The following is a 69,560-nucleotide window of genomic DNA, read 5'->3' on the forward strand; positions in this document are numbered from 1 at the left end:
AATTTTGCGTATTATACTTTAATATGCTTCATGGTTTAATGGTATTAAGGAAACATACTTTATGATTCATGGTCTAACATCATAAAAGAAATTATTTGTAATCGGTTAGTTTTGTAGTCGATTAGTCTTTGGTCTAATATCATAAAAGAATTTGGATTATATGTTGATATTTACTAATGTAATGGCCATGTTTATATGAGCAAAATTTAAAGTTTTCAGGATTGTGTATTCTCTCGGAAAGATATGTACAAGTTATCAGCCAATTCAGAAACGTGAACAGCTGAAACTTTCATCGCCGATATACTTCTGTTTATAAGATAAGTATTTTATGCTTTATATACAAGTTTAACAAACTTGATTAGATAAATCAATTTGCATGAAGTTGGCAGTGATATAAATTTGTTCATTAAATTGATTGATAGGTTAAACTTTGTTAAAAAGCATGAGAGTAATAATATAGTCTATATAATAATTACTATGAAAGTTTTATTTATTTTCTGATATAATAAGACACCTTTGTTAATACATATTTATATATATTTGAAATATTTTGATTTTATTACCATTTATATTGAGGATTTTAAGTTTAAAGTTTCACTCTAAAAGATCCATAAGTTTTGGAAAATAATATATATAAAAAAGGTATTATCACCTGAAGTGATTACCTAAAGCTCATTTTGTATTTTGCATTTAAAGATTACAAGACCTGAAGTGTGTAAATAAAGCCAACTATGTTGGATGTTAAGTTTAAAAGTAAAATTTCTTCAATAAATTTTTTATGATGCATATATATGAAAAATATCTATTGATAAATCACGTCTAGTTGATTATGATTCATTCTCCTTAAGAGAATATGACATTTATACCCTTTTAGACGTGAGCATTGGTCAAGAAAATGAACATAAAAGTGGTTTTAGACGTAAGCATAAATGAGGTCAAGGTCCAAAGAGTTTCTTTATAGAACTCATACTCTCACTTAAAGTTGAGAAAATAAACATGGTAATAAAGAAAAGAAATTATGAATTCATCTGAAGATGAAAGAAAATTTATTGTGTGTACAATACAAGGTAGTAAAAACTTATAGAATGCTTAAAAAGAGGATCTATATGATGCTCCAGAAGTGTACATAGTATTACTGCACATAAAAATTCAATTTAAAGTTTTTAAGAATGCAATTTAAAGTTCTTAAGGTATTGTATTTTTATAAGTATCAAAAGTTAAAAGGATCTACGAAAAATACATAACCCATGTAGGATATAGTGTTGATTAAGAAAATGAGATACATTCGAGATTGATAAACCTGTAGTATTATCATCTCGAGGGGAAGAGTTAAAGAATCTCACTTTTTATGATAAGTCAAACATCCAGAAGATTATGTTTACACTAAAACTAAGATTGATGAATTTTTCTCAAAGTAAATGCATGAGATTTTGAGACACTTATGTTGAGACAATAAGCAAACGAAATGATATATACATTTCAATCAGAAATAATTCTCAAAGCAGTATAAGTATTTTAGAGAAAATATTTACAGCCTCTTATATATTGTACTACACAAAAATTAGTATAATGAAGATAAATGTATAGTAAACTAGAAGTTTACATTTGGCATGAATCAGTTAGACCATTTTGGTTCATTAATAATGTGAATATATAGGTCATATGCATAGTCATATAAGAACCCAAAGATTCTTCCGAATGATTTGACATATGTTGCTTACCCATAAGATAAAAGGGTAATATGGTTTTCACCAGCCAAAATAAGATATTGGCATAAATAACGAAGATGTTAGTGGACTGATCACCCACTATGCATTTTTATAATATTGGTGAATTCACTTCTTAAAGTCTTTAACGACTATAGCACATTCACTGAGATGAGTGCTAAACATTTTGAGCAACAATGGTTCGTACCAAGCCAATAAATATTCACTAGTTCTCCCCATCATTGGTATAGAATCAGAAACCAATCATTTTCATCTAAGAATGTTGGATGTTGCTCCACCACAGAGCTTCAAATGAAGATGTGTTTTCAAATGAGGTTGGAAATATATGTTGGATATAAATCTCTATTGACACTTAAGAATCCAGAGCCATCCCCGAAAAATATAAGTAAGGCTATACATGAATTCTAAAAGTGAGTTAGTACTTCCAACATAAGGGGGAGAAAATAAACAGCTAGAAAAGAAAATAAGTTGAAATGAATTATCATTGATCCTCGGGCTAAACACAATGTGAAATAGAAGTCCAAAAGATAATTCATTTCAAAACTTACTAAAGTAGTTGCCAGACACGACCCATATAAATATAGTGATCAAGTCACATATACCAGCTGTAAATGCTCCAATAAGAATAAATGTTCTACAAGAACAATATCAAACTGCTAGTCACGCCTGCAGCGTGGTAGACAGATTGGTTCCCAAGATAAATCCTCGTAAATGAAAAGAAGCATATATTGATAATGGTCAAAACGAGGCAAAATATAGTTCTGTATGATCTCCAGAAGAGAAATTAAACATGACTGACGAAAATTCAGGTACCTAAGACAAATGAAGAGATCTCAATAAGTTATGTCATGTATGAAACAAAATGGAACCGATAAGAAAATTGACGTCGATGATATTATACATGCAAAGTAGCAGTTGATATAATAAATGAGAAAGAAGATCATGAAAGAAAGTCTATTGAAAAGTGTACACAAAGAAATGATTGGCCAAATCAGAAAGATGCAATAGACAAAGATATAAACTTCTTGTGAAATAGAGAAGTATTTGGACCAGTAGTCCATACACTAAAAGGTGTAAAACAAGTGAGATGTAAATGAACCGTTGCACACAAAGAAGGATCAATATGAAATTAATTGTGAAGAGACATAATTTCATGTGGTAGATGCAACTAGTTTCAAGTTCCTTATAGTCTGGTAATAAAGGAAGAACTTGAATGAAACAATCCACTTGAAAAATGTTAATCCCTGAAAGTATAATCCATGAAGGATTGATGATATCAAAATCATGTTCCCGGGAACTCTGCATATTCGATCGAATTGAAACAAACTATTTTATGGGATATATGAAATATTATAAGGTTAACTAATGTATCCATTTGTATTTATGAAGAGATTATAAATCAATAGAATCATGATTTGAATATAATCAAAACTCCTGAAGAGTTATAGAAAAATTATGTTTTGAAAAAAAAAAACTTTTGACAATACCATATTGTTTTTATGTATTCTAAACTGGAGATCTAAAACTGAGATGTTATCATAAAGATCCTTAAAGTATTTTATTTAAGACGCTCGTATATGTTTGGTCCTGAAATACCATACGTAAGAGTGTTATTTGAGAAAATTATTAATCTTTTTCATTACTGAAAGATGTAATTTCATATGAAAAGAAAGAAAATCATAATAGTAACTTCTATAGTTACAAATGAATAATTCGTATGTACGAGGCGAATCTCTAGACAATTGTATGTAAGAAATTTGGTTTGAAATCCAAATAGACCAATAAACTATTGTCTAAGTCAAAAAAGAATTATGGATAAGAAGTCTAAAGGCCCTAGATATCATAATAGAAATGAATAGAGTTTATTCTCTTAAGCTCAATTCTCTAAAGAGAGTTGATTGGAATGCATATCCTGAAGATATTGTTTCCAGGGAAAGAAATATGATAGTAAGTATGGTTGTACTCTTTTTCCTTATCATGGTTTTTTTTTTATCCCATTGGGTTTTTCCATGACAAGGTTTTAACGAGGCAACAAAGAACATACAAAAGATAGACACCCAAAGAGAATGTTACAATTTGAGAGATGAAAATCTATCATTGTTCTAAAGGTTCTATGACTACTCATTCGAGGGGGAGCTTACGTAGTTGTACTCTTTTTACTTTTACTACGGTTTTTCCCATTGAGTTTTCCATGACTAGGTTTTTAACGAGGCATTACGTAATACAAGATGGATGATCAAGGGGGAGTGTTATAAGATAAACTTTGAAATGATCCTCCACTTCTTTACCAACTCAAGCACTATGATCATCTACTCATCAAGCACTATGATCACCCGCTCATTTACCAAATCAAGCACCATCTTTGTTATTTTATGTATTGTTGCTCACTATAAATATCATCACTCATCTCACTCTTTTGTACACCATAACAAAGAAGAGTTTATAATCAAAGAACCATTACATCTTCTTCATCTTCCTTATAATAAACTATCTCCCTTATATTAGTGTTATTTGCTTCCTACGGGTATTAAATTCTACTCTTATTTAAATTTCTCGATATTATAAATTATAAATTATTTCATAACAGTTTGACTTTTCATTTTTTTCTTGTTTTTCATTTTCCCTCCTAATTACTCCACTTGATTTGCATTTAGTTACTATTCACGAGTCACACCCTCGTAGTAGTGTTTTAGAGCAGGATTATCGGGAGAGGAGAAGGGATTTTTAGTGGAATTTTTATGTGGGAGACCCACAAAAAAAAGAAAAAATCGGTTACAGAAAAACCAAAATAAATATTGTTGTTCGGTGGGTTTTTGAACTGTTTACAGATCCCACTGACACATGGCAGTCCAGGATTAATTAGTTTTTAATTTTTTATTTTTTATTCAGACAAAAAAAAAATACCATGTGGAGTTTCAGCGTTAATCAAGGCCTCAGGGGCACAAATTAATAGCTACTACAGTTTTCGTAAACGTCAACTTCTAATTTGGGCCCATGCAAAGAATCGGACTACGTATCACATTTCTCGTGAGCTGGGGCCCACACCCAGCGAGGTAAACGCTTCAAGTTCCTTCTCTCGGAAGCTGGCGGGAAAAACCTAAAACTTTCGCGCGCTAGGTGAAGTCAAAATCCGGCAATGAATTAGAAGGAGGAGCCCTAGAAATTTCGAAACTCAAAATCCAAAAAGCCCATTTCTGCTTTCCTTTCACTTTCAATCTATTTCATCAGACTCACACGCCTACCAACTGTTCGACACAATTCTTCAGAGAAAAATCCGAAGATGTACGTAGTGAAGCGTGACGGAAGGCAGGAAACCGTTCGCTTCGACAAGATCACCGCGCGGCTAAAGAAGCTTAGCTATGGCCTCAGCATCGATCACTGCGACCCCGTCCTCGTCTCCCAGAAAGTCTGCGCCGGCGTCTACAAAGGCGTCACCACCACTCAGCTCGACGAGTTAGCCGCCGAGACTGCCGCCGCTATGACCGCCAACCACCCCGATTACGCCTCCGTGAGCTCTTAATTTGATTTTAATTAGTCTCTAATCAGAAGTCTCTCTTTTAAGCTTTTGATTGTTTATGTGTTCAGTTGGCTGCAAGGATTGCTGTCTCTAATCTCCACAAGAACACTAAGAAATCGTTTTCCGAGACGTGAGTCTTGTTTTCTTTATCTATCAGTGATTATTATGTATTCATTCATATGAACTGACTTTGGGGTATCTTCAGGGTTAATGACATGTACAATCATGTCAATGAGAGATCTGGACTCGCCTCTCCTCTTATTGCTGATGATGTTTTTGAGATCATTATGAAGGTATAAATAAAGCTTTGTCTTTTGATGGAACGTTTGCTTTTGAATTTTACTCATCTCTTTTGGTTATTTTTCAGAATGCTACTCGTCTGGACAGTGAAATCATTTACGACCGCGATTTCGAATATGACTACTTCGGTTTCAAGACTCTTGAAAGATCATACCTTTTAAAAGTCCATGGGAAAGTGGTTGAAAGGCCTCAGCACATGCTCATGAGAGTTTCTGTTGGCATTCATAAACAGGATATTGATTCAGCTGTCCAGACTTACCATTTAATGTCTCAGCGATGGTTCACTCATGCATCTCCCACCCTCTTTAACTCTGGAACTCCACGGGCGCAAGTAATGTACCCTATTCTTTCTGTTTTTTTTTTTTTGATGCATTCGTTTTACTGATGTGTGGTTTTGGATTTGCAGCTAAGCAGCTGCTTTCTTATCTGCATGAAGGATGATAGCATTGAGGGGATTTACGATACGTTGAAAGAGTGTGCAGTTATAAGTAAATCAGCTGGGGGTATTGGTGTTTCTGTTCACAACATTCGTGCTACTGGAAGTTACATTCGTGGCACTAATGGAGAATCTAATGGTATTGTTCCTATGCTGCGGGTGTTCAATGATACTGCTCGTTATGTTGACCAAGGAGGTGGCAAGAGAAAGGGTATTCATTTCATTGCTCATGATTGTTTCTGAATTGCTAGTTCTGTTTGTCTTATGTATATTTTATTTGCCATTGGTGAAGGAGCATTTGCTGTGTACCTGGAGCCATGGCATGCTGACATTTTCGAGTTTCTGGAGCTCCGTAAGAATCATGGGAAGGTACCCTCGCTAGATCACTCACTTTCCCTACATATTAATCTGGAGTTTGTTTCATACACTCTTACATTACACTTTTTTTATTTCTATTTCAGGAAGAACACAGGGCTAGAGACTTGTTTTATGGTCTTTGGATACCAGATCTTTTCATGGAAAGGGTCCAGAGCGATGGGCAGTGGTCACTCTTTTGTCCTAATGAAGCTCCAGGTTTGGCAGATTGTTGGGGTGCAGATTTTGAGAGACTTTACACTAAGTATGAGAACGAGGTGAGTGATTTTTCACTTTCAGAATTCAAACTCTTGCTATCATAATACTGGCTATGCTCCCCTTTCTATGGATTTGAACCAGTTCTGTTGTATTTATCTTTAGGGTAAGGCTAAGAAGGTTGTCCAGGCACAGCAGCTCTGGTACGAAATCTTGACATCCCAAGTTGAAACAGGGACACCATACATGCTTTTCAAGGTAAGGAACCTTCGTAGCTATGTAGCCACTCAGTACAATTATATAACCTCAGGTTCTCACTATTCATTTTTGAAATTATACTGTAGGATTCATGTAACAGGAAAAGCAATCAGCAAAATCTTGGTACCATAAAGTCTTCCAATTTATGCACTGAAATAATAGAATACACAAGTCCAACAGAAACTGCTGTGTGTAATCTTGCATCTATTGCTTTACCTCGATTCGTTAGGGAGAAGGTGAGTTTAAAAAGGTGTTTCAGTGATTGATTTTTCTTTGTCACTTGTTTAACTCTTGACATGTCTTACACCTCGCAACAGGATGTCCCCTTGGACTCACATCCATCTAAGATTGTAGGCAGTTTGGGCTCAAAGAATCGTTACTTTGATTTCGACAAGCTAGCAGAGGTCAGCGCTTAATTACTAGCTCATTTCTATATGTTTCCATGTCTGCAATTTGATGTTGATTTTAAAAAACATATATTCTGTTTCTTCAGGTGACTGCAACCGTTACTGTTAATCTCAATAAGATAATTGATGTGAATCACTATCCTATGGAGACGGCTAAAACTTCAAACATGCGTCATAGGCCTATTGGTATTGGTGTGCAAGGTCTTGCAGATGCATTTATTCTTCTGGGAATGCCATTTGATTCCACTGAGGTAAACTTTTTTCGCATGATTGAATCAACCTTCCAAAGTAGTTTTGTTCTCTGGTCTGAGCAGCTTTTTTTTGGAATAATCTCAGGCTCAGCAACTGAACAAAGACATATTTGAAACCATATACTACCATGCACTCAAGTCATCTTCGGAGATTGCTACTAAGGAAGGTACATATGATACATACCAAGGAAGTCCTGTGAGTAAGGTATGTATCTCAACCTGCAATTCTTTTGTAATATCTGTTCAACATTTTCATAAACTCTTGGAGCTAATTGCTTGGTTGGCGTATCTTATGATTTTTTAGGGTATTCTACAACCTGACATGTGGAATGTGATTCCTTCGGACCGCTGGGACTGGGCTGCTCTCAGAGATATGATTTCGAAGAATGGAATTAGAAATTCTCTTTTAGTAGCACCAATGCCAACTGCTTCAACCAGCCAGATTCTTGGGAATAATGAATGTTTTGAGCCGTATACCTCAAACATTTATAGTCGCAGAGTCTTAAGGTATGCAAGAAAGCTCCACAAAGTAATGTTTCTGGTTTTCTGCATAGCTCAGTCTTTGCTATTTCCTGTGTTTACAGTGGTGAGTTCGTAGTTGTGAACAAGCATCTTCTTCACGACTTGACTGATATGGGACTCTGGTCTCCTACGCTCAAAAACAAGATAATACATGAGAATGGTTCTGTTATAAATGTCCCGGAGATTCCTGATGACTTGAAGGCAATTTATAGGTATATATTTTCCTCAATTCTTTTATGTTCTGATTACTATGTGTTCACCATTTTTTAATTTGTATGCAAATGACTCAGGACTGTGTGGGAGATTAAGCAGAGAACAGTGGTTGATATGGCTGTTGATCGTGGATGCTTTATAGATCAAAGCCAAAGTTTGAATATACACATGGACAAACCCAACTTTGCCAAACTCACTTCCTTACACTTCCACACTTGGAAAAAGGTAACAACTTACCTTAAAGCTTGACTTAAACAGTTAAACTCAATATGATTGCATCAGTTGTAAGCAAGAATGTTGATGAATCTGTTCAATATGACTGTATCGCTTCACTTGCTCAGATTCAGTCTTGATTTGCGGTAATAACCCGAGCTCACAAAATTGTTATTTTTGGGAATATTGAAAGGGATTGAAAACGGGGATGTACTACTTGCGATCACGTGCAGCAGCAGATGCAATAAAGTTTACAGTAGACACAGCAATGCTAAAGGTAAAACAAAGAAACACTTTTGGGTTACTGTGTGATTCTGTAGTTACCAGTGAGCGAAGTTGACATTTGCCTGTGATTACTGCAGGAGAAGCCTAATGTGACTGAAGAGGATGAAGGAACAGAAGAAAAAGAAGACAATGAGACGAAGATGGCACAGATGGTATGCTCTTTGACAAACCCTGAGGAGTGTCTCTCTTGTGGAAGTTAAAACAAACATGAGAAGAAACAATCGAAAGTTGGTCTGAAAGAGCCTGCGTCTCTTTTATGTTTGTGTGGTTTTCGTCTGTTGATTTGTGTAGGGTTAACTATATAATGTAATCTAGTTCCGATAAGACTGCCTTGTTATTCGTGTGTGAAAGTTAACAAGTATCCTTTGCTAAGTGTGTAACAAGAAGTTGCTCAATGTCTATTTAGTTTCGAGTTTAGGCTGCTTTCATCCTACCTTATATTAGCTTTGAATCTAATGGGACTGACTATATTACTATATCTCTTTTAGTTTTAGCTGAATTTGATTTCTTAGCGCCATAGGACTGAGACTGAGTAAAGTAACACACATCTATAATCCATCTGCCATAGATGTTAGTGTTACATATGTCATTTTGTGTTCAGGTCTTCCCCCATGGTTGAACTATTTGGGCCTATCTTGCGGGTTATGGCCCGTATCGACAGCTCTAATTCTTCTTCCTCTCCTCTGCGACGTGTGATTATCTCTCTCCCAACTTCCTCCCAAGAAATTGATTGCAATGTTCTAGTCAGTGAAGCCCTAATTTCAGAATCCAACCTTGGAGAAATGGTGATGTGTTTGTCGATTTAGAAGAGATGAATTCTCTAAGATCTTTGAGCTACAGTAGCATCAGAGAAGCTCTATCTCACCAAACTCCCACAAAGCTATCATCTTTATCTCCTCTCTACTCTTATAACCAGAGGAGATGGCTAAAGCCTGTAGATTCTGCGCAAACCAGGTTAGAGAACCGAACACGAGACAACCGATTAGACAAACTCATCGTCCACATCAGGAAGCTAAACATCATCCTCGAGATAACAAAACTCATGGGTAACAAAAAGCGTGGTCCTTTCGTCTCCTTGCAGCTTATGTCTCGATGGAAGAACATCGTCGGTTTGAACGTAAGCATTGGAGCCTTTGTGGGTAAGTATCCTCACGCCTTTGAGATCTTCACACATCCATGTCGGAGGAATTTGTGTTGTCGGATTACTGATAAACTGAAGGAATTAGTTGAGGAAGAAGAAAGTGTTGTAAGAGAGTTTGAGGTTGATGCTGTAAGGAGGGTGAAGAAGCTGTTGTTGATGTCTAGAAAAGGTGTTCTGAATGTTCATGCTTTGAGGTTGATGAGGAAAGAGTTAGGTTTGCCTGAGGACTTTCGTGATTCGGTTTTGGCTAAGTATACTTCAGAGTTCAGGTTAGTTGATTTGGAGACTTTGGAGCTAGTTGATGGAGATGATGATGAGAGATTGTCTGTGGCTAAAGTTGAGGAGTGGAGAGAAGTAGAGTACAGAGAGAAATGGTTGAGTGAGTTCGAGACGAACTACGCGTTTCCTATTAATCTCCCCACAGGGTTCAAGATCGAGAAAGGGTTCAGAGAAGAGCTAAGGAACTGGCAGAGAGTCCCTTATTTAAAGCCTTACGAGAGAAAGGAGATTTCAAGAAGCGTAGAGAGGTTCGAGAAGCGAGTTGTTGCGGTTATCCACGAGCTTCTGAGCTTGACTGTTGAGAAGATGGTTGAAGTTGAGAGACTAGCTCATTTTCGTAAGGATCTTGCGATCGAAGTGAACTTGAGGGAAGTGATACTGAAGCATCCTGGGATTTTCTATGTATCGACGAAAGGAAGTACTCAGACTTTGTTTCTTAGAGAAGCTTATAGCAAAGGGTGTTTGATTGAGCCAAATCCTGTTTACAGTGTGCGGAGGAAGATGCTGGATCTTGTGTTGTTGGAAAAGCGTCACTCTAAGGAACTGTTACAAAGTTGTGAAGAGGAGAGAGATGTTGAGGTAAGGTATGATGAAGATTGGGAAGGAGAGAGAGATGGAGACTGGATCTTGCCAATTCTGGAGAAATGATTGCTATGATGCAGTGGAGTTTGTGCAAAAGTCACATCATGTGTATTGAATTTTCAAGTGAAATCAGATTGAAGTTGGTTTTGTGAGAGGCCGTTCGAGAAAGAAGGTTGGAGCGAAGTGGAGAACAATGATGCTGATGTGGGCAGGAGTCTCAGAAACTGTTGTGAGAGGTAAGAAATGTTCTTACAACGGACATTCTAAGTAGAGGCAGAGGAATGTAACTAGAAAGTAGAAGATTACTTGTGGAGGTTAGCTTGGCTTTTAGTGTCTTCAGCAAAAGAGAGGTAGCTTGGCTCAGTGATCTTTCCTGTCTTATGTCTACACGCACATTAGTTTTGTGGCCATAAGTGTGATGTGGATGAAATTGTAGCAAACAAGAAATTGTTTGATGAATTTTGATCTAAGAAACACTCTGAGTTCCTCATTCATGGAAATTCATCAGAAAGTCTTTGTTTGAGAAGTCATAAACAAACTTGGTTTTGACCCAAAACAAAGCCATAGACAAACTTAGTAATAACATCCAAAGAGTGAAAGATTACATCAAAAAATACGGCAAGAACCCAAAGTAGTTGCAGATTGATGAAATACATGACCACTACTCTGCTTTGACTTGACCACTATATGCAATACCTTAACCCTCTTTTCCGCATTGTGAGAGCTTTAAATTCATTGTTTTAACTCTCATCTACCCCTTTAATGGTACACATACAGGTGCAATTACCTTCTTGAAGTTGCTTGTCTTGTCATATCTTATGTCCCGGTTTAATGCAAGAAACTAAGACCTAAGTTAGGTATGGTCTGGTATCAACTTTTTAACTGACTCTGTCTGGTATGGTCTGGTATGCAAGAAACTAAGACCTAACTGTCTCTTGATATGGTCTGGTATCAACTTTTTAACTGACTCTGGTGATGTGCACAAGCTTCAAGCTGAAAAAAAAAAACTAAAGCAAATAAGAGAAAAGTTTAAGACACAGAAGATTTTCAAAGTTCTTAAACAGAAGAAAACAGAAGGAAAAATACTTCTCTTCCGACAAAAACTTTTCATCAACTCACGTTAATGTAGGCTCGTATTTGCGAAGGGCATGGCCGTTAGGGTTGGGTTCGGACTCGTTCCTTTCGAGTCCGGATCTTAAATATTTAAACCCAATAGATATTTAGAAATTTTTGGATCGGGTTCGGATCCGGATCGGTTCGGATCCATAATTAAAATACCAGTAATTTTTTGGGTCCATATCGGATTTAGGTCGGGTTCGGATATTTAAGATCTGAAAAAGACATGACTTACCCAACTCCATCAAATTTAGTCGATATTTGTCATATATATCTAAAATTTTACAAAATACTTAAATGAAACTATTAATAATTAAAATAAAACATTTTTAAACTCTAAATTTTACATTTTAAAGCTTCGTATTACTTAAAAATATTACAAAATAATAACAAATATTGTTAACAGAAGATATTTCAACTAAATCATAACATAATATATATAAAATAGAACACAAAAAATCATAGTTTTAGATATACAGTGAAACCTCTATAAATTAATAATGTTGGGACTACACCAAAACTATAATTTTTTATTAATTTATAGAGATATTAATTTATCGATATACTAATTGAACCAAAAATTCAATTTGGAACTATAAAATTATATTATTTTATAGAGAATTTTAGTGTATATTAATTTATAGAGTATTAATTTAAAGAGGTTATACTGTATATGTTTTTAAGTCGGGTACAAATCGGTTTTATCGGGTCGGATCTATTCGGATCGGTTATTTTCGGGTCCAGGTCTATTCGGGTCAGTTCCTTTTGGTTCCGGTTCTTTCGGGTAAAAAAATTTAGATCCAAAAGATACTTATAAATTTTCGGTTCGGCTTCGGATGAGTATTTTTGGTCGGTTCGGGTCCAGGTTAAAATGCCTACGCCCAATTGTAGCTCATATTACAACTTTGGGAAATCATTAACGTTATGTTATAGAGAAAGCCCTAAGCTTTATTAGCATTCTACTTGGTAAATAGAATTCTGGAAGTGTTTATATAAGGCCAAAAACACTATAGTTACTCTTTAAAAATATTTGTTCTTATATAAAACCTGCAACTATAGGACTAAAGAACATAACGAAATATCGATGTGAAAGTTAAATACCATATAAAGAAAAGGAGAATCAAAGCAAATAATTTATTTACTATTCAAAGAGAAAGTGAAAGTTTTAATCAAATCCCAAAGGGTGAAAAAGAAAGTCGAGAAGAGAATGAAAGGATGTGAAGAAATAGACGTGACGAAAGTGCTAAGAATATATTAAGTGTTTTTACTTTTTATACTCTCTTTTGGTGAATGAGAAGAATATCCGCATCGAAACATGATGATAATAAAAAGAAAACAAAATATTAGTTTATATAAAAAATCCTTGAAAGCGGAATAAAGTGGAATTCATAACAAAACAAAGAGAAAAGAAGGAAAATTGTGGAATATATAAAACAAAATGAAGACAGCCAAAAAAAAATGAAGACAGCCAAGATAAGTCTTCTTCCAAGTCATAAATTTTCATACGATAGTATAAACTTTATTTGCGAATATATGCACATTATTAGTAGTTTGTGATTGTGTTATTGTTGTATCATTACTCATGATTTCAGGTAAGTTATTGTGTATAAATGCGTTGTAAACAACAGAAGAAACATATCTCTATTTATTGAATTTACAGTAGAGTCTGTTATCTATAGACTATGGTTGGGTAAGTCTTACTGCCGCTTGTAATTTTTGCGACTTAATTAGTGCTTACACTAAAAAATACGCTACACGTCGTTGGAAAAAACTAAACAAAAAAACAAAAAAACTCAACAGCTTCTCACGAGCATTATCTTACCAAATACTTTCCCACCTTACCCACTTCGTTTTGTCTTCCTCATCTAACATTTTCCCCTCTATATTATTCTCTCGTGGCGTAGTACGAGTCCAGAAATATATATTCTATGAGTATAATATTTGGAAATAATTAATTCATTTTAATATGCTTCAATAAAATTAATTTATTGAATACAAAATTAAGATACTTCTTTGGATATATCATATATTTAATAATTTTTATATTATATTTACTAATTTTCTATAGAATATTTGGATAAGTAGTCAATTCATTTCAATATGCTTCAATAAAACTCATTTATTGAATACAAAATTAAGAAATTTTTTTGATATATTTAATAAATTGATATTATATTTAATAATTTCCTATGGACAAATAGTGCATAATTTTATATACTTCCATTAAAAACTATATATTTTATAATTTGTATACAAGAAAGGTCTACACTAATGTACTCTTTTCACCCCAATACATGAGCTAAGTCTTAGAAGATTGATCATAAAAACAAAACAAATATATAGTTTTGGTTAAAATGAAAAATTGCCTTTCTTAAGTAGCACCATATTAAAACTTCGCTATCAAACCTTCATGTTTCCTGACTAACATGTATAATTTATCTGTACAATTTGCAAAACTATTTAAGCAAGAACTTAAATATTGACAGGAACATTTATAAATACTTCTAAATTTTGATTATGAAAACATATAGGTTTTGATATAATATTCTGTTTTTTTTTAACAAAACACTCACTTTTTTTTTTTTGACGTCAAAAACAAAAATTAGTAACTTTTAACATTCGTTTCCTATAATTCGAAACAAAAACATATAATAGCTTGACAAAACGCATTATCTCCCCATCAAAGAAAAAAAACGCATTATCTCGCACAACATATGTCCATAACAACATCCGAACCTAATACAAACTTTGTTTCCTAACTCAACGCGAGACGGTACGAATGTCTTTAAGCAGACCCAACACTTGTTGCATTGTCGGCCGTTTCCCTGACGTTTCCGCCGTACAAAAGTAACCAATTCTAAGACTCTCGACCATCTCATTAACCGATTCTCCAGAAGCTAACCGCAATCTCGAGTCGAGAGCTTCCTCTCCTCTCCTTTCCTTAAACAACCGTCGAACCGATTTCACATGTTCCTCACTCCCTTGCTTCCCGGTTAATAGCTCAAACAAGATCACCCCAAAACAATACACATCGAACTCTACATTGTTATTATTAGTATCTTTTTCGGCTTTTGCGATGCTGTTGATACCGAAATCAGAGATTTTTGGCTCTAAGGTCTCGGTTAAGAGGATGTTGGTAGCAACTAAGTGACCATGAGTGGTACCAACATGATGTAGATAGGCTAAACCACGTGCAACTCCAATAGCGATACGGTGACGTATCAGCCAGTTTGTTTTCTCCGGTGATGAATCTCCAACGTGACTCTCCCATGTATCGGCGCTCCAATCTTCCACGTTGGTTTCTCCCGCCGGGAGCTCATGTAGCCATCGGTGAAGATCTCCAGTAGCCATAAATTCATATAGTATAAGCTTCTCTTTTCCTGAAACAACAGCCATTTTTTTTTTGTTATTCTATGTTTTCTACTCAATTACTAGTATTAATTTGTAACTTAAGTTAGACCAGAAAATAAATAATTATAGCATTTTTTTGGACAAAAATTATACTTCCATTCATTTCATAATAGATGATGTTTTAGAAGATGTTTGTTGTTTCAAATAAATGATGTTTTAATATTTTATATTATTTTTAACTTTATTGAAAACTGTGTAACCAATTAGATTTTGCAGTCATTTTTATAATTGTTTGAATGATTTTAAAATTATACTCCCTCTGTTTCTAAATGTAAGTAGTTTTAGCAAAAATAGTTTGTTTCACAATATAACTAGTTTACGTATTTCAATGCATCTTTTTCATTTATTGGATATTGTTTGACCAATGAAATAATGTTAGGTTTTTAATAATTGGTTGAATTAATTAGTTAAATGATATATTTATTTAAATAACAATTTTCTAAATATTCGTGCTTTTAAACAAAACTACATACAATTAAAAACGGAAGGAGTATTTTAAAATTTATTTTTAAAAAAAAATTAAATTTCTGCATCAATCTTAATATTTCTAGAGATAAAAAATTTTCTTTTATTTAAAAAAAAAGGCCATAATCCGACAAGCCATAATCTCTTCGAGTGCCAAAGCCAAGGATTCGACTTGTCTGCACATTTTCTAAAGTCGACCCAGTCAAATCATAAAAGGACCAAATGATAAACCCTAAAAATAAGATAAGAAATCTATCACACAAACATTACTTTATTTCTGAGTAACTTTTTGGAATAATTATACATTTTTGCGTCAATGTCGCGAAAATTCATAAAATTTGCAATCATGCGCAAAAATATTTAGATTTTTTAACGTGACGTATCACTATCATGCAACTGACCTTTTTCGTTTGTACAACATACACAATTACACATACATACTCCTAATGAATACGACACCGTTCAGCATTTAATACCTCATTAATGGTTTTTCCAGAAACCCGTGAAAGTAGAGACAAAAATTCATTAAGTGACGTCTACGCCGCGATTTTTTGTTGTTTTGAAATATCAACACCCAGCAAAAAATAATGATAGGATATTTTCCAGCAACTCCAATTCTCCAAATATTTTGGTTTAAATGACCTTAATCCATCAACTAAAAGCCATATAAATTCAGAGGATACTGATAAAAATTTATAAATAAGTTCAATAATTCATTGTTTTCAGAAAAAAAAAAGTCAGCTGTTTCTTTCTAATTTTGTGCACGAAGTTTTCCTGCCCAGAAAATCTGTCAGGTTTTTAGCATTAATACTTTGTTTAGAAATTTGGTCAAAGAAGGAAAAATACTTTGTTACATTTACAGCATATAGTGTATATGAAAACCATATATTGTATATGCATAAAAATGTACTTATTTACTACATCTGTTACTTGGTCAGTGCTTAGTGATTCCGGCTGGGGTTAAAAAGTCAATTTCAAAACCTGAGGTCATAATGAGTAAAAACAATTACCGGGAAATAATTAATTAGTACCTGCGATGCAGTAACCGGAGAGCGTCAGAAGATTGGGATGCTTAAGCCGTGTAAGCGCTTCAAACGCCGTAACGGCTTCGTTTTGATCGACGTCTCTGATTCGTTCATGCACTTTGATTGCCACGTGTAATTCTCCGGGTAGAACGGCACGGTAAATAGGACCACACGTGCTGTCGGATATAACGGACTCCGTCCCGAAATGTGATGTGGCAACAATCAGATCCTTGAACGTCAGATTCATCAACGGCTTAGACGCCATCACGACCGGAGCCGCCGTTGGCTCTTTTATATCCGCCACCCACGACGACCCCGACTCCGTTTCGAAAGCGAACGGTCCAGATTTCTCCATCTTGAAATCCAACGGTGCAGGACTCGAGATCGCCCATCTCGATTTCGTCCTCGCCGATTTCAATCTGCGGCGGATTAAAATCCCAGAGACGACGAAGACTAGAATAACCAGAGCTCCTAAAGAAGAAGATAGGCCAATCACCAACGGAGTGCGGTTAAAACGGTTTGCTTTGACGTTTCGATGATGTGGCGGCGGATTCCGGTGACGGAGAGGATGGAGACGGTGGCGAGTCGGGATCTTGGAGACGTTAAAGACGAAACTGCCGCCGTGTGAAAACGCCGATTTGCCGAATTTTCTGTATTTGTCAAACCCAACCGAACCGGAAAACCGGTTTGCAGATAGATTCAAGAACCGGAGATGGTTGAGATTAGGAAAATCGACCGGGAACGAACCGTTCATTGAGTTTTCGGATAAATCCAAGTAATCCAACGATTTTAAACCGGAAATCGGTTTAACGCTGCCATTGATTTTACATCTCGAGATATCGAGGTGGTGTAAACCGGAGAGCGAACCCAAACCAAGAGGCAAAACACGGAGATTGTTATGAGAGAGATCGAGAACTGCGAGGTTAACGAATCCGGTTAAGTTAATCGCGTTGGTGAACCGGTTGTACGATAGGTTCAGCTTCTTAACGGATGAAAAAACCGAACCGTTAACCGGAATTACTCGTATCGAACCACCAAACCGATTCCGGGAAAGATCGACGGAGACAAGACCGGGTTTAGACCAGAGCCAAGTAGGAACAGAGCCATCGAGAGAGTTGTTGGAGAGATCGAGGACATGTAAGTGCGTGAGATTCCGTAACGAAGTCCATGAAACGGTGCCGTTTAGCTTTCTTGACGGAAGAACGATGTGAGTGACGACGACGGAGCAGTTAGAGAACCAGGAGGAGTTGAAACCGGAGACGTGACGGAAAGCTCTGGTTAACTGACGGAAGTCTGTGCCGTTAGGACATGAAATGGTGGAAGAGTGTGAGAGAGAGACTAAAGAGAAGAGAAGAAGAAGCAGCAGTTTTGGAAACATTTTTTCTCAGATTTCTTATTTTGATGATGATGATTGTTCTTCCATGGAAGATAAAAATTGGCGGGGGGGAGGAGAGAGAGAAGGTTTGGTTGTATCCTCTGCTCTGTATATGAGGGGAGCTGGTGAGGTTTATTCAAAGAATAGAGAGAGATGAAGGAAGATACATACGGTTGATAAAATGCCAACGGTGACGTGGATTACGACGGAAAAAATAAAAGTCAAATTTCTTTATATAAATTACTCGATTTATTATTATTTATTGTGTTGGATTTGATGAATGTTACAGCGAGCTGACATTAGCTGTGGGAACTTTAGTTTCATATAATTTGATGATGAGTTTCATAAATTATTTCTATAGAAACGAGACGAGTTTTACATTATTTGATGATGTAAAATGAAAAAAAAAAAACACATACGTATCTTAAATTAACGGTTTTGTTCTGTTCTTTTATCACTCTAACATGCAACTGAGATAAGTTAGTTTTTTTCTTAGAAAGGGTAGCTGCGATAAGTTAGTTGAATTAACCAAATAAGATTTTTGAGTTACTTTTCTATTTAGTATTTAATTTAAAGGTAAACTGAATGATTTTTCTTTTCGATTACAGGATTATTGAGGATTCTGTAATCATGGTTATTACCATCATTGTCTTTATAAGGTTCTTTTCTCTTTAACAAAAAGAGAAAGTTAAACTAAAGTTCATACATGACATAAAATATTTTAATTAATCAAGTCTTGGATTGAGTAGGGTAAAATGATACTATTTTCACAACAACAAATATAATACACTTTTACCAAAAAAAAAAACAAATATAATACACAAATTTAGCAAAAAAAAAACAACAACAACAAATATATAACTAAATCATATAGAAACTAAATATTCAAATTAGTGAATCAAATAATCAACTAGTTCTACTGATTCAGTGATTTAGAAACTTTACTTTGCCTTTCACTTTTTCAAAAGTAAAGAGAGGCAAAAATAAAACCTCGTAAAGATAATGATGATAAGTACATGATTGGTATCCGATAAATCAAAATAGAAATCATGAAAATATGGAATTCACCTTTTTCCAATCAGAGACAAATCTGTATACTTCATAAAATATAATTTCAGAAATAAAATGTAGTAGTGTAATAGACAGTTTTAATTTATACGCCAAACATAATTGTATATTTTTAATATTACAATAAAACTAAACTTCGATTTTAACTCTGTTGTTGACGTATGTGGTTTTGAAACTCAAGTGAAGTAAGCAAATGGGTATATGGTTGGTGCCTCATCTTTTGTGTTGGTAGATGCATATGCTGAATTGCTGATGAGAAATAGAAACGTGGACCCTATGACTTTTTACAAATTCATTAAACTATCTAATTTCATCCATGTTTTGAGTTCGGTATCATATAAATTTACTACTAAAAAGTGTTTTCAGAATTTACTAATGGAGTAGTATTGCTCTCTATTCGCCTTGTAATAAATGCGTATATTTATTATGATTAGTTATTTGTTGATGGTTTGGTTGAAAGTAAATAATGGTGCAGTAGTTTTTTTTTTTTTTTTTTGATAACTCTGGTATCGGGGCAGCCACATTCCCAATTATCCCCCGAAAGGGGTCCAGCATCCCAACGGAAGGGATGTTAAATCTGTTGTGATCAAGGTTCGAATTCGGGTGGCGGACATTACAGCTGTACCTCCTTTACCACCAAGCTACGAACGCTTGGTTAATGGTGCAGTAGTTGACGTCATGGTGCAGTAGTTGACGTCAAAATAAAGTCACAGTGATCTAATTTACAGTTAGCTGTTTTAAATTAACTTTTATTTTACGTACAACGTTTTTAAAATTAACGACATAAAAAGTTCGACTGTGAAAAGCCCTTTCTCCAAAAAAAAAAAGAGTTTGATTGTATTGATAATCGTGTGGTATCGCGGTCCAAAACATTCCCATGAGAAACAACAAAAATTCAGAGGTGCGTCGAATTATGTGAATTTAATATTAGTGTTATAAATTTCAACATTTGCATATCTTTTATGACATTAAGGAAAAACGTCCGCCGGAGAAAGACTATAGTTTAATGTTATATTGGACGTATTTTCGTGCATAATATATGGTACAATATGCAAGCATGGGCGTTCTGATGCGATTTTGATTGGGGTATTTATTTAGGAACCATTCGTTATTTATATAATTTGGTTCATTTATTTCAGCTTTTGGTTTGGTCTAGGTAACAAAATTGAGAATTGACTGATATCCAAAAATTAGGTTTAAATCGGTTTTGGTTTGGTTCCGATTTTTCGGATAATTTCAGATAATATAGATAAAACATTGAACAATTCAGGTTTAAGATCAAATATTGGATAACTCGGATGATTTGGATTGAAATGTTTTCTAATTTAGATAATTTAACTATTTTGAATATAAAAAGTATTTTGGTACTCTGGTTAATAATAAATAGTATTTTAAAGATATATGGTTATTTTAAGAAAAAAATACAACTGATAATTTTAGGTATAAAATCTATGTTTTAAAAATCGTATACTCATTTAGTTTTTGGTTTGGTTACAATTTATCAGTTTGGTATTTGTTCGGTTTTTTTTTATTTTAGATAAATGTGCAACAAAGGAATCGGCTGACTCAGATTTTCTAGTAATATTTTCTAGTGTTAATATTTTGTAGTTATTTCCCCTACAATCGTTAATCACATGCCAAAATTGAAAAGTAATTTCCAGAATATGTATTTTCAGGGCTCCGTAACATCTTAAATGAATTATTTATCGACCTTTTAAAAGAAGTTTTCGATCATATAACACATATGTACGGGGTTGATTACTAATCCATTTTTAGGTTTATCACCATATTATTAATCTTACAACAACGAAATTTATGATCCTGGGGTTTTGTTTTCGATTAGTAAGTAATGAATTTGCTGAAAACTCTTTGCCTTGGTCTCCCCTTCTTCATAATAATAAGTCGAGAGTATTATACGTCTAAAACATGTACTTTTTTGTAAAGTATAAAGTAACAGTACTAAAATAACCTTGGAATAACAACTAAAGAAAGTATGAGATCGAGAAATTCCAAACAAATCCACTAAATCCCAAGACAAAAAGATCCATAGAATGCCAACTAATATTCCACAAAGTATCTAACATATTCACATTCTCCTTGAGCAACCCAACCTAAAAGTTAATCCACATTCTTTATTTTATCATTTATCCCTTAAACCACTCTCACCCCACCTCCGACAAGGTTGGTCCATGTGCTTATATGTGTGTGCGATCTTGTTCTGTTTTAATGAATTTGGTTACTATACTACATCTAAATTGACCGGAGCTTTGACTAGAGCTTGACAGTTTGTAGGACTGGCCTAATTCATTTATCTGGAATTTGTAGGCCCATATGAAAGAAAATAGAGTCTAGCCCAATTGTCCATAATTCTGTATTCACGTAAATGATTCATGCATTAACCTAAATCTCTTCCCTTTTTATGGCAAGCCCAAATCTCAAAAGAGAAAAGCTTACATGATTTATGTGTGTGTGTGTGTGATCATTTCCTGAGTGTCAATCGAAAAGGTTACATGAATAAAATTGCGAGTAATTACTCTGGTTCACACGAATCAAACCTGGCTAACTACCAGCGTTACCTGATACGTGCACGTTATTATCGAAATCTACGGTCCATATAAACCACCGATTTAAATATTTATGGTATTCTTAAGGATGTTTTATACGATTTTGTTAGTTGCGTTTGGTAAACTAACAGAAACACCATTTAGTTCAATTTCACGACAAGTGGAAGCTTTTTTAGTTTGTGTATCTTTAAATCTTTATTGTTTTGTTACGTTGTCTTACGATATCACCGACCTTTATCGGCAATAAACATGTACAATGAATATAAATAGCAACGTTAAGTATTCTGATTAACTTTTTTTGTTAATTATAATGTGTTACTTAGATTTCGGAGTTAGTCATGTGGAATAGGACTAAGCACCTTTCTACCAATTAGTACATCATTGCTATTTTCTATTGTGTGGTGTTAAATTTTAATAGAAAACTGCCGTTTGATCTACACGTTCATTATCTCGCATCTGATTGCTACATTTATTCACAGCTGTTAATTTGCTTTGACAAAATGTGTAAGCAAACTCATAGAAGATATAAACTTGATACCATTACAATGATAATGACATAAACCATTTTTGATTTCCAAAAAAATATATTATTAAGTTATTATAACTGAATACATTTTATAGCGCCAATTCCTGATTTTAGTAACCAAGTTATGATGATCTTTTTTGTTCTCTACTCCTGAATAAATTTATTAGGAAATGGTCAGTAGCAGTGCAAATGCTTAACCTAAACTCCCCTTCTATTGCTTCTTTATATATATTTTTCTAACTTTAACCTTTTTTTTCTTCACTAATTTGTTAACTTTAACTTGAAACTAATGCATGTGTCAAGTTCCCCCCCCCCCCCCCCCCCCCCCACCACACACACACATTTTAAAAAGCTATTTGGAAATTCAAATTTATCTTTATTTGTGTCTCTTAATTTCAACTCAAATATTACATTTGATTTGATTGGTGATTTCTTTAACTGTTTAAATTTTTTTTACCACTTTGAATAATCAGTCTGGCCCATCTTTTTAAAACACACTTCTTAGCCATTATTTATATATTTTTTCCATTAATCATACATTGACTCTTTGTTAATTTAGATTCATAAATCTATATATAAGGTAAACAATATCTGTTAAAATAGAAGTCACAACTTCTATTTATGTGTAATTTGTTTTTTTAAATGGACCTTCCCTAGAAAATCATATTTCATTTATTTATGATTAAAATTTTGGTTCATAAGATATCACATCTCATATAATCAACACATATAACAACTTCACCTATAAAACTGTTTTAATTTTATTTTTAATTATAAAAAACATGTTGACAAAAAAATCTAACAAAATCTTACTAAAAGTTAAATATTTATATATAATATTGCATTAAGTAATTTCGTAATTAATAGTATAATATTATTCAAATCAATGTTAATTAAGATTTTATTATAAAACAAAATTGTATCTTATTTTTATAAACTTTCTAATTATAGTCTATATTATAATAACATAGAAGTATTATATGGATTAAATATAAAAATATATTAAATTAATAAATTAAATTATTTTGTTTAAAAAAAAATATCACTCACCATTAAAAAAGGTTAAAATTTGTAAACCATGTATAAAATTTACTTATAAATCCTGCTATATACTAAAACTGTAAAGTATATTTTTAAAACACAAAAAGAAAATATATATGATCCTAAACAAATATATGTTTTATAGTATAACTAAATAAAATTTTAAAAGATATTCTATGGAAACTGTGAAAATTAAAAATATATATTTTGAAGGAAGTTATATGTTTGATGATTTCAAGTTATGGATTTATTGTATCGAACTAGAATTTTTTTTTTTAATGTAATAACAATTAATAATAAAATAAAATGTATAAAATAAATCTTTATATATTAATAATGTCAAATAAAAAACCTAAACAATAATAATAATTACATTATATATAAAATTAAAATATAAATAATATATTTAAAATGTTTACAATTATATTAAAATTATAAATTTATAGAATATATAAAATATCCGTCCGGATGTGCGAATCAAGCTCTAGTTATAATTAAGCTTACAACACGAATAAAAAATATATAAAATCCCGACGATCTCCAATAACCTGTATTAAGAAAAATATAAATCCAATATAAAATTTATATTTTCTTTTTCTATCCATCCATTGGTCAAAATGGACTTTTCTAACATGTTCCTGCCAATTAAAGGCATTAACTAAAAAAAGTAAATTAATGGACCTATTGGCATACATAGATGTGTCGGAACTAGAAGCGAGATTAATTTGCATAGCAATTCGGAAATAAGTTTCCAAATATACACAAAGAAGAATTCTATTTCCGATAAGCCTCCTAAAAACAGAACATAGACAAAGCAAAGACGACGAGAAAGAAGGCGAGAGAGAGAGAGAGAGAGAGAGAGACATCATCTTCTTCTACCATTTCACGACGAAAGAGATCAAAGACCTCTCGTTCCAATGGCGGAATTGCTGAGAAAAGTAAAATCGATGAAGAAGAAGGATAAGAGCAACACACAGGCTCTAATCCTGGGCAAATACGAAATGGGAAGACTTCTCGGCCACGGAACCTTCGCCAAGGTGTACCTTGCGCGCAACGCAACCTCGGGAGAAAGCGTCGCGATCAAAGTGATCGACAAAGAGAAAGTCCTCAAAAGCGGTTTGATCGCACACATCAAACGCGAGATCTCCATCCTCCGCCGCGTCCGCCACCCGAACATCGTCCAGCTCTTCGAGGTCATGGCCACCAAGTCCAAGATCTACTTCGTCATGGAGTACGTCAGAGGCGGCGAGCTCTTCAACAAAGTCGCCAAAGGGAGGCTCAAAGAAGACATCGCCCGCAAATACTTCCAGCAGCTCATCTCCGCCGTGTCCTTCTGCCACTTCCGCGGCGTTTACCACCGCGACCTCAAACCGGAGAATCTCCTCTTGGACGAGCACGGGAACCTCAAAGTCTCCGACTTCGGTCTCAGCGCGGTCTCCGATCAGATCAGACAAGACGGTCTCTTCCACACATTCTGCGGGACCCCTGCTTACGTGGCGCCGGAGGTTCTCGCGAGGAAAGGCTACGACGGAGCTAAGGTGGACATCTGGTCGTGTGGAGTGATCCTCTTTGTGTTGATGGCTGGGTTCCTCCCTTTCCACGATCGGAACGTTATGGCTATGTACAAGAAGATTTACAGAGGAGACTTCAGGTGTCCGAGATGGTTCCCGGTTGAGATTAACCGGTTATTGATTCGAATGCTCGAGACTAAACCGGAGAGACGGTTTACAATGCCGCAGATTATGGAGACTAGTTGGTTCAAGAAAGGGTTTAAACATATTAAGTTCTACGTTGAGGATGATCACAAGCTCTCTAGCGCTGACGATGATATCGAGTCGGTCGAATCGGTTTCCGAACGGTCCTCCACGGTGTCTGAGTCGGAGTTCGAGTCGGTTGACGCTAGGAGAAGATCAATGCCGTCGATGCCTAGACCGGCTAGTTTGAATGCTTTTGATCTCATTTCGTTTTCAGCCGGTTTTGATCTATCCGGTTTGTTTGATGATGATGGTGAAGGGTCGAGGTTTGTGTCCGGGGCTCCGGTTAACCAGATTATATCGAAGCTGGAGGAGATTGCCAAGGTTGTGAGCTTTACCGTGAGGAAGAAGGATTGTAGAATGAGTCTTGAAGGTTCGAGAGAAGGGAGTGTGAATGGTCCGTTGACTATTGCTGCTGAGATATTTGAGTTGACTCCAGCTTTGGTTGTTGTTGAGATGAAGAAGAAGGGCGGTGATAAAGTGGAGTATGATGAGTTTTGTAATAAGGAAGTGAAACCGAAGTTGCAGAATCTGAGTGCGGATAATGGAGAAGCGGTTTCTGCGTCGCGTTCTTTGCCGGCTTATATGCTTTCTGATACTGATTAGGAAGATGAAAACTGTTTTTTTTTTTTATTTTCTTTTTTCAACTGGATTTTTGAAGCTGCTTATTGGTTTAGGTTTTGGTTCGAGATTGTGATGTTCTTGTTCTTTGCTTGGTGTAAGAGACATCAGACTTTAGAGCTAAAAAGAGCGGTGAGATATATGAGTCTTGATGTATAAAGATCGAATAAAACAATAGTTTTCAAAAAAAAAAGATCTAATAAAACATGAGACATCAGACTTTAGAGCTAAAGAGAGTGGTGAGATATATGAGTTTTGATGTATAAAGATCGAATAAAACAAGTTACTTTTTTTCGCGTTTGATATTTTCGTATTTTGGTGTGGGGTTGGAATTGATGCATTTTCGATGTAGAGCGAACTTTTCTCGTATCAAACGACCAAAGGAATGAACGTGAAAACTCAGCTTTGGTGGTTTCGTGAATGTTCCAAGAGTTTCTAAGACTGCATACCCATGGTGGGTTTGATGTCCGTGACTTGCCTTATTTGATTCCAATCAGTCCTATGAATTAAACATGGACTTGAAGGGCTTAATCGTGATCAAATCTAGCGTGATCAAGTTCATTATTTTGCGATCAAAATCTCCTTGAACCAAAAAATCTATGATGTCTTCTGTTACTATCCTTTATTTTTATTTTTTTATGTCAATGTTGAACGCACGAAAATCTAGATATGATTGCATCATTCATTATCGTAAGTCTCAGATTTCACACACAATGAATAAAAGAAGGCAAACAAAATTAAAGAAAAACAAATAGGGAAGACATATGTTATCACATTAAACAATCTTTCTCCTTGTTGCTAGTTTCCTTGCCATTTCCAAACAATATCTTTCGAGGAAGGCTTAAGCTCACGATCACAAAATTGTTTATACTCCATCGTATCACCTCCACTTTTCTTAAACTCAACCATATTAAAACTCTTTGTCACTTCAAATATCTCAACCTCAATCGCAACTTGTCCTTTTCGTCCTTCCCTTCTATCTTCCATCTTGATCACTCCTACATTGATCTTCTTCAAATCAAATCTCTCACTACTCGTAGCTATCTCTTCAAACTTCGACACTATCTCTTTCGCTTCTTTCTTTGTCGTAAACATTGATCCCGATCGCTCTTCTTTCTCAAACAACCCCGAAAGATCAAACCCTTGAGCCAGTGAAGAGATTAGGTCAAATGCAGTGTAACACATCGGCTGCACAGCAAAAGCTGCATGCACGTCGCTCATTAGAGATTCTATCATACTATCAGGCGATTTAGGCTCTTCAATCTTCTTGAAGCCCTTTTGAAACCAAGAGTTCTCCATGATTTTGTCAATCTTGATTCTTGAATTAGGGTTAGGATCCAAAATCCTAGATAATAGCTTCTTGACCTCAGGAGGAAACCAGTTAGGACATCTAAACCAGGAGGAAACGGAAGAAAACCAGCTAACAATACGTACAACACAACTCCACAAGACCAAACATCAGCTTTAGCACCATCATAACCTTTCTTGGAGATCACTTCAGGCGCCACGTAAGCAGGTGTTCCACATGTCGTGTGTAGCAAGCCATCTTGTTTCTTAGACTCTCTCAACGCGCTAAGACCAAAATCAGATATTTTCAAATCACTATTTTCGTCTAGAAGTAGATTCTCTGGTTTGAGATCACGGTGGTAAACACTGCGGCTATGGCAATAATCGATTGCACCGATCAATTGCTGGAATTATTTTCGAGCAACGTCTTCTTTCAGCTTTCCCTTACATACTTTGTCAAAAAAGCTCACCGCCTTTAACATATTCCATCACGAAATAGATCTTTGTTTTGCCGCCATGACTTCGTGGAGAAAGACGACGTTTGGGTGATGGACGAGACGCATTACTGAGATTTCTCGTTTGGTTTGGTCGATTAGTCCGACTTTTGCGATTTTCTTCTTGTCGATTACCTTGATAGCTACGTTTTCTCCTGTTTTTAGGTTACGTGCGTGGTAAACTTTTGCGAACGTGCCTTGACCTAGGAGACGACCTGATTTGTACCTTTGCATCAACACAATGCCGTTTTTATCCATTGATTTGAGTCGTTTAACGGGTTTCTTGAAGAACAAGCGAACTTGATAAATTAAACAGAGTATGAGCTATTGAATAACTTCGTTTTGGAATGCTTGTTCCATGGTTTAGAAGAGAGAGAGAGAGAGTTTAGATTCTTGGAATGTTCATGAGAGAGGGTGAAAATAACAAATTTTTATTGTTTTTTCCTTGCCTCTCAAATTCTGCACATATAAAATAGTAATTCTAGAAAACTACAAACAGAGAGAATCTAAGACCATCTCTATTGGTAACCCATAATGGGTTCTAATGATTAGTTTAATTGTAAATTTTGTACTTTATGAAGTTTAGAACCTCTTGTAAGGTAATTAAATTTGTAAAGGTCCAATGATAGAACCTTTTTGAAGTTCTTAAAAATTAATTTTTCTTTTTAATTTTAGAAATTGAATTATTATTGGATTTCATAAAATTTAAATAAATATGACATAAAAGCATATTAAAATAGAAATACAAATTTATAATTAGAAGAAGAAGAAACCATTTAGAAGATGTTAAGAAATCAATATGGTAAGAAAGAAGCACAATGTGGTCGAAAATTTGGTGAATGTGAAGAAAGCAATATGGTAAGAGAAACAAAATCTTTAAACTGCGGAAAAAAATAAGAGAGAAGCACAATGTGGTTGTTCTTAGCTTATAGTCATAGTTTTAACTTATAAAGAAAACATGGAAACACATCTAAGAATTGGCCATACATCTACGTATGAATAGACAACAAAAGAGAGACAAAAGAGTCTCACCATTTTGTTTGAATCTGTATCTCCAACACACAAATGCTGCAAGCACTAAGATTATAAACACGCAGAGGCTGATACCGCTAGCAACGATGATCTTGATTCGCTTGCTTCTAGCTGAGAGAGACACCAAAAACTAAACTGTAAACCATATTGCTAATACAATGTAAAAAAGAAAACAAGAATGTCTTTAAGACCTACGTAACTCAGAACGTACAATGTAAAGATACTTTAAGAATGTTTTGATATAACAGAAGCCACATCCAAGTCAACAACAACAGAATCATAACAACTAGCTAGTGTTTTAGCCATAACGAGTTCCTTAGCAAACCCTTCAGCGGTTCAGTCTGAGTACCAAAGAAGATAGAGACTCTACTCATCCCAGATCCCAAATCCACATCCTCGTCCTTAGCCACAAGCGACTTGGTGATCACCAAAGGCTTCAGCTCCTGGCTCTGATCCAACGTCATTTTCCTCCATACCAACACCACGAAAGTTAATAACATTGACTCTAAACAAGATCCTAACTTTCTCAACTGTTGCAAAACACCATTGACTTTCCAATGGTAGTCACTATGATATCTTAAAAGGAACTTACTTTTAGCAACTTTGCGTTTGAGAAAGGGCTTTTGCTTCATGTTCTTCTTCTCAACAGTCTAAAGATTCTTCTTGGCAAATTTTCTAGCTTTCTTCTCGAGCTTACCTTCTGAAAGCAAACTGTGCGATTACACGGGATATAACGATTCAGTTACAGAGAAGATAAATTCGAGTTCTGAATCTAAACTAAAGTTTCGGACTTTATACAATATACGATTAAGTTTTAACGCACATGACATCTTCTTCAGAAAGAGAGAGACAGACAGAGAGAGAGAAGGAAAGATTGTTGAGAGTGATAAGGCAGACCTCCTTCACGGTGGATTTCATGGACAGATTTGGAGGAGAACATAGCAGCCATCGCGGATCGACGAAGAGATTTCTCAGAAAAAAAAAACATCGAAGAGAGAGACGGATAAATTTTCCCCCTTTTTCCCCCTTTTTGTCTACCAATTCTTAAACTGCTATATTAAGCACCCTGTCACCGACTGATTTCTTCACAGCAATCGGGACATGCGGTCTTAGCAACTTTCACCCTTGTGGTTTACTAAGTCAGCCTTTAGCACAACTCGCTCAGCACTTAGAGACAGTATAAACCTTTTTAGAGAGAGAGTTTGTGGAAGTGTTTTTTTATTAAAACTTCGTGTCTTACAAGAGAGGGGTGATCCCCTTTATATACACTTTCTCCTCCTTAACGGACGGTTCAGATCGAAACGATCTAACGGTTGTGAGGTTCCTTCTCAAAGGTTCTACAAAGCTCCACACTTTTCTACACTTCTCCCTACCTAAGATATTTTACAAAAGACTTAAAGCTTAAGAAAATACTTAGTGGAGTGGGCTTGATTCACCTCTGGCCCGACCCGATCTTTGGTTGTCTTCATGGACGTTTTGGGTGAAAACGGGCCGTGACATCCTCCCCCACCTAAGCCGGCGACGCCCTCGTCGCCGTGTATGCCTTCAGTATGTCCCGGAATTGCCACAAGTCCTCTTCTGATTCCCATGTTGCTTCTGCCTCTGGCAGTCCCTTCCACTTGATGAGAAAATGGGTCTGTCTCGGGACTCCCCGCTTCCTTACTTCTTTGGACGCCAAAACCTCTTCGATCTCTTTGTCATAAAACTTAGTCACCACGGGTGGTGCTCGAGTCGAAACTCCTCGGGTTTGGTCGTCCTCATCAGCATGGTACGGTTTCAGCATGCTAACATGAAAGACCTGATGGATCTTAAGTGTATCCGGTAGGTTGATTCGGTAGGAAACCTTTCCCACCTTCCCAACTATCTCGAACGGTCCTTCATACTTCCGGATCAAGCCCTTGTGCAGGCTCCGGAATACCTTGAACTGTTGTGGAAGTAATTTCACAAGTACAAGGTCGCCCACTGAGTACTCCGAAGGCCGTCTCTTCTCGTCTGCCCATTTCTTCATCCGTTTTCGGGATTTCTCCAAACATGCTCGGGCAAGGTCAGCATGTTCTTCCCACTGCTTAGCCATTATGAACGCTCCGGGGCTCTTCCCTTCAATCCTTGGTGTGGCCAAGGTGTGCGGAGTCAATGGCTGTTGCCCCGTTGCAAGCTCAAACGGACTCCGTCCCGTCGCCTCGCTGCGTTGAAGATTGTATGAGAACTGGGCTATGTCCAGCAACTTCGCCCAGTCTCATTGGTTGGCACTTACAAAGTGACGGAGATAAATTTCAAGCAAGGCATTCACCCTTTCGGTCTGTCCATCAGATTGTGGATGAAAGCTAGTTGAGAAGCTTAGTTCCGTCCCAAGAATTTTGAACAGCTCTGTCCATAAACGCCCAGTGAACCGGGGATCCCGGTCACTTACAATGTTCCGAGGCAGTCCCCAAAGTTTTACCACGTTCTTGAAGAACGCCCTTGCTGCCTCTTCCGCAGTGCAGTCCCGATCACAAGCCACAAACGTCCCATATTTAGAGAATCGATCCACAATCACCAGGATGGATCCAAACCCTTCGGACTTAGGTAACACACTGATGAAATCAAGCGAGACCGAGTCCCATGGTCGCTTCGGGATTGGTAGTGGCTGTAACAATCCAGCAGACTGCTTGTTTTCCGACTTGTCTTGTTGGCAGACTAGACAAGTTTTTACATAAAGCTCCACGGTATCCCTCATCCGTGGCCAATATTATCCAGCTTCGACAAGTGCCATCGTTCTTTTCTGACCCGGATGGCCCGGCCATCGCGTATCATGGCACTCTCGAATGATATCTCTTCGAAGACTTTCCCACTTAGGCACATAAAGCCTTCGACCTTTGGTGTAGAGTAACCCGTCTTCTACCCAAAATCGATGCACTTTCCCCTCGTTGGATAGCTTCACCATCTCCTTAGCGACTGGATCCCGTTCCAGCCCCTCTCGGATTCGAGCCATAATGGTCCCCTCGACTTGGCTCATTGCTGCCAACTCCGCCTTCCGACTTAGTGCGTCGGCCACCACATTCACCTTCCCTGGCTTGTACTCCAAAGTGTAATCGAACTCAGCAAGGAAGTCTTGCCATCTTGCTTGTTTCGGGGACAACTTCTTCTGGGTCTGGAAGTAACTCGTCGCCACGTTGTCCGTTTTGACCGAGAAATGCGCCCTAAGAAGGTAGTGTCTCCAAACTCGCAAGCAATGGGCTATTGCAGTCATCTCTTTCTCTTGAACCGTGTACCGCCGTTCAGTCTCGTTGAGCTTACGGCTTTCAAAGGCAATTGGATGTCCATTTTGCATCAGCACTCTCCCGATGGCAAAGTCGGAGGCATCCGTGTGTAACTCGAAAGGGAGACTGAAGTCAGGTAAGGCCAGGACGGGTTCCTGGCTTACCGCGGTCTTTAGTTCCTCGAAGGCCTCTTGGCACGGTCCGGACCAGTCCCATGTTTTCCCTTTCTTGAGAAGGTCCGTCAGTGGTGCTGCTTTCCTTGAGTATCCCTCGATGAACCGACGATAGTAGTTGACCAGACCAAGGAAAGATCGCAACTCCGTTACCTTGGTCGGGGCCTCCCACTCCCTAATTGCTTTAACCTTCGGTTCATCCATCTTCAGCTTTCCATGGCCGATAACATGGCCAAGGAACTGAACTTCCTCGGTGGCAAAAGTACACTTTTCTCGCTTCACAAACAACTCATTCTCGCGGAGAACACGGAATACGGTCCGCAAGTGCTCCACATGCTCCTCCATCGAGTTGCTGTAGATAACGATATCATCCAAGTATGCCACCACGAACCGATCCAAGTAGGGCTGTAGGATCTGGTTCATCAGGGTGCAAAACGTGGCTGGGGCGTTCGTAAGACCGAATGGCATTACCAGCCACTCGAACGACCCATACCGCGTTATGCACGCAGTCTTCGGCTCATCCCCTTCCGCTATCCTGACTTGATAGTAACCCTTCTGCAAGTCCATCTTCGTATAGACTTTCGCCCCACCAAGTCTATCGAATAGGTCAGCAATCAGCGGAATAGGATAACGGTTCTTGATCGTTACCTTGTTAAGGGCCCGGTAGTCCACGCACATCCTCAATGAGCCATCATGCTTCTTTTGGAACAAGACTGGGGCCCCATAAGGTGCCTTCGATGGCCTTAGCTTCCCCGTTGATAACAACTCATCGAGTTGTTTACATAACTCCTCCAGCTCGGATGGGGCCATTCTATAAGGCGCCATAGATGGTGGTTTGGCTCCAGGCTCCAACTCGATCTGGTGGTCCACCGCCCTCCTCGGTGGTAACTTCTCGGGAAACTTTGCCGGCATAACGTCCTTGTTCTCCTCAAGGACCGTTTTGATGATTTGAGGGATATCCTCCATGTTATTGGGCTCATCCTCCACCTTTATCATGGCCAAAAACGTGGGTTCACCCCTCTTCACCCCCTTGGTGAGTTGCATCGCCGATAGCTGCCTCATTCCATCGATGTTCTCTTCCAAGGCCGGAATCATGCACGGTGATCCCTTCTCGAGAATGCATACCGAGCTCAACGCAGGCATGGGTATGGCTGAGACTTGTCTCATGAAGTCCATACCCAAGACTACCTTGAAATCGTCCATGGGAATGACTGAGAAGTTCACCGGACCGCTCCAGCTTCCCAGCTTCATCCCGACCCCTCGGGCTATCCCATCGACGGGTTGAGCCCTTGCGTTCACCGTCTTCATCCAACCATCTTTCTTGGACCACTTGACGCCAAGTCTCACAGCTTCATCTGTTGTCATGAAGTTGTGAGTGGCGCCCGTGTCCATCAACACTCGGGTTGGCTTATCGTTAATCCGAGCTTCCACATACATGAGCCCCTTGCTCGTCGGCTTCACTCCCGGGTTAGCCTTCAGGGCGTTGAGAAGTTGCAACGACCCCATCTTTCCTGGTTCCTCTCCTGGAGTCTCGGTGTCACGACTCTCCATGATAGCCGATAAAGACCCCATCTTCGGGCAGTCCTTCATTGCATGTGGCCCCTTGCACACAAAGCATCCTCCCTTCGGAACGAATGACTTTTTCCTTGCCTCGAAGTCTTCCCGACGAGCACCCTTCTAAAAACTCCTTGAGCTGGATGGTCGGGCGGTATCCCGTCTCGCTCCCCCACCTTTAGCCACGCCCTGCTCCTTCTTCTTCGAGGACTCGGGCGGACCAGAGGTACGGAAGTCAGTCAGCGACTCAGCCACCGCGATGGCTTCGTCCACCGTCTTGACTTCCCGACGCTGCAACTCTTGCTTGGCCCAAGATTGCAGTCCATCGGTGAAGTAGAACACAAGATCCTCCGCGGTCATGTTCGGAATCTGAAGCATGAGCGTTGTGAATTCCTTCACATAGTCCCGGATCGAGCCACGCTGTCGAAGTTCCCTCAACTTCTTGCGGGCCTCATATACAACGTTCTCTGGGTAGAACTGCCGCTTCAACTCTTTCTTGAAATCATCCCAAGTTTCGATCCGGCATGTTCCTTGCTTGATCTCGGAATGTTTCCTTCGCCACCATAGCATGGCTGTGTCCAACAGGTAAGACGTAGCGGCCTTCACCTTCGCATCTCAGCCACCAGGTTGAGATTGTCGAAGTATATCTCCATCTGCCAAAGGAAATTCTCGACCTCCTTGGCGTCCCGCACACCGTTGAACCGGTTTGGTTTCGGAATTCAACCTTACCAAACTGGGTTCCGCCAACGGCTTCAGCGTTTCACACTAGCCCTCTTGACCAGCGTGATGTCTTCCTCCATTGCAGTAAAGCGTGCCTTCATCCCCTCGATGTCATCACGCAAAGCCTGCATGGATCCCGTCACCAACTCCTCGAGTCGAATGAACCGAGAGTCCAAGTCGGCAGCATTTTGCTTGACCTCCTCAAGCCCACCGAACACAACACTCTCTAGCTCAGTGATGGTATGCTCGACCCTCTTGAGCTTCTCACCAATCTCGCCCACAGCCACCCCCAAAGCCTCACGAGAAACACTCTTTTCCCGCTGGGTGCCAGCACGTGTGGACGTAGCCTCCCGTCCGCGCTCTTCCACGCCGGACTGAGAACTCACCTCTTTTTGTTTGTCTCCATTAGCCATTTTCTTTACTCGGACAGAGTCTCCCCTTGTCTGGATCGTAAACCTGGCTCTGATACCAACTGTCACGGACTGATTTCTTCACAGCAATCAGGACGTGCGGCCTTAGCAACTTTCACCCTTGTGGTTTGCTAAGTCAGCCTTTCGGACAACTCGCTCAGCACTTAGAGAGAGTATGAACCTTTTTAGAGAGAGAGTTTGTGGAAGTGTTTTCTTATTAAAACTTCATGTCTTACAAGAGAGGGGTGATCCCCTTTATATACACTTTCTCCTCCTTAACGGACGGTTCAGATCGAAACGATCTAACGGTTGTGAGGTTCCTTCTCAAAGGTTCTACAAAGCTCCACACTTTTCTACACTTCTCCCTACCTAAGATATTTTACAAAAGACTTAAAGATTAAGAAAATACTTAGTGGAGTGGGCTTGATTCACCTCTGGCCCGACCCGATCTTTGGTTGTCTTCATGGACGTTTTGGGTGAAAACGGGCCGTGACAACCCGTTCTCTTCTTTTATCTTTTTTTTTACCTCTTTTAATAATCTACGATAGCGGTGTTTTAAGATTCTTGTGGTTATGGTGATCTTTGGAGAGAATCTCCTAAAAGCACCTCTAATGGAAGTTCTAGTGTTGGGATCCGAAAAGTACATATGTATTTATATATTATGTACATACATATATAATATGTATTTTTATATATATACATATATATTTTAAATTTTAGGATCCAACACAAGAACCCTCATTGAGAATGCTCTAAATAGGTATATGATATATGGTGTTTTTAATACCATTATATGTGTTCTTTGAGTTAATTCTCAATCCTAATTCGTGTTTATTTGATATCATTCTAGATTTGGAGCAGGTGAAAGAGTAAAGAAGAGAGTGCAATGAAGGAAGAAGTCATTTTGGAATATCTAACGCAGAACAGCCAGTCGGATCAATCCAAAGGTTGTTCCCAAAGAGAACAAGCGACTGACTGTTCCTGACTATTAAGGAAACCTCCAAGATTTCAGGGGTTTACCCACTATTTTCTCTCATTTCTCTTTACCACTGGCGCCTCCATATAAAAAGCATATGCTATCATTTCTAATTTCTTACGCTAGTTTTACAAGAGACCTAGAACTATTTTGGATTTGGAAACTTGTAAGGGAGAAGGCTTCATCTCTCATTTTCACGAGAAGTTCATCCTGAACCCTTGTCTTTCTACTTTATTTTATATGCAGTATTATTCAGAAATCATGTCTATGTCATCTTGCTTTATGATTGAGTAGTCGGCTAAGCTTGCTTAGGGTTTTAGGGTGTCAATCGCATGAGCTAAACTCAAATAAGTGATTTTAACTGTTCTTCATTCATATTGTTCTGCTTGCATTGAATTGATCACTTAATGTTCGATCTCTAGTTTAATCACTTAGCTAACCACTTAGGAGATAAATTGACATATATTGAATGAGCTTCATATCCCTAATCAGCGAGAGTAGATATTAGGGTATTAAGTGAACTAATCGGACCTGATCTCTAAGGCTTGCTATCTCGTCTTGTTCCAAGTGAGAGCTTAGGACTCAAGACCGATCAGCAAAGGGAACAAGTCCACGATAGTGGATTGTTCTAGCCGAGTGATCCGAGTTCTAGACTGCACCTCATTGCACTTGAATAGTTGTTTGGTCCGCATTGACACCCGATGAACAACCCTAAGCCGGCTTTCATTTAAATCGAATTTGAATCTCTAGGTATTCTAGTTACTTGCGTCACCATTGATTTTAAAACTCCACTTGTTTCCCAACTTAATATTGAACTCATAAGAGTAAAAAGTAAACTGTGCTCTGGATTGAATCTCAAAATATTACAATTACCACCGTTAACCTGACAGTAGCAAAGATTCATTTTTAGTTTATCAAGTTTTGGCGTCGTTGCAGGGGACCAGACTTTTACCTTTATTTTTTCGGTTTAATATTTAGTCTGAGATATCTAACTTGCTTTTAATTCTTTGTTGGAACAAATGATCCAAGTGCATGACCAGTAGCCATACTCGGAGCAATGCACAAGGACCACTACATCAACTGACCAATGACGAACTCACAAGATTAGAAAGACAGAACCGTCAACAGCCGAGAACAACCGACACCAACATGGGTGATCACGACAATCAGGATGACCTCACTGCTGCATTGGTAATCATTTAACAACAAATGCAGACTCAGCAACAACAGATGTTGCAGATGCAGCAGACCATCCAAAATCAGCAACAAGCTGCTCAAGAAGCAGCTGAGAACGCCGCGCGAGAAGAGCGTGGTGCTCCTTTTGGGGAGCGGAACCTTCCGCGGAACTTCGCTACTAACCGCTCCCCCATCAACCCTCCTCCTTGCACTCAGCAAGACTATGAGATCAAACCTGCACTGATAAGTCTGGTACAGAAGAGCACGTTCAGCGGTCTCACTACTGACATCCTGATGGACCACATCAAAGCCTTTGATGTGCTTTGTCCTCTCATGAAACACTGAGTTTGTAGCAATGTGAATTGTCGCCTGATTGTCACAATGCATAGTCATTGGTGTTGCTTGCTCAATCTCCAAGTGCCTAAGAATCCCTTTGATCCATACCAACTCGTTGGTAAGCTTTAGCATAGCTCTATACTCAGCTTCAGCACTAGAGCATGATACAACCTTATGCTTCTTACTCTTCCAAGTAACCATGTTTCCTCCAATGAAAGTGCAGTAGCCTGTTGTAGACATTCTGTCTGCTCTATCACCTGCCCAATCAGCATCACAATAACCCACAACTTCAGTGCTTTTATTGCAGCCCATCCATATACCAAGCCCTTGAGTTCCATTCAGGTACATGAGAACCCTCTCCCCCATGCGCCAGTGATGCTCTTTTGGAGCTTGCATATGCTGGCTCACTTGATTCACAACAAAACAAATGTCTGGCCTAGTGATGGTCAAGTATATCAGCTTCCCCACAAGCTTCCTATACATCTTTGGATCATGGAACAACTTGCTGTCTTCAATCTCCCCCTCACGTGGAACCTTGTACCCATCCTCCATGGGCATCTTGGCTGTTCTTCCTCCATACACACCAGCATCCTTCAAGAGATCCAATGCATACTTCCTTTGAGAGATAAACAACCTTTCCTTGGATCTGCACAGTTCAATCCCAAGAAAGTATTTCATCTCTCCCAAATCCTTTATTTCAAATACTGATTTCAGAAACTCCTTGGTGGCTCGGATTCCTTCCTTATCACTGCTTGTTATGATGATGTCATCCACATACACAAGCAAAACAATGATGCCTGAGGGAGTATTGAGAGTAAAGATAGTGTGATCAAGCTCGGACTTCCTGAAGCATCTACCATTCAGTGTTGTTTTTAGCTTATTGTACCATGCTCTAGGTGATTGTTTCAATCCATAGATAGCTTTCTTCAGTTTAAGAACATTTCCTGGCTTCACCATTCCTTCAAGACCCGGAGGTGGTAGCATATAGACTTCATCTTCTAGCTCTCCTTGGAGGAAAGCATTCTTCACATCCATTTGCCAAAGATCCCACCCAAGGTTGGTTGCAACTGATAGTACAATCCTAATGGTATGGAGCTTTGCAACAGGTGCAAAAGTATCAATGTAATCCTCTCCATAGGTTTGTGTGAAGCCTCTTGCTACCAGCCTTGTCTTACGCCTATCAATCTTCCCATTAGGTAAATACTTGATGGTGAAGATCCACTTGCATGACACAACTCTCTTCCCCTTAGGCAACTCACTCTCATACCATGTATCATTTCTAATCATGGCATCAGCCTCATCATTGACTGAATCCCTCCACTCTTGAATCAGCATTGCTTCTTCATAGCTTCTTGGCACATAGCTTTCATCTAAGCTTACCATAAAGAAGCAGTGCTCTTCCGGAAACTCAGCAAAGGAGCACACATCTTGGGAAGGATGTTACACAGCCTGGGCATTGTATAACACTCTCGTGTTTACCCAGTTTCTCGTGTTTGCCCACTCGGAAGCATCCCTCCTTACCCGTGTGCTTCATCGCAAAGGAACTTCTACTTGTTCCTCAATAGCTTCCTCTTGTATCTGGATTTCTTCTCCAGCTTCCTGACCTTCATTCTGAACTTTTCTTACTAATTCATCTCCACTTTGGACAGGAGAATCTGAGCCTTGATCTTCTAGACCTCCCAGCTTCTTCTGAGCCTTGATCTTTTAACCCTTCAGCTTCAGATTCACTTTCCCCCTCATGTTCAAAGTGGGATGGTTCTTCAGCGGCCACTTGTGTAGGCTCTTCACGCCTGCTCTGATCCTGGGACACACCAATACCGAGTTCTTCTAGTATGTTTCTCAAACTAGCAGCTCTATCTGATGGTTGAGAAAGTTCTTCAAGCTCCTTCCAATTCTTCTCTTCATAATACCCTTTATCTTCAATGAAATTCACATCCGTAGACACCAAGACTCTTTTAGCAGTGGGATCAAAGCACTTGTATCCCTTTTGAGATGCGGAATATCCAATAAGCATACCCTTGGTGCTCTTTGCTTCAAGTTTGTTTCTCATCTCTCCTGGCACCAGTACATAGCACACACACCCAAATGTCGTCAAGTGATCCAGAACTGGTCGACTCTTGTTGAGTACCTCAAATAGAGACTGATCCTCTAGAATTCTGGTTGGTATCCTGTTGATCAGATATCAAGCAGTCATCACAGCATCACTCCAAAATCTCTTAGGGACACTCTTGTGGAACATCATTGAACGGGCCACTTCCATGAGGTGTCTGTTCTTCCTTTCAGTAACTCCATTCTGTTGTGGAGTGTAAGGACAACTAGTCTGATGTAGAATCCCATGTTGAGCTAGGTGATCTTTGAATGTGTGGCCTATGTATTCCCCCACCATTATCTGACCTGAAAATCTTAATCTTGGCATGATAATGGTTAGTAACATAGCTTTGAAATTTTTTAAATGCATCAAGAACCCTATCTTTTGGGTTTAATGAGTGTTAACCAGGTGTATTTGGATTTTTCATCAATGAATGTGACATAATACTTATAATCATCCATAGATAAACACGGTGCAGTCCAAACATCAGAGTGAATCAAATCAAAGCAATTCTCATAAATAGTGGATGATCTTTGAAACACAGTCCTACAATGTTTGCCCAAAATACATGCCTCACAATCATTATTTTTAAACATGACACCTGGTAACATAATGCTTAAAGCCCTAACATGTGGATATCCAAGTCTAGTATGCCACAATGCATCTTTTCTTAAGGAAGAAACAGAACTAAATGAGAAGCAAGAACTAGAGATGGGACTAAGATCTTCAAGCATATAAAGGTCTCCTTCGGTTGCTTCTTGCCCAATCAACTTACTGCTCTTAATATCCTGAAACTTAACATCATCAGGACTAAAAAATAACATTGCATTGAAGGTCAGTGGTGCATCTTTTGACAGATAAAAGATTAGAAGTAAACTAAGGCATGAAAAATACTTTAGAGTCCTTATCAAACAGTTTTAGTTTACCAATTCCTCTAATAGGAATTCTATCTCCATTAGCAATCATAACATGTCCATGAGCCGGTTCTATGTCTTTAATCAGGTTATTATCACTAATCATATGATGAGATGCACCAGAATCAATGATCAAAGGTTTATGCACGTTTCTAGTAATCTCAGTCCTTGATGGTTCATTTTGTTTTATCAGGTTTCATAGTAATCCTAACATCTTACTAGTTATACTCGGCTCACTAGTAGCAGTGTAAGCGCTTTTAAACATGTATAGTAACTTATCAGTATAACTAGGATTACTAGCAGTAGTGTAAGAGCTTTAAAAAATTTCTAGTAACTTATCAGTAGTACTAGGCAATGTATGAGTAGCATATGAGTGTCCAAGGGTGTTTCCGAGAGTGTTACCAGACTCCTTAAGAGCTTTGAAGAAGGCTTCAAGGTCAGCTCTTTTGAATACCTCATGATCCATACCCTTTCCAATTAGTTGATGAGATGCCAATGCTCTACCTTCACTTTCACCCACCTTAGCGTCTGAGCTAGCTCCGGATGAACCAGCACCATTTGCTTCAGCAGAAAGATGAGCCTTTGCTTCCCTATCCCTGTTGGACCCACGTGGCCTGAGGTGAGGATGTAAGATCCAACACTCACTCTTCTTGTGACCGGTCCTCTTGCAATGCTCACAGCTTCCCGCATACTTTTCATACTTCCTTCCTGAGCTTCTGTATGCAGTCTTTTTTGCTTGCATTCCTTCAGCTTGATGAGCCATAGTGAGCTCACCCTTGCCTCCAAACAGGCCAAGTGATCCCTCCTCCTTCTGAAGTTGCGCGCATACTTCCTCCATGGATGGTAGGTTAGGCGATCTCAAGATGTGTTTGATGACATCCTTGTAGCAAGGATCCAATGTCATCAACAACCCAAACACTTGATCTTGTTCTCTTCTTTCCATAAGAGCTGCTTGATCTGTGGTCTTAGGTATTAGACTTTCAAGTTCAGACCATAATGATCCAAACTTTCCCATGTGTTTGGTGAGCTCTCATCCATCTTGCTTCATGGAGTTAATGGCTCTCTTCAGCTCAAACACACGACTGATGTTGGAGACATTTCCAAACGTCTTTAAGAGGGTCTGCCACAAGTGTTTGAGAGTCTCACAGTAGCTGTACGCTTTAAGAAGAGGGAGGGACATCAAGAGATCCTTGCAGCACGGAGAGCACCATCAAGTCTTCTTGCACCCATTTCTTTGCTTCAGCTTTGGTGAGAGTCTTTTCCTCTTCACCTTCTTCAGTTTCGTTGGCCACTAGCTTCGGACCATCATCAGTGATGTGGCTCCACAACCTTAGCCTTCCAATAGCAGTCTTCACCAATCGAGACCACAAGAGGTAGTTTGAACCACCTTTCAATGCAACCACGACAGTAACTAGCTTGTTGAAGTTGTTTCCCTCCATCTTCTCTTGCTTGAACCAGAAATGACCAGAAAGCTTCAAACTTGCAACTCAGCTGAAGAACACACAGTACCAGACTTCAAGAACACACGAACTCAAAGCACAACACCACATGACTCAACTTTATCACACAGCTTCACGAAACACTCAAGAACACAAGAGCAAGAACACAAGAATACAAGAGCTAGAGAAAGAAAGAAATGGAACGAGGTTTCTCAATACCAAAGCTAACCTGGCTCTGATACCATATAATTTTAGAGAATAGAGTAGGTATTGAGAGATTAAAGGAAGATTAGAGAAGATAATGAGAGATTTGTAGAGAGGTTAGGTAGTAATCATGTTTAAAAGTATTTAAGAATCATCATGAACAAGAGAGAGAGTCTAGAGAGATAATCCTAAAACTTCTTAATTATTAATCTGATCAGAGTTTACAATATATATGAGGAGGTAATACTAGGATGAGAGTTTCATAAAGATGCACTATTACAAGATATAAGGTTTGCTTTAATTCAAACCATCCAATGAGCTTCTTCCTTGTGCATAAAACTCCTTTTGCTTTATCCAGCTCTTCTCCAGCCTGTCACACATGCCTCCTCTTCCCTTGCAACTGTCTAATGCCTTAGCAAAGGGAATAGGGCTTCTCTTCTTCATCCAAAGTTACCCGGATAACTAGTATAACTAGTATACTAGGATAACTAGGGTAACTTTGGTTTAACCATTGGCAGTTACTCGGGTAACTAGTATTACTACGCCATATACGGCCTCTTCATCATACTCAGCTCCTCATATCTTTCTCTTCCCATATATTGATCTCATCTCAACACTAACCGTCCGACTCCCCTTGATGGATGCGATCCAGATGATGCCCTCCATGCGCAACTTTATGAAGGGATTGATCTCAGGAAAAATATCAGAGGAGAGCGAATTCATGACTGTCTCTAAAGAGTGCAGCGCCGTGCTTCAGAACAAGCAGATAAAGAAGCGAGGAGACCCTGGCAAGTTCGTCCTCTCTATCCACATTGGGAAGACAGTTTTCTCATGCTCCTTGGTTGATCTGGGATCCAGCGTAAACCTCATGCCCTACTCTGTAGCACGACGTCTGGGATACATGCATTTCAAACCAACTAAGATGTCCTTGGTGTTCGCGGATAGATCAGTTAAGTCCCCGGTTGGTATTATAGAGGATTTCCAAGTAAAAGTCGGGAACACCTCTGTTCCAGCAGACTTCGTAGTTCTAGAGCTGGAAGAGGAATCCAACGATCCTCTCATCTTAGGAAGACCGTTCCTATGTACTATTGGAGCCATCATTGATGTGCGGCAAGGGAAGATTGATCTCAATCTGGGGGACATAGTCATGCAGTTCGAGATGGATGAGCTGCTGAAGAAGCCGATGCTGGATGGACAAACCTTCGCGGTGGATGAAGGGATTGATCCGCTGCAACCTCGCGACGGGATGATCGAGGAGATTCTTACAGAAGATCCACTTGAGCTTGCACTAGTAAGAGCTGAGGCCGAGCAGAGTGTCGAGAACATTGACGTAGACGAGTATGCTAAGATGCTTAACTCCGCAAGGAGTATGGGAAGAATGGTGGCGAGTCTAAGTCTGGGGGAAGAAAGCAACAAGGACGAGAACCCTCCAACTGGAGCGACCCCTTTACTGAACTCGGCTGTTCCGCCGAACCTACCTGATGATCCCTGGAGCGAGTTGAAGGTCCCAAGGTTGAGCTAAAACCCCTTCCCAAGGGGCTCAGGTATGCTTTCTTAGGTCCGAATTCCACTTACCCAGTCATTGTGAAGGCTGAACTCAATAATGTGGAAACTGCATTGCTTTTGTGTGAGCTTAGGTAGTATCGTAAGGCATTAGGATATTCACTAGCTGACATACCTGACATCTCACCTGAGATCAAGCGAGTTTCCACTCTTTCAAACCTTTCTCCCTGTTCTTGAGGCTTGGCCATGTTCGAGGACAAACAAGGATCTAACTCTAGGTGAATTGATATATGGTGTTTTTAATACCATTATATGTGTTCTTTGAGTTAATTCTCAGTCCGAATTCGTGCTTATTTGATATCATTCCAGGTTTGGAGTAGGTGAAAGAGTAAAGAAGAGAGTGCCATGAAGGAAGAAGTCATTTTGGAATATCTAACGTAGAACATGCAGTCGGATCAATCCGAAGTTTGTTCCCAAAGAGAGCAAGCGACTGACTGTTCCCGACTATTAAGGAAACCTCCAAGAATTCAGGGGTTTGCCCTAGATTTTCTCTCCTTTCTCTTTACCACTGGCGCCTCCATATAAAAAGCCTATGCTATCATTTCTAATTTCTTACGCTAGTTTTACAAGAGACCTAGAACTATTTTGGATTTGGCAACTTGTAAGGGAGAATGCTTCATCTCTCATTTTCACGAGAAGATCATCCTGAACCCTTGTCTTTCTACTTTATTTTATATGCAGTATTATTCAGAAATCATGTCTGTGTCATTTTGCTTTATGATTGAGTAGTCGGCTAAGCTTGCTTAGGGTTTTAGGGTGTCAATCGCATGAGCTAAATGCAAATAAGTGATTTTAACTGTTCTTCATTCATATTGTTCTTACTGCTTGCATCGAATTGATGACTTAATGTTCGATCTCTAGTTTATTCACCTAGCTAACCGCTTAGGAGATAAATTGACATATATTGAATGAGCTTCATATCCCTAATCAGTGAGAGTAGATATTAGGATATTAAGTCAACTAATCGGACCTGATCTCTAAGGCTTGCTATCGCGTCTTGTTCCAAGTGAGAGCTTAGTACTCAAGACCGATCAGCAAAGGGAACAAGTCCACGATAGTGGATTGTTCTAGCCGAGTGATCCGAGTTCTAGACTGCACCTCATTGCACTTGAATAGTTGTTTAGTTCCGCATTGACACCCGATGAATGTTAGATATTTTGAAATAAGATAATAATTTAGAAAAATCTAAAACATGTTAGAGTTTGCTCCTTCACTTGTATAAATAGGGGTGCTTAGCACCATTTGTATCATCCAAGAATCAAGAAAAGCAATTGAGAGAAAACATTCAAGAAAGAGTTCTAAGAAAGTTTCTAAAAGAATCTTCAAACACAAGCCTTAGTAGAAAATCCCTTTCCCAAATACAAAATCTATCACAAATATAAACCGCCTACATTTCATCTTAACCTCTCAAAGAAAATATTATCCGCTATCTTTCCCAACAGCTGGTATCAGAGCAAGGTTACCGTTATCTTTGAAGAAGTAAAGATGGAGGCCACCGTTACCTTTGAAGGTGACATGTTCAAGCTCACGACGGACAACTTCTCTTATTGGAATCCGATGATGGAAGATCACCTTTATTGTAAGGATTTGCATGAGCCCATCATCATGAAGGATAAGCCGGAAGGAAAGGATGATAAAGCATGGGAGATTTTTAATAGAAAGGCGGTTGCCGTAATACGTAAGTATGTCGACCGATCTCTCTTTGAACATGTCTCTACCTACACAAATACTTTTGAATTATGGACAAAACTTGAATCCATGATTCAAAAGAAAACACCTCGAAACAAAGCTCTTCTTATTCGACGGTTGGTAAAGTTGGAGTACAAGGATGGCCAGAGCATGATGGAGTACTTGAACACTTTCAAGGGGATCGTAAATCAGCTTAACAAAGTTGATATGATGGTTGAATACGAAATACAAGCCCTTTTACTCCTTAGTTCACTACCGGAGAGTTGGGACACACTAGTTGTCACTCTAAGCAATTCAGGACCGGAGGGAAAGCTCACCATGGACACCGTCACTGATAGCCTTCTAAACGAAGAAGTTCGCAGGAAGGAGCGAGGTTCGAATTCTTATTCAGAAGCTAACATTGTTGATAGATGAGGTAGAGAAGAGACTCGTGGTCACAACATAAGCAGAGGACGAGACCAATCTCGAAGAAGATCTAAGTCACGTCCGAGAGTCACCTGCTATTACTGTGGCAAGCCGGGTCACATGAAGTCGGAATGTTGGTTTTTCAAGAAAGACAAACAAGCCGGTAATATCAAACCAGACCGGCTCAATCCTACAAAGAAGCATGAAGACAAGACTACCACCATTGTGGAAGACCAGAGCGAAGAGTTATACCTCGTTGGAGAAAGTAATCTTAGCTCTGATGATAGCTCATGGATAGTTGATTCTGGTGCGTCTTTTCATGTCACCCCTCATGGAAGCTTTTTCACAACCTACCAAAATGGTGACTTTGGTAATGTTCAAATGGGAAATCAAGGAAGAAGCAAGATTGTTGGAAAGGGGGATGTTATTCTTACATCAAACACTGGATGTAAGATAGTTCTCAAGGATGTGAGACATGTTCCCGACATGCGTCTCAATCTCATATCAACCGGAAAGCTCGATGATGCCGGCTTGGACAGTCATTTTGGTGGTGGCAAATGGAAGTTAACCAAAGGAAGTTTGATCATGGCTCGAGAAAGAAAAGAAGGCTCATTATACGTGACTCAAGCCAAGCTTTGCAAGGAAGAAGTAAATGTCACAAGTGATGACATCGATATATGGCACCGAAGACTCGGGCATATGAGTGAGAAAGGTTTAAATATATTTTCTCGCAAGAAACTTCTTCCTGATATGAAAGGTATTTCTCTCTCATCATGTCATGATTGCTTAGCCGGAAAATAACATAGGGTCGCTTTCCGAATATCATCTACGCCTATGAGAAGAAAGCATATTCTTGATCTTGTGCATACTGACGTATGCCCCATGTCCGAGAAATCCAATGGAGGGGCATCATATTTCATCACCTTTATTGATGACCATTCAAGGAAGGTATATGTATACCTTTTGAAGTCAAAAATCAAGTTCTTGATGCTTTCAAGGAATTTGTAGCCCAAGCAGAGTGAAGTACGGGTCAAAAACTCAAGTGTGTTCGATCTGACAATGGTGGAGAGTATCGAGGTCCCTTTGAAGCGTTTTGCAAAGCTCATGGAATCAGAATGGAGAAGACACCACCAAAGACGCAACAATTGAACGGGCTAGCAGAAAGAATGAATCGAACGATCATAGAAAGAGTTCGGTGCATGCTCTCTCACGCTAAACTACCCAAGCCATTTTGGGGAGAAGCCATAAAGACTGCAGTGGACGTCATAAATCTTACACCATCAGTTCCTTTGGAAGGCGATGTCCCGGAGGAAGTTTGGTCGGGTAAGAAGGTCTCTTACAACCATTTGAAGGTGTTCGGTTGCAGAGCGTTTGTCCATATACCTAAGGATGAACGAGCCAAGCTAGACTCCAAGACTAAAGAGTGCATCTATCTTGGGTCACCGAGAGATGATTTCGGCTATCGGCTTTGGGATCCGGTTAACAGAAAAATTATCCGGAGCAGAAATGTTGTTTTCTTCGAAGATCAAACAATAGAAGACATCAACAAAATCAAAGAAACCAAAGCTAAGGGTTGTAAGAAATGAAGATTCTCATAAGCCTCAAGATCATGAACAAGTGATTGGAGATGATGGCAAAGGGGATCCTATCATGGATCCGAATGGTGATGAAGGTGAAGAAGAAGTTCAAGTGGAGCCAGAGGAAGAACATGAGCTAAGAAGGTCTGGAAGAGAGACAAGATCATCTGTAAGATATTATCGAGATGAGTACGTTAATCTTACAGATGAGGGGGAACCTAAAAGCTATGAGGAGGCCATAGGAGACACTCATAGAGATGAGTGGGTTGAAGCTATGCAAGATGAAATGTAATCCTTGCAGGATAATCACACTTATGAGCTGATGAAGCTACTAAAAGAAAAGAGAGCCTTGAAGAACAAGTGGGTGTACAGGTTGAAGTATGAAGAGAGAAGCTCAAATCCAAGATAGAAAGCTCGATTGGTTGTGAAAGGATTCAACCAGAAAAAAGACATAGATTTTGAAGAAATATTCTCTCCAGTCGTGAAGATGTCCTCTATCCGAGTGGTTCTTGGTCTAGCAGCGGTTCTAGACTTGGAGATTGAACAACTCAATGTCAAGACGGCCTTTCTACATGGTGAACTCGAGGAGGAGATCTATATGGAGAAACCTGAACGATTCAAGGTTTCAGGAAAAGAAGAATTGGTGTGCCGATTAAAGAAGAGTCTTTATGGCCTCAAGCAAGCCCCAAGACAATGGTACAAGAAGTTTGACTCCTTCATGGTGGATCATAACTTCAAGAAAACTAAGAATGATCATTGCGTTTTCATAAAGAGGTACGAAAGCGGCGACTTTCTCATATTATTGCTCTATGTTGACGATATGTTAATTGTGGGCCAAGATCGCAACAAGATAGCCGCATTGAAGAAATATTTGGGAAGGTGTTTTGCGATGAAAGATCTGGGGCAAGCGAGACAGATTCTTGGAATGAAGATCACTCGGGATAGACCAAAGAAGCTTTTATGGCTGTCCCAAGAACGATATGTTGAAAGGGTGTTGGAGAGATTCAACATGCACAAAGCAAAGCAGGTGAGCACTCCACTTGGTGGACATTTCAAACTAAGTTCGAAGCAAAGTCCAACAAGTAAGAAGGAAAAAGAGGAAATGAAGACTACCCCATATGCATCAGAAGTGGGTAGTCTCATGTATGCTATGGTGTGCACCAGACCCGACATTGCGTATGCCGTAGAAGTTGTGAGTCGCTTTCTCGCCAATCCAGGAAAAGAACATTGGAAAGCAGTTAAGTGGATCTTACGCTATCTACGAGGCACAACGAAGAAGTGTCTATGTTTTGGAAATGGAAAATTGGAGTTGAACGGTTACACCGATGCAGATTGGGCTGGTGATAAAGATTCAAGGAAATCGACATCAGGATTCGTGACTACCTTTGCAGGGGGAGCTGTTTCTTGGCAATCGAAGCTACAAAAGTGTGTTGCTTTATCCATCACGGAAGAGGAGTACATCGAAGCAACGAAAGCGTGTAAGGAGATGCTATGGATGAAGAACTTCTTGCTTGAGTTGGGAGTAAAGAAAGAAAAGTACAACATGCTATGTGACAACCAAAATGCTATTCACTTAGCAAAGAATCAAACGTTTCACTCTCGCTCAAAGCACATCGATATCCGACATCACTGGATCCGAAAAGTTCTGGAAGAGAAGCTCATACATCTCACAAAGGTACACACCGACGAAAATTGGTCAGACTTTATGACCAAGGTATTACCGATCAAGAAGTTTGAAGATTGCTGCAAAAGCACTGACATGACAACGGTTTCGGGCTAAGTTGAAAAAGGGGAGATTTGTTGGTTTTTTCATCTATTAGCCCAAAACCCAAAAATCATGATCCATATTAAGAGTCCAAAAGAAAAACACAAGGAGGAAGAATTATCTAGAATTATGGAGGAGAAGAGAGAAAGTTATGTAGTAGAATAATTATGTTAGATATTTTGAAATAAGATAATAATTTAGAGAAATCTAAAACATGTTAGAGTTTGCTCCTTCATTTGTATAAATATGGGTGTTTAGCACCATTTGTATCATCCAAGAATCAAGAAAAGTAATTGAGAGAAAACATTCAAGAAAAAGTTCTAACAAAGTTTCTAAAACAATCTCCAAACACAAGCCTTAGTAGAAAATCTCTTTTCCAAATACAAAAACTATCACAAATATAAATTGTCTACATTTCATCTTTAACCTCTCAAAAAAAATATTATCCACTATTTTTCCCAACGTGTATTTATGTCACACTGGATACTCCAACAATTTTCCTTTTGCCTGTTCCCTAACACACAAAAAGCCAATGGAGTATTGGATCAAAATCTCTAAGCTGACTTGTCGAGAAAGAGCATGTTTACTGACACGTAAACACACCAAAATCATTTCTCTAACTATTTGTCGTCGCTGTGCCCCCATTACTCACAGTTGTACATGCATCCAGTAGCATACTGTCTTTCTGAAGAGCAAAAAGCCGCGTGGATAGACTCGATAAAGAAAAAAAAGATTCCATTTTCTTTTTATCAACAAAGATTCCAGTTATTAAAGTACTCTAAACCATCAAAATGTACTTATGATTTATTCTTAAAAAACTATAACAGTTTAGTAACAAAGCAATGTTTATATATATATATAGATAATAATATATTTATAAGTATAATCATCTAACAAGATCTGTTACAAAAAAAATCATCTAACAAGATACATCTATGTTATAACAAAATCATAAACTATAAAATATATTTGTATTTATAAAATAAATCGAAACGCATTACACACTGGTCCTCGGAAAATAAAATTGACATATATAAGGAAATATATATCCCTAAACTATATCATAAAGCTATAATACCAAGATTATAAATCTCGTTATTATGCAATTTCATAGCTGACACGTACCTATAGTATATATCACCTCTACTTTTATAACGACTACTTCCCTTCCTTCCCTCCGGCATCATCTGCGGCCTCTATTATACATTCACGACGGCGGCGATCCCTTAGCGCTCCCCAAGAATGCATTGAAAGATGAAGTTTTATCCCGGCTAGCAAAAAATCCGCGGCTTGCATCGGCGCCAGAACCTCTATGATTTTACTCAACGTATATACCCTCAGATTATCGGCCTCGGCCAATAAAGTGGCCATAGCTTCTTCTTGCTTGTCGAGAGCTTGATCTACTGCCAAGTTAGGCTCTCCTACGTGCTCCTCCGCGTAAGCCACGGTGGAGATAGGAATATCAGCGGCGTCTTCTTGCAGACTGGAGACTTTCTTGGTCATCTTCTCTTCTTCGTCTATGATCTTCACATGCAAGACGTTGATCTTCGCCAGCTGCTCCGCCGTTAGATCGCTGAGTGATGCGCCACCACTACCTGTTGAATCAAACCGAATTGAACTAAACTCAGACCTAAAAATTCTTAAACCAAAAAAACAAAATTTTAAACTGAAACCAAACTAAATCCAGGACCGGCCAGATCTAAAAGACCATAAACATTTTTAAATTAATTTTGATAAAATATTGACAATTTAAAAGCAATAAAATGTATGTATAATAACTTTAAATTTTGGAACAAAGAAGAATGTTTTATTCGGATGTTTGGAACCGGAGCTGACCAAACTAAGAAGTGAAAAGAAGTAAAATCCCAAATAACTGATAATGTCCAAACCCTTAAATTACCTGAAGTATCGTAACCATCGACGTTGCGGAGAAACTGAGTCACACGGATCTCAGTTTGGGACCCACACAGAGCATAAACAAGCCTAAAGAAAGAAGATGGTCTGCAGCCACCCATCCAAATCAGAGCGTTCTCCAAAGGAGTGTTCCACGACGGCGCATAATAGTTCGAGCTACATCGGTGTGAGAGATCGGCTCTTTTTCGGGCGTAATCTTTGAAGTCTCCAATGATCTTTTGTGTTAATTCACGGAGTTTCTTCTCATCCGTGGCAGCGTCGGCTGTGCCTTCGTGAGATCGTCGTTGAGCTAAGGCTTGTTTAAGGTCAAGGACGCGTTGGGATTGTAAACTCATCCACCCTAGGTAACAACTTTGTTGAGCTTGTTCGATGTTTTTCCCTTTGTCCTCCATCTTTTTTTTTGTAGTATAAGTAATGATATTACATGTTACCTTTTTAGAGGTATTTGTGTGTTTCTGTGTCAATCTCGAGGGGTTTATATACAGTCATTGAATTTTAAAGATAATGCAACAGTGTCATTTTTCTCTGATTAAACGTATTGTATAGCAATAATATTAATGGGTATAATTCGAATCCGGTTAACTGTTTTGGACTTAAATCAGAAAACCACTTTAAAAAGAACTGATATAGTTCAAACAGAGCAATATATAACCAGAACGGACATGCAATTTTTATAAATTTATTCAAACTAGTAAATATTTACGGTTAATTAGTATCTTAAACACATTTGATTAACGAATATTAGTATTGAAAGTTGGAAGACAATACTTGCATGCATTGCGTGTAGGACTAACAGAGAATGCAACTTGTCCTTCCAAAATAGCTAATTTCCTTTATTTTGATTAATTTGGCTGTATATTCTTCTTCCTTATCGGGAAAATGAAAAGTGAAAACCCTTTCATCTAAGTAACGGAAGCCGACACATTCACTCGAAAACAAGGATATATAAATTTACATTGGCCCGGATAAGAAAACAAGATGCTTCATACATATATATTCAGATAAAATTACGTTATGATTCTTCTACATTCTAAATTTAATACTTACGCCAGAAGAGAACATGCAAAAATTAGTTCAGGGATCAGAAATTCAGAATTGTATCGAATGTTGCAAGTGGCAACTTTGCCCCTTCAAAGAGGAAAGAAAGTTTGAGGAGATATTTATCTTTTTAATTTTAAATAGAATCTGTAAAATATACAGCAATAGTATTTTCTTATAAAATACTATAATGACAATAGATAGGATTTTTTTCAACAAAAAAAGAAAGAAATCGGATTGCATAAATGTGTTTCTGATATAAATATCTAGCTTGGAGGCATATTAAATTGTTATCTTGTATATGTGACTTTTAACCAATTTTAGAAATTTTGTTTTAATTTTAATTTTTTGGAACCTGAGATATGAAAAGAGGTGTAGAATATGTTGGAAATAAGTCCTCTTCTCCAAGAAAACTCTTGAAATATGAATTTTTACGACCAGAATTTGCCTTTACTACAGAAACAATTCGGTCAGAAACTCTTTACTATGATGCCCATATAGAACATATAATAAAAAATCAGTTACAAAAAAAAAACATATAATAAAAAATTTATCAAAAGCATCATCAAATGAACAAGGCATGATAAAATGGAAACTTGAGTACGGAACAAGAGATTAAGAGCATGATTAACCCCGATCTCTTAGTCGGGATTCTTAACTCGTGATTTGACATTTTTTTTTATTTTTTTATTTATTTTTACACTTTTCGGGTAAGAGACGGTTGTTATATATCTTATTTAAGTGATAGTTCTTAACTTTCCTTAGTTAAAATCTAAAAAAAACTAAAAACCGTCTCTTAACCGAAGCTAATAACTCCAGTTAAGAGACTGGGGTTAATCATGGTCTAGGGGTATGGAATAGATAAAGCTTCTCTCTCTCTTCTTGGTTCTGAATCCAATATCTTTCATGAAGAAGAAGATGAGATGAAGCTTGTTCATGTCGCCGTTTTTTTTCGGTGACTTTTGTCTCAGGTATACTGCGGTTTACTCAACGGGTATAGCCGGCTTCTGACTCTGGCGGTTCGCGCTCTCTTCGACGGGGATGTTCGGCTTTTGCCTCCGCGTCGTGCTCCTTTGAAAGCGACTGCAGCTTATCACCGAGACTTTCTCGATTAGTCGATTGACGTTTCCTGTTGCCTCACCTCCTCTCTTCTTCCTCACCTTTGATGTTTTTTTCCTCCTTTCCCTTAAAGGTTTTTTCAACTTCGGGCTATTTCACATCTATAAAGATGACTGATTTTTATGCAAGAAGATCGAAGGTTGTAAGATGGATCAATGAAGATTGTCTTTAGAAGCGTAGATCCGGTGAGCGGCTTGATCGATTTGAAGATTGCTTGGCTTGACCGGGTTTCTTCTTCGGTTAGCCTCTGCTGTCGGCGGAGTTCCGTCGCATTTCCAGTTTGGCACCGGTGGAAAAAAGTCATCTCCTATTTTGACGAGTGGATTCAGATTGCAGGGCAATCGGTCACGTGGTGGATAGAGACGACTTGCTTCCTCGATGGGTTTTCCTTTTTGGGCTGGTGGTCCAAAATCGTTTCTGTAAAGTTTGGCATGTTGTTTAGACCTTTTGTTTTTTTCTGTTGTTGGGCTTTAGTCCGTTTGGGCTTCTGTCCCTTAATAAAATTCAGAGAAAAAAGATGGAAACTTGAGTGAGGAGGATTTTTTTTTTTTTTTTGACAACATCAACTAAAAACTAACTAGAAATTCCAACCGGTCTAGTAAACCAAACCTGTGGGACTGAATCGACATAAAGCAAAGCTGAGAGAGGAGGAGTTTTATTTTCTAAAAAAAACATTTTCGAAGGAAAATAATGGAAACCACAGATTAATTAAAACTAGATTTTGATCCGCGCTAAAGCGCGGGATAATATTTTGGTAAAGACTTTATATAATCGTATTTTTCTTTATTGAAAATAGGTCTAAGCATAATATTCGTAACCCAAAGTCCGTACCGAACTTAAACCAAAAAACCCGATCCATACCCAATACGAAATGTAAGAAATCCCAGAATTGGTCTTGTGGGATGGTACATCATATATCTGAACCCGAAGTGTTATTAGCCGAACCCGAACAGGCAACCCGAAAAAACAAAAAAAAAACAAAAAAAAACCATAAAAAATCCAAAAAACGATATGAAAGTCCAAATTAATCACAAATATAAATACTTGAAACATAATTATATACTTAAAATATTCAGTTCTATATTTATTATGAAATTATATCAAAAAATAAGTATTTAAATTTTCAATAAGTACCTTAAATATCCAATTCTATATAAATAAGTTTATTTCTTATGTTTTGCTTTAAAATTTTGGAATTAACTTCAGATATATCCGAACCGAACTAATATAACCTGAATTGGAACAATATTTGGTTACTTTATGGATTTTATGATGTGATACAAATTAGAAGCAAAACCAGTGTGTTATATCCAAACCCGATCCGTACTTATAAATTTACCAGAATGAGACATAGGATGTGTTATAAGTTTGAACCGAAATTTCAAATACCTAACGGGTACATAAAGGCCTGAGCCTAACATAAAGTATGTTTTATGTTTTGTTCAGTTAGTTTTATATTTGATAAATATTGTTTATGTTTGTTGGAACAACCCGTAAAACTATGCTCATAAAAAAAATATCAATAATAACATGTTACACCATATCATTAAATATTAATAACTATTATTATTTATTTTATCATATATATATATATATATATATATATATCTAATTTTAATATTCTATCTATAAGAATTATATTATTATGTATTTGGTCTGAGTTTTAAATAATTTATTTCTTGCATTTGAATTAAAGTACAATTGTATATATGAGTTAGTAGGCATATATAATTCTTTTTATATTAATAAATAAAATATAATTGATTATTTACTTAAAAGTAGTGTTAATAGATATTGAGTTCTTATTTAAAAAACAATAGATTAGTTATTTCGTTCCTTAATTTTAGGTTCGGGTATACATATATTTAATAATAATTAAATTAGATCGATATAAGTAAAAATTATACTAAAGCTAGTTAAATGTAATTGTCCAACCTAGATTATTTGTAAGTAGATAAAAAATAGAACCCTAAATTAATAGATTAGATTCTAAAATAAATAAATATTATAGTATTGTTTTGATTATGTAAATATTTTTTTTAAAACTTTCATTATCGACACTTTTATATCTTGAAAAAAGTGAAAGTATCTTACTAACATAGTATAGATAAATAATTTGTAAAGATGTTTCGTGATGTTATATTCTTTTATGATATAAATACAGTTTAGTGTATATAAATATTTTTAAACATATTAATCATTCTCCGTAAATATAAGATCATTAGTATATATAGTATATCAATAAAGTTTAGAAAATAGCTCTCCATCTTGCATATTCCTAGATACACAAGTGCAATTTTGTGAATATAAATATCTTTATACATATATCAATTGTAGTTACTATTTTTAATTAGTATACTAATAAACTTCAGCAGAAATATGGTACTTACTAACAAAAATATTGGAAATGAAAATAGGTCTAAAAGTTAAGGATGGTACATTTATCTTTAGTGAGATATGATCAAGTCCAAAAATTAATGACAATAATTTTAAGTAGATAAAAATTAGGACTCTATTTTAATAAATTAGATATTATATTTTCTCAAAAACAGAAATAATTTTCAGCGATATAATTGGTTTTATTTTTATATGTAGCAGCGAATCAAGACACGTATGCAAAATATTGACACGTGCTACGCGTGTCTCTTTTTCCGTGTGGCGTGCTTAACACAAGAGTACGTGACGCTTGTCGTTTTCTATCTGTGTCTGTGAAGGCTCAGGTCACAGATAATACGATCATATGTTCATAAGTTACGTTTTTGGTCACCTACGCGTATAGTTTTTTTTTTTTTTTCTTTCTTGGAAAAAGGTCTTTCCTTTTTCTTCTTCACCGCATGTCGAAACGGTTCGTGCGTTATTTGCTCTGATTTTGCCCAACCACGTGCGATAACACATAAGAGACCGACTTCTACGGTTCTACCTCATCCTCGAGAAGATGTTTTTATTAAAAAAAAAATATCCTCGAGAAGATGAGAGAACAACTATATATTGCGTATATGATCTTTACTAATAAGTTTTCTGAGAACAGGTTTGATCTTACTAATAAGTTAAACACGACTATACTAACTTAAAAGAAGCGCGCGGTGTTGCCAGTGATATGGGCATGGCATCAACGTTCGACTCTGTGTCACATGAAAGGATTAAAAATCGGCCATATTACCAAAAACAAGTAAATACTATCATGTTTTCTTTAGGAAAATAAAATGACCAAGTGAGAGAAATATTTTTGTGCAAACTATTTGTAGCAACATAACAGCTTCATCAGTTCAAAAAAAAAAAAAAAAACATAACAGCTTCAATGGATCAAGATATATCTCATAAGGAAAGGGTCATTCTGGTCTTTAAGTGAAACAACAAGATCTGGTTCTTGAATGTGGGCTAAATGATTGAAACTGAGAAGATGGCAAGAAGTTTTCATCGAGTTGAAGTTAGAAATGGAGAGAATACATCTTTTTGGCATAAAACTTGGTCTTCATCGGGTTGTCTCTCAGATATTCTAGGAGAGCGAGTAACTGATCTTGGTCTTCCTGCTCACACTACAGTTCAAGAAGCTATGATGTTCCACAGAAGAAGGCACAGAACAACAATTCTTAATAGAATTGAGGATGAAATTGACGAGAGGAAAGCAAATGCGGATAATGCGGAGGATGTTAGCCTGTGGAAAGGTATTGGAGGAAAGTACAAGAAGAGGTCTTCAACAAAAACCACTTGGATGCTACTCAGAGATCAACAGCCACTGTGTCAATGGAGCAAAGGAGTGTGGTTTCGACATTCTACACCTAAGTTTGCTTTCATGACTTGGTATGCTCTGAAAAATCGACTTGCAACAGGGGACCGCTTGCTTCAATGGGGAGGGAATGTTGATGGGAGCTGTACCCTATGTCAAGATCCTATTGAAACACGAGACCATCTTTTTTTTCAATTGCCCCTTCTCAGCTGAGGTGTGGAAGAAACTTATGAGACCAATTCTAGGAGATCGATACACAAATGATTGACCTGATATTATTGGGCTGATATCTGAAACAGATGGAGATATGCTGAGTTGCTTTACTATCAGGTATCTCTTTCAAGAAACTGTCCATAGCATATGGAGAGAAAGAAATAAAAGGAGACATGGGGAAGCTCATTTACACCAGTGCAGCTAGTTAAATTCATTGAGAAGGGAGTCAGAAACCGTTTCAGCTCTATTGTGATGATGGGAGACATGAGATATGAAGGTGGCTTAAGATACTGGTTTGGCACAAGGATAGAGTAGAAGAACAGCTAGTTTTTGATTTTTTAATTCTTTAAACAAAAGTTGCACTTGATGTAAAGAAAAGTTTTTGAATAAATTTAACTTTAATTCAAAAAAAAAAACACACAACAACTTCAGTGCAGTTCGATTCGATGAGTTTATCGGAAACCAGCTACTTCAGAGTGCCGACTTTGGATGCGGCATGAGGAATCTTGACATTTGAAGCTAGGTATCAATGTTTTTACCCCAAGCCAAAGTATCTATCCGAACCGTTATACAAAATATCTGAACGGGGTTTATGAGCTCAGTACTTTAAGGTTTTGGTATAACCCAAACCGAACCAAAATCCGAACTAGGATCTGATGATGTCGATAGTTAAATATGTTAATGATTTTATATATGTTAAAGTAATTAAGATAATTTGTAGTATTCTAAATATTTGTGTAGTTTGTTTTATTTATTACTTTGAATACTTTTTAGTTAGTTTAGATAGTTCAACTAATTTTTAATTAGATTTTATGAATAATTTATACATTTTGAATTTTTTTGTCAATTTTCAAGTTTTTTTTTTTGAACACAAACTAATTCATTCATTCATCGAAGTTAGGTCTCGGCCATAAAAGCCTCAGCAACCACCAAACATTGTTTCGCTAAGGTGTCAGCAACTGTATTAACATCACGGCTTATCCAATAAAAAGAAACAGAGATAAATCTAGAGGATAGGAGGATGATGTCTGAGACAACTCCATAAACTTCCAGCGGGATCTTCAACTAATTTATGGCATATATCAGCTGAGATGAATCAGATTCAAAGCAGGCAGAGTCCAAACCCAGTTCAATGCATTTTGCCATAGCTTCTCTCATTGCAATGCTCTCCGCAACCAGGGGAGATTGGACATTCAAATCAAAGGTAGAGAAAACTAAGAGGCATGCTTCCATCAATGATGTTCCACCCGAGACCAGCGATACTTCCTGTAGCTTTCCAAGCCGCATCTGTCCTGCATTTTACTCTCTCTTCCCTTGTTCTTGTTGGGACTAGAGTCCTTTTTTGTAGTTGTGTCTTCGCTTGTCCATTCTGCCATTCTCTTGTCCTTGCAATCGCTTTAGTAAGGATATCTTCCGGCTTCGAGGTTCTGTTATTGAACAAGAGGTTGTTGCGAGCTATCCAAAGCGACCAGAGGATCCAGGAGGGGAGGTTTCCCGTGATTAGCCCTGTCGGGGTAAGCAGGTGAGCTTCTTCAAATGTTCACAGCATTCCATTATATCTATAATTCCGCTACTGTCAAAATGATGGAACCCAAAGACTTAAGAAACTATTTACGTCAATTTTCTTTTTCATATCCCATTAAACAAAACATACGTAACTTAAATACACAAGAATATGTCAACTAAATAACTGTCCACTAAACTAATATAGAACATGGTATACTAGTGGAGATGATCCCACGATGCCATGACTCTTGTTATGATCTTATCAATACTCCACCCTCTAAAAGAACTTTGTCCCCAAAGTTCATACCAATCTTTGAGAACAGCTTCTCCATGATCCTAACTTTTCCACGATCAAATGGATGGTTTCCTTTACCACCTTCCCCACCAAAAGAATTTTTTTCCATTGCACCATCTAGAGCATAGGCTGAAACTTGGAATCTCCATCGCATGGAAGGTGCTTGAGGTAGTGTACCTTGTTTTTGAGTCCGTGTAGAGACAAGACCTTCTCTGTACGTTATTGGGCTAATATTTCTTGGTTTGCCAACATGTGAAGTTTGACATTTGCGGAACGGAACCGTTCGAGGTCGTCCACGTTTTAGCGTTGAGTTCGCCGATTGCGTAACTGATACACATCTTTGAGAAGGTTGTTGAACGTTACCATCACTAGCTTTTTCTTCACTAGATCTCATATCTTTCACCAACTCCACCATATGATTAACGGTCTTCTCGAGACGCTTGACACTATCCGCTATACAAACTTTCATCTTTTGGAGCTCGTCATGAACTTTCCGGAGCATTTCAGTTTGCACTTCATGGAAGCCCATCACAACATCTTCATCGTATACGTCATACAAAGGCTCGCGAACAGAGTAGACGTGATCGTAATAATCTTCACAATCATGAAGCTGCTGAAACATTTTTTTTTTTTTTTTTTTTTGGGTGAAAGTGATTTGATACCACAGTTAAGTGGTCCGGATCAAATCGGTGACGCGAAATCGCAGGATAGAAGTGCTCTGATACCAAAATGATGGAACCCAAAGACTTAAGAAACTATTTACGTCAATTTTCTTTTTCATATCCCATTAAACAAAACATACGTAACTTAAATACACAAGAACATGTCAACTAAATAACTGTCCACTAAACTAATATAGAACATGGTATACTAGTGGAGATGATCCCACGATGCCATGACTCTTGTTATGATCTTATCACAAAACCAGGATTGAAAGGAGCAGCAAGCCACACATCTTTCGCAAACTGGCAGTGGAACAGAAGATGAGTTATAGATTCAGGTTCTCCACATCTCTTACATCTTGAGTCGACGTTAATATGTCTGTCGGTCAGTCTCGTTCCAATCCAAGTTAAAAAAAAAATATAATTTTAGGTAATTTCAGACATTGGTTACAATCCAATCCGAACTAAACCCAAAAGTAACCTAATCGAACCCAACCCGATAATTAGTAAAACCTGAATGGAACTTATGAGCAGAATACCAAAAATCCAAATCAACCGAAAGCCGTCCCCCCCCCCCCCCCCCTCCGCGCCGAAGAATGAACAGACTCTGCATAAAAACGACAAAATATCACATAATGGTTTTAAAAAGCTGAGGTTAATAGTTTCAAACAACTTTTCACCACAAAATACGTACAAATATATAGGTATATGTATGATAGTATATAATTTTACAAACACATCGTTACATTATCTGGATCCAAATACACTATCAAAACCAACCAAGAAACAAATTTAATATGATGAATTAAATAAAAGAACAACTTTTACACGACGACGTCCACCGGGAAGAGTGAGAGTGAGAAGGAGCGTGAACCTCTGACACGAGTCGTAACTGAGAGAGAGAGAGAGAGAGAGAGAGAGAGAGAGAGAGAGAGAGAGGTTAAGTAGCTTCAGAGGATAAGATCTCAAGTTCTGCCCACCAAAGAGGAGAGAGTCTCGGTGTAGCTTGTTCTGGGGAAATGTTGATTACTTGTTTCAGTTGTTCAACAACATCTTTCATCGTTGGTCGTTGACTTTGGTCATTTCTCAGACAATGCCTTGCCACATCACAGATCACTTCAAGGTCCTCTTCTTTAAACGTTGTTAATGTAGGATCAATCATATCTTTCAAATGATCACTCTCCAGATACTTTGATGCCTATGAGAAAACATAAAAAAAAAGTGTTACATTAGTAATGTAAATTTCAGAAAATGGATTTTATTTTGAATTTTTAGTGTTACCCATTTCAGAATTGATCCTTCTTCATCTGATTCGGAGAGCCTTCCGGAGATAATCTCGAGCATTAATACTCCAAAGCTATAGACATTAGTCTCTGGTTCAGCTGGTAATGGCAATGAAGATTGATCTAAATCACCACTCATCGGTTTTCTCGATTTTAGCCCTGTCTGTGAACTGAAAGCAACCTCTCCGACCTGCAAAGAAAAAAAGTCTTTATTAGGTCATGAATTAATATCACCATTGAAATAGTTTTCCTGTCACGCAAGAAAACAAAAATCATCAATGCAGTTTTCTTGTAGAGCAAGCAACCTTGGCTGCGTAATCATCGGTTAAGTAGATTCTTGATGAGACTAGTTTAGAATGCGCGATTGGTGGATTAAGCTCGTGCATATATTGCAGACAATAAGCAGTTCCCATTATTATCCTCATCCTCGCGCTCCAATCAAGATGCTCCATTTCCTTATCTGAACAAGATGACAATGAAGATAGAGGTTTATGATAATAATAATAAATTAAAATAATCTTGATATGGAGACATACTAAGATGTTTATTACCGTGCAAATGTTCGAAAAGAGTTCCATTTGGAGCATATTCAAAAACCATCATCCTATTAAATGGTTCAGCTTCTTCACAGTATCCAATTAGATTGATAAAGTTCTTATGGTTGACTCTTGACATTGTATCAATCTGAAAATTTGAGTTCTCCAAAAGTCAATTCAATATCCTACAAAAAAATGCGAAAGTAATGAATCTTTAGAGTTACCTTTCTGCGGTAAGTCATTTCCATAGCTCTCGTCCATTCTCTAGTTTCCAAAACAGCGGTTGAAGCAACAGCAATCTCAACACCACTTGACAATGTTCCTTTATAGACAGTGTACCCATCAAATGCTTCAATAATATTACTGAAATCTTCACAAGCTGTTTCTAGTTCAGACCGGTTTAACTTCGGTACACCTGAAAAAACATTTTCTCACATTATGTCAAACCGGAAACAGAACCAAATAAAAAGAATTTAAGACCATTTTTCTTACCAGTAACAAAAGCTTTCTGCAACTGTCCACTTAAACCAGTTTTCCATGGACCTATACTCTTGACAGCTCTTTTCCGGCAGAAGAATATAACCCCTATCACTATCAACACCGCTACAAAAGCAGCAACGCCGATAACAACATACAACCAAACAGCAGTAGACCCTTTTGTTTCTTCTTCAAATTGCCTTGGAGGGTCAGAGCTTGTATTGTTGTTGTACTCAGCTGTTGGAGGAAGAGAAGGAGGGATCAATGGAGGTATCCTCTTCTTTGCAGTGGTTAACGCGGGAAAAGACCCGCTGCTTCGAGGAAACACTATGGTTATAGTGTCAGGAGAAGGACTAGGAGCATCTGGTGCAGGCATAGCTGCTAAATTACTTGTTCCCTCTAGTAACTCACGCCTCCTGAGGACACTACTTTCATTCTGTAAAGAACCTACAAAAAGGAACACTGTTAGTTTGTATACGGTTTCATGTTTCAACCGTTTTTTTTATGTGCTTACTTGGGGGATAATTCATGTCATAGTTCTCCCCTTGAGGTTCCCTTTGAAGCCTGAAGAGACATAAACATAGAAATCAGTAACACTAAGGATAAAAATACAAATGTAACCAAAATGAATTTATATTTTGAAAAAAGAAAAAAAAAAAAGCTTTTATGTACATTCTTGAAGTTGCTTTAATCCGCAATACGAAAGCTTGTGCTTTGTTTAGTCTTAACAATCTTCTCCTTGAAACACTTTTTTAAAATGGATAAAAAAATGTAAGAACATTGTTCAAATATTTTACCACCTTAACATATCTAATGCAAAAAAGGTGATTACCAGTATCCAAGTTTTCTATTGACGCAGTCGAAGACAGCATTGGAAGCAGAAGACAGCTCTTTATGCTTGTTTAACTGGACTTGATATAGCGATTGAAGTCTCAGGAACTTTATCTTCATAAATCCCGCAAATTTGTTACCAGAAAGCAGCCTGAATCCACCAAAAAAAGCCAACGTTATTTTGTTTTGTCAAAACACATTGGTTTGGTTTAATAAATCCTTTAACTCACAAGTTCTCTGGTGTCAACATTTTGTTTAGCTCAGGTGGAACTACTCCGCTTAGCTTATTATCTCGTAAATCCAACAACTTCAGTTTTGGAAAAGTCCCAAATTCATTTGGAATGTCACCAAAGAGATTGTTCTTGGATAGTACTCTATAAAAAAAAAAACAAGAATTAGTTTCTTGTTCTCATATTTTTTTCAAGAAACAGAGCAAAAGGTAAGTTAAAAATAACCCCTTACAGAGATGTTAATTCACTTAATTGACTAAACTCAGGAGCTAAAGTTCCTCCCAAAGAGCATCCACTAAGATTCCTACATAACAAAACAAAAATATACATCAAAAATTGCGATAAGAATCACAAAGACATAATATAAGAAAACAGGAACTTACACCATCTGGACTTTATTGTCGACACACGTTACACCAAACCAAGAACACATATGATCATCAGAAACATTCCAATTCGCAAGAGTTCCGTGAGGATCAGAGTCCACTCTTTCCAGGAATTTCAACAGCACAAATCCTACAGCATTTGTAAAACCCTTCAACAAAAATTCAAAAAGAAGACAAAATTGTTAATATATTGAGAATTACCTTCGGAGTTGAGGGATAACGAGGAACGAGACTGAAGGGTAATGATCAAGAACATGAAGCAAGAGAATTGAAATCCAATAGGATTCCATCGACAACCCATTTTAGCTTATACAAAATAGCCAGACTTTTTTTTCCTAATGAACAAATAAAGGAATAATAAAAATATTCCAAACTTTACAGAATCCTCGGGAAGAGGAGAACGACGAGGTTGATGATTGAATAATGAGGGTCTCTCATTGTTTGCACGAAACCCTAATCATCAAAGAAGTGTTTATTTCAATAAAAATTAAAAACTCGTGAAATTCTCTTCTTCTCTTCAATCTTTTTAATACCTGGAAAAAAGCCAACAAGAAGCATAAATAAAAACTTGAACAAAAAGTATGAAACAATAATTATTTTTAGAAAAGGAATAAGAATAACCCTCTTGAAGAAGCAATGTGACGAAAACATGGAACCCACAAAAAGTTCCAAAACATTACAGATTACGTACACAAAACCAAACAAATAATCAGAAAACAAATTTACCTTAAAGAAGAAACTTCTTAACCAAGAAATGCTAGGGTTTGAGAAATCAACAACTAGTAAATACCCCCACAAAGCGAAAATGATTTCTTAAAAAAACTTAAAAAAGGTAGAATTTAATTTAATAGATATTGAATTATATTGTATTGTTTGTTCTTGAACTTGCCCTCGTTTTTGCAGAATGATGATGATGATCTCAGAGTTTTCTCTCTTCGACCATCTTTGGTCTCTCCAGGGCCAAAGGGTGGTGGGTTCTCTCTCTTCTTCCTCCCCCTTTCCTTTCTCTTCTTCTCTCTCTCTGAAATCTTTTTTTTTCCTATTTTCTATTTCTTTTTTAACAATTTTCCCCCACAAAACTGCCTCTGTTTTTTTCTTCTTCTTGAAATTTTCCTTTAATGAGTAAGTCCTATTAACTTGCTTTAGGTTTTTCATAATTATAAAAATGTATGAACTCATAAATACAATTACTGACATCATGTTTCCATTAGAAAAACAATAAATCATTCATTTTTGCGTTTGTTCCTCCCCGTTGATCAAGTAAACATATATATGCCGGGAAAGATTACTAGATAATTAACAAAGATCTATTATGGTTGATATGGGTCCCACTATCTTCAAAATTATACATTTTGGAACTATTTTATTTTCATTTTATCAAACGTTGACTTGGGACAACGTGCCAGAGGCTCATAGGATTCAGGAAGTCAATTAATTGGCACCGTTGGATTACTCCTTAGTGTGGTGACCAACGGTTAGAAGTTTAGTGACCTGGCATATATAGTGAACACAGTTACGTGAAAAATACTTAACAGTAGTACATGCCAGCCACGACCTTTTTGGATTTATTCTTATTTTATTAATCAACCTTAGTTTTTTTTTTTTTTTGTCGTCTGAATTTTATTAGCCAACTGAGTTAAACAAAGAGAAATATAACAAAGACAAAACCCAAAGATATAAAGGAGACAAACCTGCAAAGTATCTTTCCGAAGACAAAAGCCCAAAGATGAGAGACTAAAAGTCAACTAAGACTTACACTACAAACGTACAAGCAAGGTCCAAACAACTCAATGGATAAGCCATGATTCAAAGAGTTCAATCAAATCCACTGTCCAAAACCACTCTCAAAACCACTCCATACGAACAAAGGTGAAGCCAGAAAAGGACTGAGAAACAATGAGCTCGAGAAGATCCAAACTGCTACCAAGCGAAGTAGGAGACAAAACTAACTCAACCAATCACAATTCTAGCAGAGATGATCACAAGAGTAACGAAGAACATTGATAGAAACTCCACTGCATCACCAAACCGAGAAGACAATGCCGATAAGAAAGCCCAAGCACAAGGATAGGAACCTTGATCTCCGACAGGGAAAAACGCCAACCAAGACCTTCAGCTCTTACACGCGGACACTCGCACACCAGTCCCAGTATCTACAGACTAAAGACCGGGTACCTCCTCGCAAGAGAAGACCTGAAAATCAAGACCATTGCGACGTCATGAACCCGACCCAACAGTCTTAGAAAAGAGCTAGTAGATGCGTCGCAGCAATAACACGTCAGAAAGACGAAGCCCCGAACGAAACCTGGCCAAACTCACCAACCTGAGAACTCAGAACATCAAAGCAGAAAAGAAGAACCATGAACCTAGGCCAAACTAAAAGAGAGAGGAGAGCAGCGATGGAACAAAGCCGGTGAACCGATGCTAAACGAACCTCCGCTACACCATCAAACCTCTAAAAAGATTAACTCCATTGAACAAAGCCTCATAAATATTAAATAACGCTTAGGCCCAGACCAAGCCTTTCAAGGCGGAAGGAAAAGACAAATCATTACTCTTGAGAACACGTGTACACTCATGTAGCAGGAAAGAAGACACGTGCCAAGAAAAGGACAAATCCCACCGCCCAAACACGTCGACTCACAGATCGTCGGCGTAACCCCGACACCACCGGACAACCGCAAAACTTCAACAAGCTGATGGATGAGACCAAATCGGAGCAGCCAAACATCACCAGAAAACCAAAGCCGGCATATCATTAACAAAAAATTAACGCTTCAATCCATGGAATGATAAACAAGTCTCAATCTCGATCTCGCAAATCAATCAAAGAACATCGGACATCAGATCTTGTACTTTCAACACCGAGACGGATGAAGAAAGAAAAGAAGAGAAATCCAAATGATGATTGACCGAACTGAAACTAGTAGAGAGTAGTAGAGAAGCTATTGAGTAGAAGATCACCGGAAAAAAACCGGGACTGATGCTAGACAACACCACCGTAGAAGAACGAGGTGACGCTACAGACAAAGCCGGCCAAACGGTGCTATAGGAGCCATCGTTTGCCAGAGGCAGAGCCCGACCACGCGGGAGACCAACGCCGATAATGAAATCCGGCGACCAACCAACGCCGATAATGAAATCCGACGACAAACCATAAGTACTCTCTCTCTCTCTAAAAGATTTTGTAGAGAGAAGAGAGAGAGAACCACTTTTTAATCAACCTTAGTTATTTTCTCGATAGAGTAATTTATGGTTTAATTGGATAATTAAAATATTAAATACTGGTGCTACTAGTTGGAATCGCCAAGAGTGACTTACTGAATTTGATGTTTCATCTGTTCGGCCTTTTCCTCTTGGTAAGAATTGTTGGGATTTGTTGGGCTTGATTAAGAATTAGCCAGAATTTCATCAGATCAATTATTAGTTGGGGTTTAAGAGAGGCTTGTAACTTTTAGCCCAATAAAATAGTTTATACACAAAAAAAATTATCACGTTTAATTTTTTCACAAATTCAAAATTCATATAGAACAAAATTATTTATTTGATATGATAGTTAATAAAAATAGAATTAACGCGTTTTAATTATTAATAAAGAACAACACTAGAATTATATTTAATATATCATGTACTAATTTGTTTTTAGTATATCATGTACTAATTTTATGTGCATAAGTTTATATAGCTATTAATTAATGATACTAATAACAGTATGTATTTAAGTGAAAAAATTGTTTTTGTTATACAATTTTATCAAATTTTGTCTATTTTATTATGGTTCGGTTTAAATGATAAAATTTATTGATATATAATTTAATGAATATAAATTCATAGAAAATTTATGTATATATTTTACGTGATAATTTTTGTAAATCTAATAGAACTGTTTGAGTTTATTCATTTACGTATGAAAGTATATATACAACTTCTCATAACCGACTTTGGTTAGAGATAACTCCTATCTCTAAATACATCATTATCTCATTACATAATATGTTATCATTATCCACAACCTCCAATACTCCCCCTCAAGTTGGGAATATGAAAGTTTCTAACACCCAACTTGAACAGCAAATTTTCGAACTGAACTCTCCCCAACGCCTTTGTTAACACATCCGCTAGCTGTTGTGTTGTTCGTACATGCACTGTCTCCAACACTCTATCTTGAATAGCATCTCTCACTTGATGACAATATGACTCAATATGTTTAGCCCTTTCATGGAACACTGGATTAGCTGCAATATAAATCGCAGACTTACTGTCACAAAACAGTTTCGAAGGTCTCATTTGCGGAGCTCCTAAGTCCACCAACAACCTTCGAAGCCACTTGATCTCTCTTGTTGCCTGAGCCATGGATCTATATTCAGCTTCTGCTGAAGAATGTGAGACCACTCCCTGCTTCTTTGTCTTCCAAGAAACCGGAGAATCACCAACCAACGCCACATATGCACTTAAAGATCTTCTAGTGGTCGGACAAGCTGATCAATCTGCATCACAGAACACTGACAAACTGAGGTCGAGTTTGGAACTCAGCATAATACCTTGCCCCGCTGTACCCTTGAGATAACGAACCACCCTTAGCGCCGCATCCCATTGCACCTGTCGTGGAGTTTTCATGAACTGTGATAATATATGTACTGAATACGAAATATCCAGTCTGGTAATCGACAAGTAGACTAGCCGACCAACTAATCTTCTATACTTCTCAGCATCCCTCATAAACGGACTTGTATCCAAAGCCAATTTGTGATGCTGCTCCATTGGTGTGGCTGCTGGCTTAGCCCCCAATAATCCAACATCTGAGATCAAGTCTAGCGCATACTTCCTTTGTGTGAGCATGAAGCCTTCTTCACCACGCCCTACTTCTATTCCAAGAAAATATTTCAGCTTTCCCAAATCTTTCATTTTAAAGCATCGGCTCAAGTACCCTTTAAACCTAGACACAAAGTCCAAGTCATTCCCACACACCAACAAATCGTCAACATAGATGAGTACCTTGAGCTCCATTCCTTTCTTCTTGTACACAAATAATGAGTAGTCAGCATACAAATGCTTAAATCCAAACCGCTTTAAGGCATCCGTGAGTTTAGAGAACCAGCACCTCGGTGCTTGCCGCAACCCATAAATAGCTTTGTGAAGTCTACAAACCTTGTTAGGATCATCTGTTTTAAATCCTTGAGGAAGCCTCATGTAAACTTCTTCTGTTAGATCCCCGTGTAAGAATGCATTGTGAACATCCATCTGATGAACAATCCAGCCCTTTCCTGCTACAACGCGCAATAAACTTCTCACTGTTGTCATCTTAGCGACGGGTGCAAACGTCTGTTTAAAATCTCTTCCTTTCACTTGTCTGTTCCCCAAGGCAACCAACCTTGATTTAGGCCTCCCTACTGTACCATCAGCATTGTACTTGACTTATACACCCACATGTTGCCAATAGCTTTCTTTCCAGGAGGCAAATCAACAATGATGAAAGTCTTATTCAGCTCAAACGCACCAATCTCATCTTTCATTGAGTTTCTCCATATTTCTTGTTGAACTGCCTCCTTATAACTCCTTGGCTCTTCTCCACTTGTGATCGCGGCCAAGAATGTCTTATGAGCTGGAGAAAACCTTTCATCAGAGATATAATTCTGAAGAGGGTATGGTGTTTTACCTTGGACCGACGAGGACTCTGATTGTGCAGTGAGCGCAGCGTGATGGGGTTCTTCTTTAATGCATCTCGCATTGTAGTTCACGTAGTCACGCAGTTTAACCGAGGGAATTTTCTCTCTGTGTCCTCTACCCATCTCTGGTTCTACTATCACTGCTGGACTCACTCCCACACTACCATCGCCTTCTACACTCTCATCACTGCTCTGTTCAGTACTCTGCTTCTGAACTTCGACATCAGCCACATTCTCTTCCTGGATATTCTTTGTGAATGTTGTTTCTGCTTCGAAACTATTGTCAACTGGAGTAATAGACTCATCCATTGCCTGAGAGGTACTCCCCCTGTCAACTACGATCGTTTCTATCGTCCAGTCACCGTCAGATCCTCCTGTTAACTCAATTTGATGAACCGCATCTCCACTCATCTCACTGAAAGGAAACACGTCCTCAATAAAACTCACGTCACGTGACACCAGAAACTCATTCTTCTCAATGTCATAGACCCTCCAAGCTTTCTTGCCAAAAGGATAGCCCACAAAGACACACTTTCTGCTCCTTTCTCCAAATTTGTCCTTACTCCTATCTCGTCGATGAACATAACACAACGACCCAAAGACTCTCAACGTATCATATGACGGCTTCTTGCCAAATAACACCTCATACGGTGATTTCCCTTTTAACACCACAGATGGAGTCATGTTGATAACGTGTGTCGCTGTTGAAATTGCCTCTCCCCAAAACTTGACTGGCAAATTTGATTGAAACAAGAGCGACCTTGCAACATTCAATATATGTCTATGCTTCCTTTCCACAGGCCCATTTTGCTGTGGTGTAGCAACACAACTTGTCTAATGAACAATGCCATTGTCTCGAAAATACTCTTCTAAACACATGAACTCCATCCCATTGTCACTTCTGACTATCTCAACTTCTTTACCGAATTGTTTCGCAGCATAAGCACAAAACCTCTGCATTACTCTCT

General features: G+C 37.9%; 10 protein-coding genes across 11 annotated transcripts; 5 read left to right on the forward strand and 5 right to left on the reverse strand.

Moving 5' to 3' along the window:
• Positions 1-4,781: 4,781 nt before the first annotated feature.
• Positions 4,782-9,121, forward strand: LOC111208734 (ribonucleoside-diphosphate reductase large subunit). The gene is made up of 17 exons (XM_048762364.1): positions 4,782-5,235; positions 5,313-5,374; positions 5,450-5,537; positions 5,612-5,875; positions 5,951-6,191; positions 6,273-6,349; positions 6,442-6,612; positions 6,716-6,808; positions 6,895-7,044; positions 7,126-7,212; positions 7,302-7,466; positions 7,552-7,671; positions 7,771-7,973; positions 8,051-8,200; positions 8,279-8,426; positions 8,608-8,691; positions 8,777-9,121. Exons 1-17 carry the CDS (start codon positions 5,008-5,010, stop codon positions 8,897-8,899), a joined length of 2,454 nt encoding a protein of 817 aa, XP_048618321.1. The 5' UTR covers positions 4,782-5,007; the 3' UTR covers positions 8,900-9,121.
• Positions 9,122-9,302: 181 nt separating this feature from the next.
• On the forward strand, positions 9,303-11,193 carry LOC111208735 (protein ROOT PRIMORDIUM DEFECTIVE 1-like). Its single transcript, XM_022708087.2, has one exon. It carries the CDS (start codon positions 9,511-9,513, stop codon positions 10,765-10,767), a length of 1,257 nt encoding a protein of 418 aa, XP_022563808.2. The 5' UTR covers positions 9,303-9,510; the 3' UTR covers positions 10,768-11,193.
• A 3,230-nt stretch (positions 11,194-14,423) lies between these two features.
• LOC111208749 (calmodulin-binding receptor kinase CaMRLK) lies at positions 14,424-18,259 on the reverse strand. Its single transcript, XM_022708153.2, has 2 exons — positions 16,725-18,259; positions 14,424-15,197 (listed from the first exon to the last, which is right to left on the reverse strand). The coding sequence occupies exons 1-2, from the start codon at positions 18,094-18,096 to the stop codon at positions 14,578-14,580; spliced, it is 1,992 nt and encodes a 663-aa protein (XP_022563874.1). The 5' UTR covers positions 18,097-18,259; the 3' UTR covers positions 14,424-14,577.
• A 5,478-nt stretch (positions 18,260-23,737) lies between these two features.
• LOC106382446 (CBL-interacting serine/threonine-protein kinase 19) lies at positions 23,738-25,968 on the forward strand. The gene has a single exon (XM_013822467.3). It carries the CDS (start codon positions 24,210-24,212, stop codon positions 25,650-25,652), a length of 1,443 nt encoding a protein of 480 aa, XP_013677921.1. The 5' UTR covers positions 23,738-24,209; the 3' UTR covers positions 25,653-25,968.
• Positions 25,969-26,258: 290 nt separating this feature from the next.
• Positions 26,259-27,116, reverse strand: LOC106382449 (CBL-interacting serine/threonine-protein kinase 20-like). Its single transcript, XM_048762365.1, has one exon. The coding sequence runs from the start codon at positions 26,964-26,966 to the stop codon at positions 26,466-26,468; it is 501 nt and encodes a 166-aa protein (XP_048618322.1). The 5' UTR covers positions 26,967-27,116; the 3' UTR covers positions 26,259-26,465.
• On the reverse strand, positions 27,049-28,944 carry LOC125590561 (CBL-interacting serine/threonine-protein kinase 20-like). Its single transcript, XM_048764169.1, has 4 exons — positions 28,806-28,944; positions 27,584-27,747; positions 27,125-27,358; positions 27,049-27,057 (listed from the first exon to the last, which is right to left on the reverse strand). Exons 1-4 carry the CDS (start codon positions 28,942-28,944, stop codon positions 27,049-27,051), a joined length of 546 nt encoding a protein of 181 aa, XP_048620126.1.
• A 13,403-nt stretch (positions 28,945-42,347) lies between these two features.
• On the forward strand, positions 42,348-43,232 carry LOC106378841. The gene has a single exon (XM_013818904.1). The coding sequence runs from the start codon at positions 42,348-42,350 to the stop codon at positions 43,230-43,232; it is 885 nt and encodes a 294-aa protein (XP_013674358.1).
• Positions 43,233-49,663: 6,431 nt separating this feature from the next.
• LOC106382447 (protein DELAY OF GERMINATION 1) lies at positions 49,664-51,079 on the reverse strand. The gene is made up of 2 exons (XM_013822468.3): positions 50,610-51,079; positions 49,664-50,304 (listed from the first exon to the last, which is right to left on the reverse strand). The coding sequence occupies exons 1-2, from the start codon at positions 51,013-51,015 to the stop codon at positions 49,868-49,870; spliced, it is 843 nt and encodes a 280-aa protein (XP_013677922.1). The 5' UTR covers positions 51,016-51,079; the 3' UTR covers positions 49,664-49,867.
• A 5,101-nt stretch (positions 51,080-56,180) lies between these two features.
• Positions 56,181-56,929, forward strand: LOC106378843. The gene is made up of 2 exons (XM_013818905.1): positions 56,181-56,652; positions 56,838-56,929. Exons 1-2 carry the CDS (start codon positions 56,181-56,183, stop codon positions 56,927-56,929), a joined length of 564 nt encoding a protein of 187 aa, XP_013674359.1.
• A 2,913-nt stretch (positions 56,930-59,842) lies between these two features.
• LOC111208600 (protein MALE DISCOVERER 1-like) lies at positions 59,843-64,067 on the reverse strand. Of its 2 annotated transcripts, XM_022707792.2 has the most exons (14): positions 63,653-64,062; positions 63,128-63,459; positions 62,924-63,056; positions 62,773-62,844; positions 62,541-62,684; positions 62,312-62,461; positions 62,152-62,226; positions 61,994-62,043; positions 61,495-61,926; positions 61,227-61,417; positions 61,018-61,150; positions 60,772-60,926; positions 60,465-60,656; positions 59,843-60,381 (listed from the first exon to the last, which is right to left on the reverse strand). In XM_022707792.2, the coding sequence occupies exons 2-14, from the start codon at positions 63,225-63,227 to the stop codon at positions 60,124-60,126; spliced, it is 2,085 nt and encodes a 694-aa protein (XP_022563513.1). In that variant the 5' UTR covers positions 63,228-63,459; positions 63,653-64,062; the 3' UTR covers positions 59,843-60,123. The 2 variants fall into 2 exon arrangements, with proteins under 2 accessions (XP_022563513.1, XP_022563514.1); XM_022707793.2 differs by lacking the exon at positions 62,152-62,226 and having other exon boundaries at positions 63,653-64,067.
• Between the last annotated feature and the right edge of the window lie 5,493 nt (positions 64,068-69,560).

Source organism: Brassica napus, chromosome C7, assembly GCF_020379485.1.
Source record: "Brassica napus cultivar Da-Ae chromosome C7, Da-Ae, whole genome shotgun sequence".
NCBI classification, from domain to species: Eukaryota; Viridiplantae; Streptophyta; class Magnoliopsida; order Brassicales; family Brassicaceae; genus Brassica; species Brassica napus.

Excerpts from the sequence above, each read along its gene's own strand:
- LOC106378843 (XM_013818905.1), top strand. The coding sequence starts at position 56,181 with ATGGCAAGAAGTTTTCATCGAGTTGAAGTTAGAAATGGAGAGAATACA. Across the intron at positions 56,653-56,837 it reads AGGGAATGTTGATGGGAGCT|GTATCTCTTTCAAGAAACTG; the intron begins GTACCCTATGTC and ends CTTTACTATCAG.
- LOC106378841 (XM_013818904.1), top strand. The coding sequence starts at position 42,348 with ATGGATGCGATCCAGATGATGCCCTCCATGCGCAACTTTATGAAGGGA.
- LOC111208749 (XM_022708153.2), bottom strand. The coding sequence starts at position 18,096 with ATGTTTCCAAAACTGCTGCTTCTTCTTCTCTTCTCTTTAGTCTCTCTC. Across the intron at positions 15,198-16,724 it reads CTCCGGTTACTGCATCGCAG|GAAAAGAGAAGCTTATACTA; the intron begins GTACTAATTAAT and ends CTGTTGTTTCAG.
- LOC111208735 (XM_022708087.2), top strand. The coding sequence starts at position 9,511 with ATGAATTCTCTAAGATCTTTGAGCTACAGTAGCATCAGAGAAGCTCTA.
- LOC125590561 (XM_048764169.1), bottom strand. The coding sequence starts at position 28,944 with ATGACGTTGGATCAGAGCCAGGAGCTGAAGCCTTTGGTGATCACCAAG. Across the intron at positions 27,748-28,805 it reads TCAGACTGAACCGCTGAAGG|TTCGCTTGTTCTTCAAGAAA; the intron begins GTTTGCTAAGGA and ends TAATTTATCAAG. Across the intron at positions 27,359-27,583 it reads GAGAAAACGTAGCTATCAAG|CAATTGATCGGTGCAATCGA; the intron begins GTAATCGACAAG and ends AAATAATTCCAG.
- LOC111208734 (XM_048762364.1), top strand. The coding sequence starts at position 5,008 with ATGTACGTAGTGAAGCGTGACGGAAGGCAGGAAACCGTTCGCTTCGAC. Across the intron at positions 7,467-7,551 it reads TGCCATTTGATTCCACTGAG|GCTCAGCAACTGAACAAAGA; the intron begins GTAAACTTTTTT and ends GAATAATCTCAG. Across the intron at positions 7,974-8,050 it reads TATAGTCGCAGAGTCTTAAG|TGGTGAGTTCGTAGTTGTGA; the intron begins GTATGCAAGAAA and ends CTGTGTTTACAG.
- LOC106382447 (XM_013822468.3), bottom strand. The coding sequence starts at position 51,015 with ATGGAGGACAAAGGGAAAAACATCGAACAAGCTCAACAAAGTTGTTAC. Across the intron at positions 50,305-50,609 it reads CGATGGTTACGATACTTCAG|GTAGTGGTGGCGCATCACTC; the intron begins GTAATTTAAGGG and ends TTGATTCAACAG.
- LOC106382446 (XM_013822467.3), top strand. The coding sequence starts at position 24,210 with ATGGCGGAATTGCTGAGAAAAGTAAAATCGATGAAGAAGAAGGATAAG.
- LOC111208600 (XM_022707792.2), bottom strand. The coding sequence starts at position 63,227 with ATGGGTTGTCGATGGAATCCTATTGGATTTCAATTCTCTTGCTTCATG. Across the intron at positions 62,044-62,151 it reads ATTAAAGCAACTTCAAGAAT|GCTTCAAAGGGAACCTCAAG; the intron begins GTACATAAAAGC and ends ATGTCTCTTCAG. Across the intron at positions 61,151-61,226 it reads AAATGACTTACCGCAGAAAG|ATTGATACAATGTCAAGAGT; the intron begins GTAACTCTAAAG and ends TCAAATTTTCAG.
- LOC106382449 (XM_048762365.1), bottom strand. The coding sequence starts at position 26,966 with ATGGAGAACTCTTGGTTTCAAAAGGGCTTCAAGAAGATTGAAGAGCCT.